The 72,089-nt window shown below is 40.9% G+C and overlaps 1 protein-coding gene and 1 long non-coding RNA gene across 3 annotated transcripts; one reads left to right on the forward strand and one right to left on the reverse strand.

The window, feature by feature from the left end:
- The first annotated feature begins 679 nt into the window (after positions 1 to 679).
- csf1a (colony stimulating factor 1a (macrophage)) lies at positions 680 to 59,623 on the forward strand. Its single transcript, XM_067244429.1, has 5 exons — positions 680 to 706; positions 1,443 to 1,556; positions 1,805 to 1,867; positions 57,044 to 57,214; positions 59,423 to 59,623. The coding sequence occupies exons 1-5, from the start codon at positions 680 to 682 to the stop codon at positions 59,621 to 59,623; spliced, it is 576 nt and encodes a 191-aa protein (XP_067100530.1).
- Positions 33,940 to 35,815, reverse strand: LOC136949640 (uncharacterized). Of its 2 annotated transcripts, XR_010877452.1 has the most exons (3): positions 35,713 to 35,815; positions 35,191 to 35,308; positions 33,940 to 34,674 (listed from the first exon to the last, which is right to left on the reverse strand). It is a non-coding gene; the product is annotated as an uncharacterized lncRNA (long non-coding RNA). The 2 variants fall into 2 exon arrangements; XR_010877446.1 differs by having other exon boundaries at positions 35,191 to 35,815.
- Positions 59,624 to 72,089: the final 12,466 nt, after the last annotated feature.

A 72,089-nucleotide genomic window follows, 5' to 3' on the forward strand; every position in this document is an offset into this window, starting at 1 on the left:
AAAGCTTCACTGAGGGTGGCGTTCCGGGCAAGCGACATCGGTGACAAGGAAAATACATACAGTTTGTCTTCTTATTACAAAAAGTCATGTCGTTTTCAGCACCAAAGGCTCACAAAACATTCACAAACATGAATCAGTTTCTGCAGAGCCTTTACCGAACGACATATCAGGCAAATATCATCAGCATACAATAAATGATTTACAGGGACATTACCAATAAAGCAACCAGCATTGGCAGCGTTTAGCTTTCCAGTAAGGTTCGAAACATACGTATTGAACAGTAGTGGAGACAGTAGACTCCCCTGGGGGACACCGTTACCAGGACTAAAGCTGTCCAAAACGGTAGTCCCCCAGCGCACCCTGAAGGATAACATATGAAACCAATATACAATGGTACGTACTAAGTAGACGGGTACGTTTCTGTAGATCAATTTCTGAAACAGTGCATAATGGTTAACCCTGTCGAATGCCTTAGAGGCATCAAGGTAGCAGACGAAGACGGGAGAACCTCAGCTTTTAAAGTACGATATGATCTCCTTAAGAGCGAAAATGCACATGTCTGTACCATGATGCTTTTTAAAACCAAATTGATTTTATGCTGAAGCACCGATGCGAATCTGTGAATCTTACCATCCCTAGTTCACAGGTGATTTAAATGTAGGTAATTAACCCTTAAAGCATGGAGTCCTGGCTAGATGGGAAGACGGTAAAGTTTTTGACCACACAGATAGAGACACACAAATATACTTAGTCTCACATAGACGTAGTGTGGATATTTCGGTTTGTAAATTGAATGAACAATACATATAATTTGTTGCACAAGATTCCTGGATCGGAGAATGCTTATGCACAGGAAACAGTGCGTTGGAAACCTTCAATTTGAACTGTGTGCGTCCTAAACCCGTTTCTAGCTTGGGTGGTAGCTATACCACTAAAGTCACTACACCCACTCTTTTTGGAAAAACTGAATATGATCACCCTACTACTGTAGACGATGAAACGTATATTTCATAGTTATGTACAATGGACTTTATAATTTATAAACGGTATGTTATACATTAAATCAGAGATGGAAATGTGAGAATTCTAGCCAGCTAGGGTTGGAATGATAGGCTTTTAACACTTATTTGATAAATTATGTCACCCTATTTAGTTTGGCACACCAGAAGTACTACTAAACATACAGTATTATAATTTCTATTAATCCGTATTTTGACTTGTTTGGTAGTCTTGCAGATCCCAGAATGTATGTGCAAAATGTTAGTTACTTGACAATTACTCCTTGACAATGCCTTTATTTTAACTATGGGGTCCTTAAGTTTTGTTACTGTGTTCAACATAAGTTGTTAGAAAATGGTTGCAAGAATCAAGACTGTCTTGTCGTCATAAACTCCCAGTAACTCCCAGTAAGTTTTATTGTATTTATCATACTGTACTTCCAGGCTCGGCATCTGTGCTTCCTGCTGCTCCTGTGCTTAACCCTGGCGTGGAGTGGCGTCCCTGGTCCATGTCGGCACTCTATGACAAAAGATCACCTTCTGAACATCAATCGCCTGGTAAGGACATCCCACATGTCCCCATGCACTGGCCTTTTCTCCTTTCATCAACACTCCAGTCTAGGCTACATAACTCTCACAGTCAAAGATGGCTGTTAAGTAGATTATTCTGTTCATGAGAGATTGGGTTTTCAACACAAAACATGACATAAGAATTATGGGTACATTTTATTGCATTTCATGTCAGATATTCAACATGCTGACAGTAGCATTAAAGTAATTTCTGGATTCTGTCTCATGTTATTTAGATTGATAACCAGTTGGAAAATGGTTGTCGAATAAGCTATCTATTCACAGAGCGTCAGAGTTTGGTAAGTAGTTAACATTGTCCTTTAGTCCTTCTATATAAATTCAATTATCATCGACAAATAAATCTATGCTTCTTTGTTTGATAGCTAAGATCCTAAGCCATTCCTTCATGATAATGTATTTTATTAAGTAATTATCAAATAACTAAGAGAAATGCACTTTACTTAGTTCCAACTCATTTCCTTTACTGCTTCATTTACTTATTTGTGCTATTTATCCACTTCATTGCAAAACTATGAATTATTTATACATGTATAAATAACAATGGTGAAACATACTGAAACATAAGGGCAAGTTATGAAGTTATGCCATCTTCAAGATAAAATTTTACAATAAGTGTCAACAATAAGTGTACCTTTACTTAATTTAAGATTAGTTTATGTTTAGTGTTTGCACCTCCCTGCCACAGTAAATTCCGTGTTTGTATAACATACATGGCGTATAAACCGAATTCTGATTCTGATGGATTTTACAGTGTCCCTCAGGTCCACCAATCAGATATTTATTCAGCCTAAACCCACAGACAAAACTCATAGTTTGTTAGTTAATTCACATAAGTCAGGAAACCTGATTAAACAGGAAGTCTGTTTGAGAGGAGCTCTAGACTACTATGGAGGACCAAACCTGCCATATTTAGAAAATTATAATTAACTAAATATATCATAAAATATATTTATACATACAAATATTGTTAAAAGTTCATTATGCATTAATCAATGTTACTTATGTATTGATTAATTAGGGTTCCTCCGGTAGGAGGGAACCTATTGTTTTTGTTAGTATTCTTATTCTTATTATTATATTTCTCCGCTAAATGGCCCAATAGCTCAAAAAGTCCTTGACCCGATTTTTTCAAATTCGGCCCAATGATACACCAGGTCACTCACTACTCCCAGACCGCTAATGGCCCATGTACGCCCATAGGTGGCGCTATAAGCCACTCCCAAAGTCTACGTGATTTTCCCCAGCGCCCCATTATTCCAGAATGCCTGAAAATTGGTATTCATGCCTTATTTCTCATGGGGAACAAAAAAGCCTCAAGAATCCATAAGGTCCGCCATGATAGATTTTGCTGTACTGTCCAAATTTGGTACAACCTTCAAAACCCTTCTCCTCATGAACCATAGATCCAATCGACTTGAAAATTGTTACAGATTTGTAGAATACATGTCTTTCTATAGGGTGAAATTGAATAAGGAATGCAATACAAAATGGCTGAAAGAAGTGTATTTATGTAAATGTCCACATTGCCACAATATCTTTGTGTTAATAAATCAAATATAATTTTGACTGATGGTTTTTCAAACCTTTGTGCCTTCAAGATGACATCATTCTGAAGTACCATACGCAATTTCACCTTGATATGTCAATATATGATTGAATTCAATTGAATTGCTCCACAGCGCGCATGCTCCAAATTCTCAGACTCATCCTGCCCCTTGACACTAGGTGACCACCTGTCGCGCTTTGCGTGTCCCGCACGTCCCACTGCATTGCATTACATTTAGTCATTTAGCAGACGCTCTTATCCAGAGCGACTTACGTAAGTACAGGGACATTCCCCCGAGGTAAGTAGGGTGAAGTGCCTTGCCCAAGGACACAACGTCAGTTGGAATGACCGGGAATCGAACTGGCAACCTTCGGATTACTAGCCCGATTCCCTCAGCGCTCAGCCACCTGACTCCCTGCAAATGTGCCGGGAAATTGATTGAATTGCCGGGTCTTTAGAGCAGCGTTCCCCAACCGGTGCCCACCGGTCCGCGGACCGGTACCGGTCCGTGGGTCATTTCGTATCGGGCCGCACAAAAAAGAATTAATAACATTATTTCCTTTTAATTGATTATCAGAGTCTGAAAGACGTTTTATTCTGAAAAATGACCTGATTCTCTCCTTCTCCGTGGGCCTTTTCCCCTGAGCAAAAAAGCTCTGCAAAGACGTGTGTTTACTCATTTTTTAGCAAGTTTGTGGGCTTTATTGAATGTGTCTCTTCCTCTTGACACATGACAAGTGATAGTTACCACTCAATGAAGCCTGTTTGAGACAACAACTCTATCGGTGTTTTGGATGAAGGCTATCCTGAGATCGCCACTAAAGCACTGAAAACCCTGCTTCCATTTCCAACATCAAGCGGGATTTTCTGCCGTGACAGCAATCAAACAAAATTTTGGAATAGGCCTGAACTGGATATAAGGAACGCACTTCGGGTGTCACTGTCGTAGCTTATAGTCACACACAACAGTGGGACTGACACATCGAAAGCTAGCTAGTAACAATATAACGATGGAAAACCAGGCTAAGAAACTTAAAGATGGGTCAATTGAAAAAACGGCTGTTTATTTTACATAAAACTCCAAAAACAATTTTTCGCTCAAATCAGCTAAACTATTTTTCTCGCGCGCTCGCATTAGGTGTGGAAGTCACTAACTAGGATCACATCAAACCCAGAATGTACATGCATTAGCAGCGCAGCTGTCCAGGGCCTATCTTTCCTCCCAGTCCGTTCTGCCGGTCCGTGAAAATATGTCTTACATGAAAGCGGTCCGTGGCGCAAAAAAGGTTGGGGACCGCTGCTTTAGAGGACGCATCACAGACCATGGCGCTCCCTCAAATTGTGCAAACACTGTTAGAATTAGCTGAACAGGTAGAATCTAATAATATATCTGAGTCTGATGCCCGTGACCGAGTAGAACAAGTCATAGAGAGCTTGGCTGCATACTCTGCCGTCACAGATTTACACATTAATAGTAGCTCTGCCACTGTTTTATTCATTGTTTGACATCAAGTTGCTCAGTCTGTGATGCGTCCTCTAAAGACCCGGCAATTCCATCAATTTCCCGGCACATTTGCAATGTAATGCAATGCAGATGTGCACACCGCTCCCTACCGAACAAGATGGGTAGCTCGGTCAGCAGGGAGCTGAAGAAGAGCGGCTACTGACGTCACTCTGCTGCGCCGCTCAGAATGCTTTTTCGTTCATTTTGCATTTCTGCAAATGCATTTGAATTTGAATTGTGGTCACGATTTTACAGCCACGTTCTTAAAATGAAAATGCATTTCTGGAAATGCATTTGAATTTGAATTGTGGTCACGATTTTGCAGCCACGTTCTTAAAATGAAAATGCATTTCTGGAAATGCATTTGAATTTGAATTGTGGTCACGATTTTGCAGCCACGTTCTTAAAATGAAAATGCATTTCTGGAAATGCCTTTTAATTTTCAAATTTTACATTTCAAATTGAATTTTGGTATCTATTTGCTGGGGCATGTTTTGAAAATTAAATCTCAAATGTCTATTTCTTTTTCATTTTAATTAAGTGAAAGATTGAGCACTCTTGAAGAAGAAAATTTAAATGCAAATAGGATGATTTATTACTAATTTCATTTATGAGTCAAATAATGCAGCCACATTCTTAAAATGCAAATGCATTTCTGGAAATGCATTTGCATTTTGGTAACGATTTGCTTCCATACGCACGCAAACCAAAAACGCTGCAGTACATAAACGAGTTGCAAAAACGAAAGCACGCAAACCAAAAACGCTGCATCCAGTTTTTTACAACGGAAGATTGCCAGGCCTCTAGGGGGAGCGCTAAGTGGAACAGCTTGATTTTCGGCCCCACGGAGCGAGAGAGAGAGAGCATATGAGAAGTTTGGACCAACATCGAAGTAAAGAGGTGACATAAAAATGTGGCCCTCCTCTTTTACAGTTTTTCAAAAGAGCAACTTCGATTTTGGTCCCATTTCCAAAACAAACTTCTTATATGCTCTCTCTCTCTCTTGCTCCGTGGGGCCGAAAATCCAGCTGTTCCACTTGATTGAATATTTGCACTTAAGGACAAGGAAATACATTCGGAAATGAAGAAATACAGAAATAAATGTATCTATAAATATTGTTACATAGTAGTGTTTATATATAGAAGAAAATGTCATGTATATTCATGTTTTTCCTTCATTTATTAACATTGTCCTAATAGCATCCACGTCGTTTACATTTACATTTAGCAGACGCTTCCTGCCAAATTTGCTTTGGCAGGAAGGTGCATACAATAAACATATAGGGACGTAAAATTTAAATATGTGGACTATCTATAGTAAGGGTACATAAACTAGCAGTACTAAGTGGAATTAGAATAAAATAAAATATAAAATAGAATATAAGTTGCCGTAATTTACAATATAAAAATACAAATATTTAAAAAATACAAATGTACAAGATACAATTTTGTAATGCAGTGCAAAAAGCAGTGTGTTTTAATTGTCCAATTGTCTTTCAAATTTGCAGTAGAACTCATTCAGGTCGTTGGCCAGGCGGGAGTCATTAGTGGAGTGGGGGGCTCTGGGCTTGTAGTTGGTAATCTGCCTGAGCCCTCTCCAGACAGAAGCAGAGTCGTTTGCAGAGAATTGGTGTTTTAGTCTCTCAGAGTACAGTCGTTTAGCCTCCCTCACCGCCTTGCTAAACCTGTTCTTCGACTCCTTGAAACTGTCTTTGTCCCCACTCCTAAACGCGGCCTCTTTCGCTGACCTCAACCTTCTGAGTTTAGCTGTAAACCAGGGTTAGTCGTTGTTGTAGCTCACCCTGGTGCGTGTTGGTAGACAGCAGTCCTCACAGAAGCTGATGTATGATGTCACAGCCTCTGTGAGCTCATCCAGACTATTGGTAGCAGTCGTGAACATGTCCCAGTCAGTGCAGTCCAAGCACGCCTGCAGATCCTCCATAGCTTCACTGGTCCACTGTTTTGATGTCCTCACAGCAGGCTTACAGCGCTTTAGCTTCTGCCTGTATGCAGGAATCAGGTGGACCATGGCATGGTCAGAGTGACCCAGTGCTGCTCGGGGGACCGCATGGTATGCTTTGCTGATTGTAGAGTAGCAGTGATCCAAGGTGTTTCCTTCTCTGGTAGGGCATTTGATGAATTGTCTATATTTTGGGAGTTCTTGAGTGAGATTGCCTTTGTTAAAGTTGCCTAGCACAATAACCAAGGAATCCGGATTTTACATTTACATTTAGGCATTTAGCAGACGCTCTTATCCAGAGCGACTTACAGTAAGTACAGGGACATCCCCACGAGGCAAGTAGGGTGAAGTGCCTTGCCCAAGGACACAACGTCATTTTTCACGGCCAGGAATTGAACCGGCAACCTTCTGATAGGTATCCCGATTCCCTAACCGCTCAGCCATCTGACCCCCCCGTTGGGTCTAACATCCATGTTTAAACATTGCCACTTAGGTTTTAGCATTATAACTTCATTTTTACACCATGAAATTAACATACTTATGAGTTAACTTAGTTATAACAAAGATGTGATACATACAGCGATGCCTCTGCTGGGGAATCAACCCGTAAGAAGCAATTTCTCTGGCGTAATGACCGTTTGCACTCTTACTCAGCCTGCCGTTTCTGAATTATTCTAAACTATTTCCTGTACAGCTCAAAAATACTAACGTCAAAATAAGAGTCTGGATGAAACTGAAATTTTACAATTAAAAGCATAACGATTAAAATTAAATGCCTGAAGGGCAGAACACTATGTATGTTTTTAACTGACCTGGGGCCTGTACTATAAATAATCAGAATGGGATTTATTCGCCATGAAAGTTTGCACAGACAAGGAATTTGCTTTGGCAGGAAGGTGCATACAATAAACATATAGGGACGTAAAATTTAAATATGTGGACTATCTATAGTAAGGGTACATAAACTAGCAGTACTAAGTGGAATTAGAATAAAATAAAATATAAAATAGAATATAAGTTGCCGTAATTTACAATATAAAAATACAAATATTAAAAAAATACAAATGTACAAGATACAATTTTGTAATGCAGTGCAAAAAGCAGTGTGTTTTAATTGTCCAATTGTCTTTCAAATCTGCAGTAGAACTCATTCAGGTCGTTGGCCAGGCGGGAGTCATTAGTGGAGTGGGGGGCTCTGGGCTTGTAGTTGGTAATCTGCCTGAGCCCTCTCCAGACAGAAGCAGAGTCGTTTGCAGAGAATTGGTGTTTTAGTCTCTCAGAGTACAGTCGTTTAGCCTCCCTCACCGCCTTGCTAAACCTGTTCTTCGACTCCTTGAAACTGTCTTTGTCCCCACTCCTAAACGCGGCCTCTTTCGCTGACCTCAACCTTCTGAGTTTAGCTGTAAACCAGGGTTTGTCGTTGTTGTAGCTCACCCTGGTGCGTGTTGGTAGACAGCAGTCCTCACAGAAGCTGATGTATGATGTCACAGCCTCTGTGAGCTCATCCAGACTATTGGTAGCAGTCGTGAACATGTCCCAGTCAGTGCAGTCCAAGCACGCCTGCAGATCCTCCATAGCTTCACTGGTCCACTGTTTTGATGTCCTCACAGCAGGCTTACAGCGCTTTAGCTTCTGCCTGTATGCAGGAATCAGGTGGACCATGGCATGGTCAGAGTGACCCAGTGCTGCTCGGGGGACCGCATGGTATGCTTTGCTGATTGTAGAGTAGCAGTGATCCAAGGTGTTTCCTTCTCTGGTAGGGCATTTGATGAATTGTCTATATTTTGGGAGTTCTTGAGTGAGATTGCCTTTGTTAAAGTTGCCTAGCACAATAACCAAGGAATCCGGATTTTACATTTACATTTAGGCATTTAGCAGACGCTCTTATCCAGAGCGACTTACAGTAAGTACAGGGACATCCCCACGAGGCAAGTAGGGTGAAGTGCCTTGCCCAAGGACACAACGTCATTTTTCACGGCCAGGAATTGAACCGGCAACCTTCTGATAGGTATCCCGATTCCCTAACCGCTCAGCCATCTGACCCCCCCGTTGGGTCTAACATCCATGTTTAAACATTGCCACTTAGGTTTTAGCATTATAACTTCATTTTTACACCATGAAATTAACATACTTATGAGTTAACAAAGATGTGATACATACAGCGATGCCTCTGCTGGGGAATCAACCCGTAAGAAGCAATTTCTCTGGCGTAATGACCGTTTGCACTCTTACTCAGCCTGCTGTTTCTGAATTATTCTAAACTATTTCCTGTACAGCTCAAAAATACTAACGTCAAAATAAGAGTCTGGATGAAACTGAAATTTTACAATTAAAAGCATAACGATTAAAATTAAATGCCTGAAGGGCAGAACACTATGTATGTTTTTAACTGACCTGGGGCCTGTACTATAAATAATCAGAATGGGATTTATTCGCCATGAAAGTTTGCACAGACAAGGAATTTGCTTTGGCAGGAAGGTGCATACAATAAACATATAGGGACGTAAAATTTAAATATGTGGACTATCTATAGTAAGGGTACATAAACTAGCAGTACTAAGTGGAATTAGAATAAAATAAAATATAAAATAGAATATAAGTTGCCGTAATTTACAATATAAAAATACAAATATTTAAAAAATACAAATGTACAAGATACAATTTTGTAATGCAGTGCAAAAAGCAGTGTGTTTTAATTGTCCAATTGTCTTTCAAATTTGCAGTAGAACTCATTCAGGTCGTTGGCCAGGCGGGAGTCATTAGTGGAGTGGGGGGCTCTGGGCTTGTAGTTGGTAATCTGCCTGAGCCCTCTCCAGACAGAAGCAGAGTCGTTTGCAGAGAATTGGTGTTTTAGTCTCTCAGAGTACAGTCGTTTAGCCTCCCTCACCGCCTTGCTAAACCTGTTCTTCGACTCCTTGAAACTGTCTTTGTCCCCACTCCTAAACGCGGCCTCTTTCGCTGACCTCAACCTTCTGAGTTTAGCTGTAAACCAGGGTTAGTCGTTGTTGTAGCTCACCCTGGTGCGTGTTGGTAGACAGCAGTCCTCACAGAAGCTGATGTATGATGTCACAGCCTCTGTGAGCTCATCCAGACTATTGGTAGCAGTCGTGAACATGTCCCAGTCAGTGCAGTCCAAGCACGCCTGCAGATCCTCCATAGCTTCACTGGTCCACTGTTTTGATGTCCTCACAGCAGGCTTACAGCGCTTTAGCTTCTGCCTGTATGCAGGAATCAGGTGGACCATGGCATGGTCAGAGTGACCCAGTGCTGCTCGGGGGACCGCATGGTATGCTTTGCTGATTGTAGAGTAGCAGTGATCCAAGGTGTTTCCTTCTCTGGTAGGGCATTTGATGAATTGTCTATATTTTGGGAGTTCTTGAGTGAGATTGCCTTTGTTAAAGTTGCCTAGCACAATAACCAAGGAATCCGGATTTTACATTTACATTTAGGCATTTAGCAGACGCTCTTATCCAGAGCGACTTACAGTAAGTACAGGGACATCCCCACGAGGCAAGTAGGGTGAAGTGCCTTGCCCAAGGACACAACGTCATTTTTCACGGCCAGGAATTGAACCGGCAACCTTCTGATAGGTATCCCGATTCCCTAACCGCTCAGCCATCTGACCCCCCCGTTGGGTCTAACATCCATGTTTAAACATTGCCACTTAGGTTTTAGCATTATAACTTCATTTTTACACCATGAAATTAACATACTTATGAGTTAACTTAGTTATAACAAAGATGTGATACATACAGCGATGCCTCTGCTGGGGAATCAACCCGTAAGAAGCAATTTCTCTGGCGTAATGACCGTTTGCACTCTTACTCAGCCTGCCGTTTCTGAATTATTCTAAACTATTTCCTGTACAGCTCAAAAATACTAACGTCAAAATAAGAGTCTGGATGAAACTGAAATTTTACAATTAAAAGCATAACGATTAAAATTAAATGCCTGAAGGGCAGAACACTATGTATGTTTTTAACTGACCTGGGGCCTGTACTATAAATAATCAGAATGGGATTTATTCGCCATGAAAGTTTGCACAGACAAGGAATTTGCTTTGGCAGGAAGGTGCATACAATAAACATATAGGGACGTAAAATTTAAATATGTGGACTATCTATAGTAAGGGTACATAAACTAGCAGTACTAAGTGGAATTAGAATAAAATAAAATATAAAATAGAATATAAGTTGCCGTAATTTACAATATAAAAATACAAATATTTAAAAAATACAAATGTACAAGATACAATTTTGTAATGCAGTGCAAAAAGCAGTGTGTTTTAATTGTCCAATTGTCTTTCAAATTTGCAGTAGAACTCATTCAGGTCGTTGGCCAGGCGGGAGTCATTAGTGGAGTGGGGGGCTCTGGGCTTGTAGTTGGTAATCTGCCTGAGCCCTCTCCAGACAGAAGCAGAGTCGTTTGCAGAGAATTGGTGTTTTAGTCTCTCAGAGTACAGTCGTTTAGCCTCCCTCACCGCCTTGCTAAACCTGTTCTTCGACTCCTTGAAACTGTCTTTGTCCCCACTCCTAAACGCGGCCTCTTTCGCTGACCTCAACCTTCTGAGTTTAGCTGTAAACCAGGGTTAGTCGTTGTTGTAGCTCACCCTGGTGCGTGTTGGTAGACAGCAGTCCTCACAGAAGCTGATGTATGATGTCACAGCCTCTGTGAGCTCATCCAGACTATTGGTAGCAGTCGTGAACATGTCCCAGTCAGTGCAGTCCAAGCACGCCTGCAGATCCTCCATAGCTTCACTGGTCCACTGTTTTGATGTCCTCACAGCAGGCTTACAGCGCTTTAGCTTCTGCCTGTATGCAGGAATCAGGTGGACCATGGCATGGTCAGAGTGACCCAGTGCTGCTCGGGGGACCGCATGGTATGCTTTGCTGATTGTAGAGTAGCAGTGATCCAAGGTGTTTCCTTCTCTGGTAGGGCATTTGATGAATTGTCTATATTTTGGGAGTTCTTGAGTGAGATTGCCTTTGTTAAAGTTGCCTAGCACAATAACCAAGGAATCCGGATTTTACATTTACATTTAGGCATTTAGCAGACGCTCTTATCCAGAGCGACTTACAGTAAGTACAGGGACATCCCCACGAGGCAAGTAGGGTGAAGTGCCTTGCCCAAGGACACAACGTCATTTTTCACGGCCAGGAATTGAACCGGCAACCTTCTGATAGGTATCCCGATTCCCTAACCGCTCAGCCATCTGACCCCCCCGTTGGGTCTAACATCCATGTTTAAACATTGCCACTTAGGTTTTAGCATTATAACTTCATTTTTACACCATGAAATTAACATACTTATGAGTTAACTTAGTTATAACAAAGATGTGATACATACAGCGATGCCTCTGCTGGGGAATCAACCCGTAAGAAGCAATTTCTCTGGCGTAATGACCGTTTGCACTCTTACTCAGCCTGCCGTTTCTGAATTATTCTAAACTATTTCCTGTACAGCTCAAAAATACTAACGTCAAAATAAGAGTCTGGATGAAACTGAAATTTTACAATTAAAAGCATAACGATTAAAATTAAATGCCTGAAGGGCAGAACACTATGTATGTTTTTAACTGACCTGGGGCCTGTACTATAAATAATCAGAATGGGATTTATTCGCCATGAAAGTTTGCACAGACAAGGAATTTGCTTTGGCAGGAAGGTGCATACAATAAACATATAGGGACGTAAAATTTAAATATGTGGACTATCTATAGTAAAGGTACATAAACTAGCAGTACTAAGTGGAATTAGAATAAAATAAAATATAAAATAGAATATAAGTTGCCGTAATTTACAATATAAAAATACAAATATTAAAAAAATACAAATGTACAAGATACAATTTTGTAATGCAGTGCAAAAAGCAGTGTGTTTTAATTGTCCAATTGTCTTTCAAATCTGCAGTAGAACTCATTCAGGTCGTTGGCCAGGCGGGAGTCATTAGTGGAGTGGGGGGCTCTGGGCTTGTAGTTGGTAATCTGCCTGAGCCCTCTCCAGACAGAAGCAGAGTCGTTTGCAGAGAATTGGTGTTTTAGTCTCTCAGAGTACAGTCGTTTAGCCTCCCTCACCGCCTTGCTAAACCTGTTCTTCGACTCCTTGAAACTGTCTTTGTCCCCACTCCTAAACGCGGCCTCTTTCGCTGACCTCAACCTTCTGAGTTTAGCTGTAAACCAGGGTTTGTCGTTGTTGTAGCTCACCCTGGTGCGTGTTGGTAGACAGCAGTCCTCACAGAAGCTGATGTATGATGTCACAGCCTCTGTGAGCTCATCCAGACTATTGGTAGCAGTCGTGAACATGTCCCAGTCAGTGCAGTCCAAGCACGCCTGCAGATCCTCCATAGCTTCACTGGTCCACTGTTTTGATGTCCTCACAGCAGGCTTACAGCGCTTTAGCTTCTGCCTGTATGCAGGAATCAGGTGGACCATGGCATGGTCAGAGTGACCCAGTGCTGCTCGGGGGACCGCATGGTATGCTTTGCTGATTGTGGAGTAGCAGTGATCCAAGGTGTTTCCTTCTCTGGTAGGGCATTTGATGAATTGTCTATATTTTGGGAGTTCTTGAGTGAGATTGCCTTTGTTAAAGTTGCCTAGCACAATAACCAAGGAATCCGGATTTTACATTTACATTTAGGCATTTAGCAGACGCTCTTATCCAGAGCGACTTACAGTAAGTACAGGGACATTCCCCCGAGGCAAGTAGGGTGAAGTGCCTTGCCCAAGGACACAACGTCATTTGACACGGCTAGGAATCGAACCAGCGACCTTCTGATTACTAGCCCGACTCCCTAACCGCTCAGCCATCTGATCCCTCATTTTCATGCTCCACACTCAGTATCTGGCTGGCGAGCACACGTTGAGCCTCGTTGACGCTAGCCTGCGGAGGCATGTAGACGCCAACCAGAATGAATGATGCAAACTCTCGTGGCGAGTAAAAAGATCTACAGTTAATAAAAAATGAAAGCAAGCAAGTTCAACATGCCCAGGATATCTTTTAGTTAGCTGGCTTCACTAAGCCTAACAACAGCAATCGTGCTAATCACAATGGTGGTTATCAACTCGTTAACTCAACCCAGGTCTAGCAATGAGCACTTTCACGTATAAGGCGCGGTGTTTGCGTCTTATGTAGTAAGTTTACGAGAGACACATATTTTACACAAGATGACAAAACTAGTATATTTAACATATATAATAAGAAAAAATAAGAATTTTGAATTATTATCCAGGCTAAAAGCAACACTGTTGGCACTGCCAAAGGCAGGGTGGAAAGCTGAAATAATTGCAGACTATGTGAATGCATAAGTTAATTTATCATTGCCCATCATTAAGGCATTAGTAGGCCTAGACCTGACCATAATTACAATTGTGTATTCCGTTAAACTAATGTGTTACTTAGGTATATTCTTATGTCGTGTAAGACATTCTTAGCATTATTTTTTGAGCTGCACAATGATTCACAGGGCTCCAGACTAACAATTTTTACTAGGAGCACTGTAGCCTAGGGGCACAGGCAGAAAGTTTAGGGGCGCACACCTTAAATCACCCTGCAAAGCAATACAAAATAAAAATGGCTAAATATGATAAAAATGTAAATTGTAGAAGGTCAAGAGTTGGCCAACAAGAGAGCAAAATTTATTCATGCTTGGCAAACAACAACAGGCTGAATGGGGCTTCAAACTCAAGAGCATGTGGTTGCAAGTCAACCCTCTATCCTCTCTGCTACACATTAACTGTTGAATTTGTATGAATAGAAAGAGCATACTATTAGCTTTGGTCAAAGTTTAAGCAGCTGCAATTCAATCATCTATTGACATATCAGGGTGAAATTGCGCATGGTACTTCAGAATGATGTCATCTGGAAGCCTATAAGGTTTGAGAAATCATCAGTCAAAGGACATTTGCGTTATTGACACAGACAATGTGGACATTGAATTCAGACATATTGTCTTGTATTCATTTTTGCTAATTATTGCTTTGAAAGACATGTATCCTACCTTTTCTACACATGATGCAAGAAATCCAATGCTCAGAATCAGAATCAGAATTGGTTTTTATTCGCCATGAAAGTTTGCACAGACAAGGAATTTACTTTGGCAGGAGAGCCTACCTAGGCAGCCATTTTCGGCGCCAACTAGAAAGTTACAGCATAACATGAGGAGAGAGGAGGAGAGAAAAAGGCAACACCCAGACAATGCTCCTAGAGGAGTACAGTGTGGGAACAGACAAAAACCTCAGCACATAAGCACAACAACATTTACAAAAACACGTGACTTGCAACGGGGAGTGGGGGGGGGGGGGGTAGACAAGCAGCATCTGGACCTGCAGCCATGGTAGGCGCTGGACACAGACCCGCCAGCCACCCTGGGGAAACAAGCAGGCGAAGGCGTTGGATGGGGGTGGGGGGGTGGTGATATCTGTAGTAGGTGAAAGTTAATGTGTGAGTAGGTCTGGGTTGGCGCCCTCGACCTAGGCCACAATCAGTCCGATTCTCCCTATGCAGATTGTGTTGGCCAGGATACATCCTTGGTCATGACCCGGGAAGAGACCAAACCACAGATGTCGGTGGGGGGGGGGGAGGGAGGAGCAAGATAGTCTCGCTTCAGCGCTCTCCAGGGGAGTTGTTTTCCAGCGACGACCTTGGCCAGGGCCTGTGCTGGTTACGAGGCCGAAAGTGGATAAGATTGGGGTAGTTGTTTTGACGAGTAGCCGCAACTCAATTTTCACGTCCACCCTTCAGGAAGGTCTCCATGTCCTCCATCTTCCTTTGCAGAGCCGCAAACTTATCCCTGTTGTAGTCAATGCTGCGTTGTAAGTTCACAGTCTGAGCTCCAACAGCTCTGCCCACCGCATAAATCATATCGGGCAGCCTAACGGGGCTTTTGACGGCTGCAGCCGTTTCCTTGATTTTACATTTACATTTAGTCATTTAGCAGACGCTCTTATCCAGAGCGACTTACAGTAAGTACAGGGACATTCCCCCGAGGCAAGTAGGGTGAAGTACCTTGCCCAAGGACACAACATCAGTTTGCATCACCGGGAATCGAACTGGCAACCTTCGGATTACTAGCCCGATTCCCTCACCGCTCAGCCACCTGACTCCCATTTTCCGATATACAAAGCCAGCGCCTATTCCAAACAGCAGAAAGCCTGTAATTATGGTTCCGAATATGAAGATGTCTTCAACGTCCTCCACGGAAAGCGCCGCTAGACACACGACACGCCAATTCTCCCACGCGTCCATCGTGTAGCCAGCTGCGAACGTCCCGTCCGGACAGTTGGGTTCCCCCGCACCCAAGCTTCTCTTCGAGAAGATGGTGTCAATAGCATTGAGAGACCAGCTAATTAATTCCATGCTTCTAGTTTCGGAGAGTGATGATGAGAGAGTATCTTGAGACAAGACAAGACACAAGACACAGCCAAGCAGGGAAGGTCAGGGAGGGGAGGAGAGAAAAATGCGACCGCCTTCGTCGAGAGCCAAAGAGATTTGTCTAGATGAAGCGGGATCTTATCTACAGAGCACAAGTTAAAAAAGAGCCAGACCTAGTTCTGGCTCTTCTTGTGTAGTAATCCCCTCAGAAAGAAACAGCGTTACCATTATGATTGCGCAGCTAGACTGCTTCTGTGGTGTACCTGGATTCCTGTTTATAGGTGCTGTAAAGCAAATTCCATGATTTGCTTCTCAGTACATTATATACGTGTGAAATGAGTTGCTGAAAGCATGTGCAAAGCTCTAAAACGTTGTCGCACCGAAATGTGGAGTTATACCGTTGAATAGTTTCTCACCCGTTTTCAGCTCAGGTTTTGTTTAGGCGGGGCAAAACCCAAGCTATCTATGTCACAGCCACCTATATACGTCAGATCACAGACGGTTGCATTATGTTAATCAGCTGGTACGATGCAAAGTAAAGTAATTAACACATAAAACACTCAGAGACTGCAGGTAGGTCTGGTCTGATATCTGCAATTGATTTAGCTAGTTGTTGCTAAATTCAATAAATTAGAGGGGGCGTAGCTTCAGTTCCTTCAGGCGACACGCCCCCCCCCCCCCCCCCCCCCCTGTGGTGTGATGAACTTAAAACTAATTTTCAGTTCTGCTTTACAGCCACTTTAACTAAATAGATAATCAGTATCATGACAAGCTCAATGGCTGTGGCTGGATTTTAACCTATGACCTTGCACTTTGCAGTACACTGTCTCAACCCATTGAACTATTCTCAGTGTTGGGAAATACTCTGGTCAGTTACTGCATAAAAAAGTAAGCCGTTTCTCCTGTGGCAAGCATTGTTAGATTCGGCCTAAGTTTTAACAGCTGTAATTCAATCATATTTTGAAATTGTTTTAAACAGCAAAATCTATCATGGCGGACCTTATGGGTCCTTGAGGCTTTTTTGTTTCCCATGAGAAATAAGGCATGGAGTAGTGAGTGACCTATTGTATCATTGGGCCAAATTAGAAAAAATTTGGCCATGGACTTTTTGAGCTACTGAGCCATTTCATGGAGAAATATAATAATAATAGGAATACTAACAAAAACAATAGGTTCCCTCCTACCGGAGGAACCCTAATAATAATAATAATAATAGGAATACTAACAAAAACAATAGGTTTCCTATGACTTGTAACCTTATGCTCATGAGTGCAAATCCCCATTCAGCCCTTGTTGGCCAAACATGAATAAATTTTGCTCTCTTGTTGTCTAACTCATGACCTTCTACAATGTACATTTTTATAATATTTTGCCATTTTGCGGAGGAACCTGCATCGCTGCTTGCAGCTATATTTACGGTTCCTTGTTGGAAATATTAGTCTTTACCAAGCATTGCAGTCAGTCGGTGAAGAAGTTAAGAAAGCTTTGTTACTTGTGGCCGGCCCACAAGGAGACAAAACATCAAATGCCATGGTTATACAGAGTTTGTCTGTTAGCTTGCTGTGCTAGCAAACCATTTAGGCAGCACCTCGCTCAACAGTCATTGGTTCATACACCCGCATGGGTAACCCTTCCTTTTACAGTCCCTTAAGTACTAGGTATTTACGTATAAAATAAAGGGTATGTTTTGTGTATTATTGGGTATTACCCAGGGCTGGACTGGCCATCTGGCATACCGGGCATTTGCCCGGTGGGCCGACGCACTTTTGGACCGAATCAGAAATATAATTTGGTCCGGCCCATAAAGAACTGACAGCGGCCCATTGGTTAATTTTCTTTATTGGCACTGGCCTGACCCAATCAAATCCAGGAACCCCCTTCACCTGATTCATAATATCGGCTCCCGCAGGCCCTGAGACACGAGCTGTTGGCTAATGCTTATGCTGGTTTAGCATTGTTAAAGTTTAGAATCGCTAAAATGGAGAAACGGCCACCAAGCGCAAGGAAGGCGCAGAAAAGTTAAGGGAGAAAAATATTTAAAAAATCTACAGGCGAATGCCACAAAATGTGCAAACATTTCGAACATGTTTGGGGGGGGCTTTAGCTGCTTCAACATCAGCATTACCTGTAGAGGAAGGAGGAGAGGTGGCTGACTCAGAGACGCAGAAATATACTGACAGGGTCAGGTGCTGGTTATTACTGGGTAATTTTCACTGGTAATAATTAGGTAAAGACAAAAAACAAAACTTAGTATTTACCAGGAAACGTATAAATATTACTATTTAAATACCGCTGGTAGTAAGTTGGTAACTACAGGAGATACATAAAAAAAAGAAAAAAAAGACAAAGCTCTACTATTACCCTGCAGTTACCTAAGGTTTATGTCGGTAACAGTCCACGTCTAATTAGAATAAGATAGTACTTACAATAACATACCTTTTCAGATACATTTACCGATGATGGCCATACTCATTTACTTGGCTGGTAACAACCTCCCCGGGAAGAGTTTTCCTCTACTATCATGGTAAATCTTTTTGCATACTGGGTAAGTTCCTGCGCATGTTTGGACTATTTACTCAGTAAGTAAGCTAAAACTGTACAGTAAAAGGAAGCTGTGTTTGTTTCCATGGTGTTACCAGGTTCTTACCATATCCTTTGTAAACGAATATTACTTTGTCAACGTTACCCTTACGTTCCACTTACGTTCCACAGTGATACCAGGTAACACATGGCTATTTACTCAGTAAGTAAGCTGAAACTGTACTAAAAAAGGAAGCTGTGTTTGTTTCCGTAGTGTTACCAGGCTCTTACCATATCCTTTTCAACTGTTCATTCCCTTTTCCATGCAATAAACACAAACTTGGATTATGTTACTAAGAAAACGATGACACTTCACTCTGTAAATTGTAAAGCACTGTTTCCATTGCATAACATGAACAAATACAAAGGTTAAATCTATACAAACCTCCATATAAAATCTCAAAACTCAAAATTCAAATAACTTTGTAACATAGAACACGTCAGTATGAGTTTGGCCCTATGGTTTGTCTTTCTACAGTTCCTGTAACATAAAACATAGTCTACAAATATCTAAGATTCTACCTATTTGAAGTAATATGTTAGAATACAGTATAATCGATTGGCACATTGATCTGAGTGGTAGCCAAGGATGCTGTGGTCGTGTTGGTTTTTTAGAAGTGGTTGCACACTGGGCATCGTTTTTTCCTTGCCAGCAGCCTCTCCCTCTGGAGCCTTCTTATTAAGCTTTTACCACCTTGAGCTGTCCTCTGAAGTAATATTTGTGTAAAAGCCATACGACTAAAACAGATGTTAAATTAGATTAAGTTGTATTAGCACTCAGGAACTTCGTTTTCTTCGCGAGCAAAACTTTGCACGCAGATATCGCGCATCGTGAGATTAAAATGGCTAGCAAAGATTAAAATGGCTAGTTTTGGCCTCAAACTATGTTCTGGACCAATCATCGTTCTACTGGCAGCTAATGGACGGTAATAGACCGATGGTTCATCTAATCACCTGCCAACTAATATATGGAAGTTCCGGGTTTTATTCTGAAAAGTTTTTGTTATCAGTGAGTGGTTTCGACAGTTGGTTGGTTGGTTCCGTTTAACGGTGCATGAGCTAACTCCAGCAGCAATCTTGCATTACTAGGTAAGTCACAAAATAATAATCTAGCCTAATTACATAATTTGTTTGTCAAGCAAAAGTATAACAATGCATATTAAATTATAGTATTTTGATCTTGTGCAAACCAAATGTATTTTGATAATAAAGTAAGTATAGCTAATGTTAGCTATACTTACTGTTAATGAATGTTAATGTTAGCTATACTTAGCTATACTGTAAGTCGCTCTGGATAAGAGCGTCTGCTAAATGACTAAATGTTAGCACATTGCTAGACAGCTAGCTCTAGTGCTAGTTAGCTAGCACAAGTAGGCTGGCATTACAACAATATTTATTATGTTAGCAGTCGCCATTGCCTGGTTGCTCGTCCACATTGCTAACATGAAATAACATTAAACCACATTTTCTGTAGCCAAAATGTACTGTAGTTAGCTAGATCATTCTTTTAACTTTATTATATTTATATAATTGTGTGATTATGATGTAATGTATATTTTCATTTTATGATCTGTCTTGTAGTTCAGAGTCCAGAGGATATTGTCCACCGCTATCGTGTTCGGCACACCAGGAGCATGACCCTCAGCTGCCGAAAACTAAATGCTGACAAGAACACAATAGCTTTGACTGCCATAATTGGGGAAATTGTGATTTAACCTTTGTATTTGTTCATGTCATGCGACAAACACAGCTTCCTTTTACAGTACAGTTTCAGCTTACGTACTGAGTAAATAGCCATGTGCTACCTGGTATCACTGTGAAACGTACACTACCGTTCAAAAGTTTGGGGTCACCCAGACAATTCAGACAGTTTGCCATGAAAACTCACACTTTTATTTATCAAATAAGTTGCAAAATAAATAGAAAATATAGTCAAGACATTTACAAGGTTAGAAATAATTATTTTTATTTGAAATATAAATTTTGTTCTTCAAACTTTGCTTTCGTCAAATAATGCTCCATTTGCAGCAATTACAACATTGCAGGCCTTTGGCATTCTAATTCTACTCCTTCTAATCATCCATTAGTCTTCTAAGGCAATTAGCAAACACAATGTACCATTCGAACACATACAGTAATAGTTGCTGGAAATGGGCCTCTATACACCTATGTAGATATTTCATTAAAAACCAGACGTTTCCACCTAGAATAGTCATTTACCACATTAACAATGTATAGTGTATTTCTGATTAATTTAACGTTATCTTCATTGAAAAAAACAGTGCTTTTCTTTGAAAAATAAGGACATTTTTAAGTGACCCCAAACTTTTGAATGGTAGTGTATATAACAAGTTCATAATAAGGGTAACGTTGAAAAGTAATTTTCGGTTACAAAGGATATGGTAAGAGCCTGGTAACACCATGGAAACAAACACAGCTTCCTTTTACAGTACAGCTTTAGCTTACTTACTGAGTAAATAGCCATGTGTTACCTGGTATCACTGTGGAACGTATATTACAAGTTCATAATAAGGGTAACGTTGAAAAGTAATATTCGGTTACAAAGGATATGGTAAGAGCCTGGTAACACCATGGAAACAAACACAGCTTCCTTTTACAGTACAGTTTCAGCTTACTTACTGAGTAAATAGTCCAAACATGCGCAAGAACTTACCCAGTATCCAAGAAGATTTACCATGATAGTAGAGGAAAACTCTTCCTGCGGAGGTTGTTAAAAATTGAATGGGTTTCAATGGTTCAGAATGTTCAAGTCAAATTCAATTGTGACGTCATGCACTGTTTCTCACCGCGCCAATTTTTGACACTGTTTAACACTTTCCTGCCTGAATATACAGACTTTTTCAAATAATATACCTGAACTGTTTATACCATTTTGAAGACAAGATTTAGGGCTTTCTAATGATGTAAATATATCTATATGATCATGTTAGGCAAATCATCCTTTATCAAGACGATTTCACGGAGCCATTCTGACAAAAATCTTCTCCGTCTGCATTACTTTTTTAGAAAACCTCATTTTTAACCACTTTCACTACAAGATAGAGGATGTTAGAGCGTATGAAATGTGCGTACTTTTGTCGTGAATTCAGAACAGCAGACAGATTTAAGATAGACTATTTTGTTTAAAAGTTATGACCACTGAAGTGATGAGTGGGATAACGCAATTCCAAGCTAGCGCGATGGCTCTCTATAACTAAAAACAGTTCTACTTTTTTCCACAATCGACCAAATTGGCCAAACAAGGTATGTACATTGAACTGAAAGTGTACATAATCTAGCTAGATTACTTTTCTTTAAGAAAGTTTCACAGAAATCTGCAAAAATCGAGGCTCAACACTGTCATATCCGACTGTCACGAACAGCCAAACCGCTTCGTAACTGAAAAGTTTTTACTTTTAGTTGACGATATTGAACACAGACATTAAGAAACTTGTCTTTACTCTAAATATATTCTCCGTTTTCAATTTGAAGCAGTAAATCTAACACGGTAGGAATTCTCCCACGACATCCGCTCGCTCCGCTTTGACAAATATGTTTTCTCAGTCCACCATACATTAGACAAGCTAATTTCGAGCACTTTCAATACAAGATACAGGCCATGTTAGAGTTGATATATATACATAATTGTGTGGGCAATGTAGAACAGCAGACAGATTTGAAATATGATCTTTTGTTTTAAAGTTATGGCCATTCTAGTGACGAGTGCTTACAACGTTAGCTACGACTGTCATCATACAGTACTGTAGCTGCCATAGAACGGCGAAACTAGCTACGTCTATCGTTCGTTACCTACAAACAAATGCTTCGTAACAGTATTTACTTTTTATCTGCGATATTGACAACAGAGGTTAAGGAACTTGTCTTTAATCAAAAGATCGTCTCCGTTTTCAATTTGAAGCAGTATCTAGCTTACTGTAGGAAATCTCCCATTGCATCCTCTCTCTAGCTTCTTCGGCTAAAGATGGACGACAATGACGATGCATGCATTATTCACGCCTACGGTGTTAATTGTCTGTAAAAATACCACTTTGACACACTTGCAAGAAATGATCCGCTGGCTAGATGTAGCATGATCTTATTTACCACCCACAATAGTTCTGCTTTTTTTGCAGCAGCATTCTGAGTTTGAGTAGCTAGCTTTTCCAGTTGCACAACAAAGTCACATAATGTGACGAGATTGAATTTAAAAAACTCACCAGGGACAACGACAACATCGGCAACCCTGCACTATGGATTATTAATTTGATGTCATCTTTAAATTAAGTGTCTGAACAGGACTGGTTGTGCAGGCACACATGATTAGTTTCTCCTTCATCTTGAACCTAAAACCTAGATTCTAGGTTAGAAATGTTGACAATGACCAACAGTTGCTACGTTACAAGAAACAAGGAACCAATCCAATTGGCCAACGCTCTTCACTGTTCCACTGTTCAAACTTTTTTCTGTTTCTACATCTTTCAATTATTAATACTTTTCAGAATGGTTTTTATATGCCAAGAAACATCACACAGACAAGGAATTTACTGTGGCAGGAAGGTGCACACATTAAACATGTAAGAATCTTAAACAAGAAGTGTACAAGTCTAACTAATACTAAGGGTTTAAAAATGTAAAAGGTTTAGAATGAAATAAAATGTCTCTAACATAACGCTTTAACATTTATGAAATTAAATAAGATACCCTTTTCATCACTGTTTTTTCTCCATTTTCAACAGTAAGAAAATATCGCAATGCATAACAATGACAGATATACTTTTAACACTTTTTCTCACCATTTTGTTTTTAAAGCACATACCTCTTTGAAATTTTTGTAAAACCTTCTTCACTATTCAAGCCATCAAAACAATTGTTTCAACTGCTTTCAGCAAACACACACATTTTCTTCAGGAAATGTACCTTTCTAGTTATTATTGTTTCTCTTCACACCCCTAAGTCTTCGTCAATATTTGGACTACATAGACAACCTAGGTGTCAAAAGTTTCGTCTTTGTAGCGATTGAGTTGCTTGTATTTTTATTTACGTTCCGTTGCATGGTTTAGGCTCAAGTTAAGTTTTTGTGGCGAAAAGTGAAGCTAACGGTGACTAATTTGCTAGCCACAGTCACTGACGTTACTGACGTCACTATGTCACTAACGTCACGAAAACACGTGACTACCTGTAGCAGAACATTCGTTTCGCATCGGTTAACTTGGGGGATAGCTAGGCTAACTATAGCTTTACTGCAAGGCAGCTGCAGAAACGCCACAAGCAAAGAGGCCAGGGTGATAACTATTTACTCATTTTACATTGTGATGTGAAACACAATTGTGAAATGTAATGTACAATATTAGCTGATGTTATTAACCCTTGTGCTGCCTTCGGGTCACATGACCCAAAGGTTCATAACGAACCATCGTTGTGTTTACCCAATTTTACCCAATACAAAAACAAATACAAATAATTTTCTTTTAACCTTTGCAATGTGGGGGGTCTGAGACAGCCCAACGGTTAAAAGAAAATGCTTCACTTTGTTTTTGTATGCGGTAAAGTTGTCGCAATACGACGGTGGGTCACAACGACTGATGTGTCAGAATGACCCGAAGATAACACAAGGGATAAGGAAGTAGGCCCACATCTACTTTCGGAAACGGTAGTCTACTATTTCACTGAAGCATTAGCATGACATTAGCCTCTGTTGCCCGGGCAACACATACTTCAGTGGTCTATGATGCATCTGTTTTCAATCGTTAAAATAAACATTCCTCACAAATACATTTTCGTTGTAGGATTTATTATGACATTACATTACAAGTAAACGATTTGTTGGTGAAATTATCATTACCTGTGGTTTCAAACCAGTGTTGCTCACTGCAACGCTGTAGCCTACGCGAGACACACTACAAAAACATCTACACAGCTGTTTAGGAAGTCAAAGGGCGACAGAACATGTTCGGCACTCCCCTTACTGAAATCAAAAGTCTTTGAATAGGTGAAACTATCTGACTACTAACCTTTGTTACCTTTGTTACCGTTGTTACTGACAATGATCGCTACCAGTGAGCTTTTTATGAATGAGCGATTTTCCACTAAATAAATGTCAAGCTTATTTACGTTTTTGGGGGCATGTTTTCAGTTAGCAGATGGTACTGTTTGAATCGCGATTCCATATTCTACTGCCGGTAACGTTGTGGAATAATCTTCAAATCACACACAATCTCCTTGGCCAAAAGGTTAGGTCAGCTCGCTCAACTGAGATAACAATCTCCCCCAACCCCCAGACCTAACTAAGACCCGTATCATAAATACCTTAAGACAATCTGAGTGTCCATTCTACAGAGTAAACCACACCACAGAGCCTCAGTTTCTTACATTCGTCTGTCTATAACAAAGGAACTTACTTTTTACCGCTTAAAGAAACATAGATATTGTAACTATGTCAAAAACTGCCATAACATTCCTCAATTTTTTTCCAAACAGTCCATTAAGAAAAATAAGACACAAACCTCAACAAAGTACGCAATATAACTCAGTAAAAGGCATCCAAACTGAATACAAACATACACAAAGCAAATTTATTCCCATCAATCTAAACATGCCCTTATATTTAGAACATCAGAAGCAAACACATTAATACCTTCATCTTTAAATCTGATTTCATACTATCATTCACATTAACCTCTTCTTCCTGAAACCCAGTCAGAATTCTCTAAAGGACTATAGTTCACCATCTGAATTGAAAAAGTCTTAGCCATTGTTCTCTAACCCAGAAATCGCATCCACCATGTAATTAATAAAACGTTGCTGATTATAATATGTATAATTAATACAATCCACATTTTGCTAGCCGTACAGTGTACGCAAAAACATTATTCTAATCCTGCAGCTACCTGATTTCTAGCTTTAAACTTCGTAGGCACATCTCTTTTTAACAGCTGCATCATTACTGCTGAAACAATTGAAGTCATTACATTTGTCGTCATAATATCATTAGAACCTTGGAAACACAATAAGAAATGCCATTCCCAAGACAAAACCCATTGTACCCCGTATACCACAAAGTCCAGGTTGTTGGAACGGATGCCATCTTCAGTTGGCTGTAGATAATCTTCTTTCAGGCAGGATAGCCTAATAGAACCAATTGCAAACGACGATCAAATTGCTCACGGCAACTTTCAAAGAACTGCACTATACGCACAGACTCTGAGTTTTCCCTTGGTACTACGCAGAATGCGTATCCTCTCCTTCCGTCTCCAGGCAGGGCGCACGCTTACAATGGTTAGCGTGTATCCACGTTGCTCTTCCCTCCAATCTTAACCGCCGGATTAGTCGTCAGGAGAATCTGGTATGGCCACGTCCACCTTGGGTTTTACCAGGCGTTTCAGGTCCTTCACCACGATCCAGTCCCCTGGTATCAAATCATGCAGCGGTCCAGTCATAGGAATAGCCTCCTTCACCTGCCTGTGAATCTCACACAAAGTAGACTCCAAAAGGTTGCACAGCGATAAACAAGCACATTCTCACAGAGGTCAGTTAAAGGTAACTGACTTCTTGTCATCTGACTTAGTCTTCAAGGTTCTGTTCTCTCATTCAACTGAAGTGATTAACACAATGTTGACTCTTATCAACACCTAAATAACTTCCTTAAAAAGTGTGACCCATTATCATTACATATCCTCAAAGAAAAAATCCCATCGAAGAATAATCTAAATGAACAAAGCTTGACCACTGAGCCCAAATCTGCCTGAGAAGTCTAAAATTTCTTCCCATCCAACAACCATCAACAATCATTAAAACAGTATCACTTCTCCAAAAATTTAACTCTACAAAATCCATCTATCAATACTCAAATGGTTTCCCTAACCTTAACTGAAGCTTATCGTGTTTAAATTCCTTTTCTCATATTACTTGTCCCACATATGAAGCACTAACAAAATAACTATGCATCCATTACAAATCCTCTTGTATGCTAAAATAATGGAAACATGATGCATATGATATCATACAATTTTTAGAGGCATGATCTTTTCATGTGTTAACTGAGAAAAATCTCAAGATAAATGTTTTATGCAGACCATACAACCTCCATTTTTATTCTCATATCCTTCCTTTTTCCAAAACGCATTTTCTTGTGGTTTAGTCCAAGTTCCAATCTCCATTCCACCATTCTTTTCTCCATCTGTCCGCTGTATTCTGTAATTCTTGTGAAATATACTCAAACAAAACAAAATTCTCACTCTGGGTTAAATACAGTTCAATATTTTCAACTCAGCAGTATCATGTCAAACCCTCACAGTCCTATCACAAAGCCAAACTACTGAAGCTAAAGACACAAAACCATAAAACCCCCATAGTCACTTTCTGTTTGGATCAGTCAGTCATCAGTCAGCCATAAATTCCTAAACGTCATCTCTTCCTCTCTAAGAAGCCTGCGCTTCCCTTAAAGAATCTGTAACAAATGTTGTATCGAAATCACACAACAATTTTCCTCAGAGTCCTGTAAGCCCAAATTTGTCAAGTTAAGCCTATCCGGACATGGCAACATCATCTCATCACTTCCTGTAAACATATCAACATCAAAAACATGTTCAAGTTAGTTCATCATTGCATGCAGGCAATCTAGAAACTACTCCAGCTAGTGTCAGCACTAGCATTTTCCCTGTGGAATAATCATTGTTAGAGTGAATTCTACATTTGCATACAGCAAGTTGTTCTATAAGTGAAAATAAGAAACTTCCTGTTTCCATACCAAAAATCATATGTAACACCAATGGAGTATTCACTATCAGTAAATATTTTAACTCTTTTCCCTTTTATGAATTAACAAGCTTACACTGAAGCAACCAACTGTTGAACCAGTTTGTATAGAATAAAACTATTTTAGAAAACAACCAAATTACCCCATATTTTAGTCTCTTATTATCTTTTCTTAAAAAAAAAACCTTTAGGAACAGTTCAAATGAATACCTTTATATTTCAGATTCCCTTTTATTTTGTCTGTATTTAAATTCACCAAATCAAATCTCTCTTTTTCCAAGACATGAGGATAATCACTACCCCAAACCAGAATTTAATCTGTAGGATTCCAAAATGAAACATAGACCATAAAATGTTCTTAATGTAGCCATTGGCCAAACTTATACCCCATCTATATTTATATATAGGTTAGATAGGTAGAACTTCATAACTTGCTTTGGCTGCAGTCCAGAACAAGCTACTAAGTTCCAACCATCACAACCACAATTTATCAGACTTAATGAGTCTTCCCAAATTATCTCAAAACCAAAGTTATAATAACCCTCTTTATGAACCAATACCATAATAAAACAACCTCATCACAGCCTAACTGTTTATCCCAAAACATTGTACCAGGCCCTGATAAAACTCTCAAAGAATCAAATTACAGTCAAACTCCAAACAAAAGTACATTGTAATTATTTTCTCTTTCTTATTTCATCACCACATTGCATCTAATACCTTTATGAAAACTCTTAAAAACCTCTAGATTTTACTATTTTGACTTAAAATGTTTGCCCATATACCTCTTCAAAGCATATGCATAGTGCCCTTTTCAGAACATCAAAGTGTTTAAACCAATCATCTCTTCACATCCACAAAACGTTCTCTCGTTTCATTAAATCCATGTTCGCACACTTAAAACTGCTCTTAGAATAAGTAATTCATGCTAGAATTACGCTACAACTCACAATCACGTCAATCAAACAATGCCCTTAAGACAAAAGAAAATATAAATTCTCCCTTTTTCCTTTTTTTTTGTTAACCTTTAAATTCACAATTCAACAAGAGTAACATAAACTCTTAAAACAAAACCTTATTCTTTAACTCCTCAAAAGTCTTATCAAAGCATGTAATACAGAATACACCTTTGAATGTTCCCATATTTACCAGCCATCTCAATTCTTCAAATCTCAAATTTGCAGACTAAATTAACCCAAAATGAAAATATTTAATTAGAATATTTAGTTTGTATATGATTTAATGTGACACTTCTCATTTCTCAAGTACTCTTAGTTTGTACTCAATGAATCAGATAATATCTATCAGCGCGCGTTTCAAACTCGAATCAAACAAACAGCGCGCCCTGGAATAAAGCAAAAACTCTCAACCTTTTTGTTCTCTTTTTTTTCCCTCTGAACAACACAGATGGTTGGCGTTTACCGTCTATTCACTTAATTTAGCTGAAGTATAACTTTCCAATCCAATTAGAACTAATTTATGAACCAGGGGTTTAATTTCTGCAATTTATTGAATACATAATACTCACATAATTATGCAGAATTACACCCTCTGGGATCACCTTTGCAAAACTTCAACGTAACGGGACTCTTTTAGCCCCCACCTTTCCTCGGAATTTCTGAAACTCATGTAAAATGTCCTCAAACAACCACAAATCTTGTTAGCGAATGTATCAAAATACTCATCACCTAACATATTTCATAAGTAACCAAATTAATATGTAAAATTCGCTCCAAATTCATCTATTTCTCTAAATCTGCGTCTTAGTCAATTTCTAAATTTCCGTCTGCGCATGCGTCATGCGGTTACTCATCCTGGATCTCAAATATCAAGCTGCAATTCCTTTACTAGCCTGTTACCTGCCGCCATCGCTGTTGAGTCAGTCTGTTAGTTTGTTAGCTACTGTCGTTGCCATAGTTGCAAATTCAACTTCCTGGACTCTCCTCGGTCTCAGGACAGAGCAAAATGCACTTCCTCCACGTTTTCACCATTAGCCATTAGCTATTAGCTAACAAAGTCACAGCCTGGATCTTTTCAAATGTAGATATTGTAACCCCGTTCTCATAACACAAAACCGAAACATTTCCAGATAAATTCAATACGTAAACAAAAAATATTCCTTAAACAACATAACATTTCCGTTTGAACACATAACTTTCTATAAAAAATTTTAACCCCAAAATTGTAATTCTTCAAATGAATACCGCTTTTGTTGTCAAAACTGGCCTTTTACCAATTATCCTACCCAAAAAACTAAATTTCCAGCGCATTATTCAATATCGAATCAGCTCATAATATAGAAATTCGGTCTGTACATAATTTCCAAATCAAGAGTATGGCAACTCACAATATATTTTCTTAAGTTTGACAAAGAAACAGAAACACACATCTGTTTTCCAACCAATACATTTCTCAATTCAACGTCAAATTCTCTCTAAAATGAGTGTTTTGTTTTGTTTTGCACTCATGATGGGTGTGGGCCACTGCACGCAGAATGAGCTTCAATGAAAGAATCAACTTCCGCTAGGCTCAAGCGCATGCGCCTCTTTTCAAGTGGAGAATTCAAAGAATTAACATTAGCATTTTCAAAACAGAATGTCTCCGTCTTCAAAAACAAATGCCTTCTGGCGGTAATCAGACCGATGTAAAGTCTAACATCAAATATATAACGGTTAACACAAAGTTGTAAAACAATATAACAAGTCAATCGTCTTTCCTCTACCAACAGTGTCATAACCGATAAACATCCATAAGAATCTGAAGAGAATATAACATAAATTCTCTCCAAGTGTTTCATCTGTGTATGTGTGTAAACATTGTACGTCACCAGTTCGGAACTCATTCAACTTCCGGTCACGAACCACTCTAGTTTGCGAAGGCTCGCCCCCAATTTCCAGAAAACTTTCAACAGTAATGACACATCTCCGGACATTCACGTACATTTTGGATTTACCATTCCTAGCAATTCGTGTTGGCCTACATGTTTTTCAACAGCATGTCAACATGCTCTGCATTAGCTTTGACCAACCAAGCCCACAACATTCTTTATTTCAAACACAACAGGGACTCAAACCCTTTGTACCGGAGAGGACTTTAACCTCTCCTTCTTTGAAACGCAAAATAATAAGTATAGGCAATTGCAAGTCAAAGCACAAGCTGCAATCCTTGCGGGAAACCAAAGCAAATCTATAAACAAATTCCAGGATCCTGCTTTCTTGACTTTTCTTAGATATAACCGGCTGTCAGAAGACATCTGAGTCGTCGAGGAATAGCAAATGTCTGACCTCACGTTCGTAGTCTGTTCTCGCATTCCGGGCAAAACCTCATGCGCCTAAGCATCCTGCCGCAAAACCCCTGGCTGCGGATGAACCACGGCGAAGTTTGTTTGCGGAAAAGCCAGAAAATCTCAATCGTGAATCTGTGGGGAAATAGATGAAAAATTCCCCACACTATTCTGTCCTAATATTTCTTTATCTCTAACTTTTACCTGTCTCCATCCAATCAGAAAAAGCTCTCCAATCAGGCTAAAATCTATTCTTTTCTCTACAAAAAAAAATTGTGAATATATTTCTCTCTACACAAGCTTATTTCGCAATTCAATAAGGTCCTTAAAACAAAACGACTCCACACTCGAAAATCCACATTTATCAATCCATATTTGCATTTGCAAAAAACTATCGTTACCATACTTTTGTTTCATGTAATCGATGTTTGGACAGGTCAATTCTGCCTCCAGACCATAGCCCTATTCATTTTAGAATTACAATCCATATTTGACCACATTAAACCAATAACCAACGAAGGAAAATAAAGACACAATTACCCCTTTTCTTTTATAAAAACTTTCAAATTCCGACCTCAAAACTTTTCAATGAAAATATACCCCAACTGCACAATCGTAAATTACAAATATTCAAACCAAAATAAAAATAATTTAAATTTTGATTTTTGTAATTTGTATATAGCTTTTACTTTGACACAATTAGGCCTAGTTACTGTTACTTCTTTTAACCTCAAAAAACATAACTTGCAATTAAAACAAAAAATGAACATGCGTGTAAAAACTCAAACCTTTGTTTTGAAAATCCCTCAGGATACGTCCTAACTTTTTCTCTTTTTTTTTTTTTTGTTCTTCACCTTCAGGGACTCAAACCCTTTGTAAACACTCAGCTGGTTACCTCAGTAGTATACTTTACTCTCGGGACTTAGAATCACGTTTAGGCCACTTTAATAAATAAGAACTGTTATGACCGGGAGTCAGGTGGCTGAGCGGTGAGGGAATCGGGCTAGTAATCCGAAGGTTGCCAGTTCGATTCCCGGTCATGCAAACTGACGTTGTGTCCTTGGGCAAGGCACTTCACCCTACTTGCCTCGGGGGAATGTCCCTGTACTTACTGTAAGTTGCTCTGGATAAGAGCGTCTGCTAAATGACTAAATGTAAATGACCAAAGCCAATACAATTTCTCAAACTATCACGAACCCAACATATTCTAATCCTATAGGGTCTCAAACAGACACATAACACGCTATAACATGTGAATTTATCACCCTCTATGTGTGTTCGTCAACACACTTCCTCTATGTGTGTCCGTCGACACACTGCAGATTTTTTTTTTTACGACTCCCACGTAAAAGATAGGTTCATCAACCTTACCTTATTAATTTCGTACGACTTACTTAACCAAATTATTGACAATAGCCTAAAAAACACACATTTAGACAATTCAATATCACACAGTGACCAAAAAGAATATCTCACCGGTTCTTTGAAGATCCCGCGTCAGCCACAAAACGTCCAACGGGTGCCCCCCCTGGCCCTGCTGTCTCACGCATGGCGGAAGGACAGGCGGCTTTTTGCCGGAAGATAAATTCGCCGAGGGGAGCCGCCTGCTGAACGCCGTAGACCAATCAAGGATACCCGTACTGGCCACCAAATGACATGGCGGAAATTCAAGTGGCACTGTGTAGATCTGAATAATCAAGATGGCGGTTTCAATATAATTTATTTAGTTTGTACAATTTAAGAATTAACAGAGTACTCTAGACCGGTCATAGCGAAAGACATGCAGATGTAACCTACAGGTCGCCGGAGAGAGTGGTGAAGAACAACCCTAAAACCCTGCCTTATATAAACTTAGAACAAATGGTTCTTCTGATGGTCAATCCATCAATATAGCGGTCTCTGTGATTGGCCAGCACTACTCAGTGACAGTTTGACTCCACATCAAGTGTCCCACAGTTCTTTGATGCCCCAGCTCCCTCTCTAAAGAAGGAGATGGTTAATGATACACAAACAGGACACAGGACACAATCTCCTTGGCCAAAAGGTTAGGTCAGCTCGCTCAACTGAGATAACAATCTCCCACAACCCCCAGACCTAACTAAGAAGGGTCTTAGTTAGGTATCATAAATACCTTAACCCTTTGAGGAGTACGATCACACCTGTGTGATTTCTTCTGGGTGGGCCCTGGGGAGTACGATCACACAGGTGTGATTTCGAACGCGTCCTTAGAATGTCCAGTTTGGCTTATTACGTCACAATAGAGCCTTCAGCAGTAGCCTACGTGTATATTATAAACATAAGTCTCAATGTACTGTATATTTTGCAAAAGTATACCTTTATTATCCATATGTAAACGTTCAGACAATTTAGTTAGCTAATGTTAGCTAACAGCTAACCAAAAATAACTCACGCTTTACTCACGTCACCTAGTAAACCATAATATTATACGTTTTCCTTGACTTGGCTATCACTTTCAACACATTTTACCTATTGTATAACCAACCAGAGATCGAAATAATAGATATACATTCACAAATATGCATCTAAAACATCTGACATTCATCTGTCTTTCGTCTCGTATTTACTTGCGGCCATCTTGGATTCTTTTGTGTTCCGGCAACAAAGATGAACTTCGATGATGTACCACTTTACCCCGTACACCTCATTATTTTCTCGTGAGAAGAGTAGGTTATCTCGTTGACCCTTTGACACCCACAATGCATTGAGTACTGATCAAAACAAAAAACATGGCAGCCTATATTATCGGTAATAGCCAAGTTAGCTTGTCGACAGCTACAAACGATCCTATACCATATCCGATCACTGTGGATTCACTTATATGAATATTTCAAATTCGGAACAGTAATGACAGTAAAGTTATACCCCTAATTCGCAACAACCTATAAAAAACCCACACAAACACGTTTCTTAATTTTTACCACAGCATCCTTGAATTCGTTTCAGGTACATGTCCAGGAAAGGGTACAATCACGTCACTCACGTTACATATCAATGAATATCATTAGCACAAACATTGAGCCATAAAACATATCACAACTCAAGCATGTTTGAGTTGTGTGATTTACTGGCTATATTTAGGACCTTTACACAGGATCCACTATGGACATCCAGGATCATGATGGGCTTGGCATATCTGGGTCTGTTGTCTTGACATGTCAACTGGCATTTATTCATACACTTACATTACACAATGAAACAAAACAACATTCTTTCAGGACATTGACATAACCTAAACAACTACAACAACTAAGTAGAATTAGGTAAATAAAATTGGTCCAACAAGACAAGATTAAATTTGTGACAAATTCCCCAAGACACAAAGAGGATGGGATACTTCAAGTTCAAGTGTTTTATTGTCAGGTGCACAGAACACCACAAGGTCAGACTGGGCACTGAAATTGGGCACTGAAGACAAGACAACGCAAGACAACCTGGCATAACATATAAGTACACAGAACATAGATTACATCTATGATAAGCTAAAATATAGGGAACCTCCTAAATATACAGATAATATACAATATGTGAATGTAAACATAATATACTAATACCATATGTGAACATTAGTTATTGAGGTAGCATCCATATGCAAAAATATTGATGATGTACAGGTGCGTGTGGGGTGCATGGGTTTGTCCACAATGCGTGTGGCTTTGCGGATGCACCGTTAGGTATGTTTGTGAGGGAGGGAAGAGAGACCCCGACTATCTTCTCGGCTGTCCTCACTATCCTCTGCAGAGTTGCGGTTCAAAGTGGTGCAGTTCCCAAACCAGGCCGTGATGCAGCTCCTCGGGATGCTCTCTATAGTCCCTCTATGCAATGTGGTGAAGATGTGGGATGGGAGATGGGCTTTTAGCCACTGCTGGTACACCAAGGAATTAGGTGCTCAAGGGTTTAGTTGATGTTCAGCAGGGATGGGTTGCTTTTTGCCTTGTACCTTACTTGCTCTGCACACCTGAGAGATGGCAATGTAGTACTATACATGGACAATTTGTATAGCAGTGCAACCCTCTTTCAACATTTTCTGTCTCTTGGAACGGGGCCTGTGTGGGCCAACATTCACATTCACCTGTAAAATTAGAAAGGGAGATGTTCAATATATAGAAAACGGTCAACAGCAGGCAGTCAAGTGGTATGACAAGAGGTGTGTTCATAACCCTATGAAACATTACAGTCATACATTACTGTCTTGTCATTTCAATAAGTTGTTATTTTGAATAAGCATAAAGTCTGGTTTATTCTATGTCTTCCATCAAGTAGCTCTAGCCTAGATTTTCCAAACAAATTACACTTGCCTCATTTTTGCAATACTTGAACTGTGGCCTGACAATAAATGAGGAATAATAAATGTTCCAACAACACGGAAATGAATGGCAGTAGATGGTAGCAATAGATCACAAAACCTAGCCATCAATTTAGAATGGATGTCTGCATTATTGTGTTTGCTCTAATTAGACTAAACATAGCAAGTTACGAGCTAGCTAGCAAAAACATCAGATCGTGGAAAACAACAAGTCATGCTTTCATCTCAATATCATGCCACAGGTATGTGTATGTAATTTGTGGTTATAAATAATCTACTCACCAGAAAGGTTTTCCCAGAAAAGTAGAAGCCAACCAAAAAGGTTTGAAGGTATCCAAGCTGCATGAGCTTGCTTGATCGCCTTTCGTCAAGGGGTCTGGGAGTCATTCTCCAGTCTCGCCTATGGCTCACATGGTTGACAATCAGCAGTTGTTGCTAATTTACTAGGCTATGTTACGTTGTTTGTGTGGTCGGATTATAATGAGTACAAAATAATGCAGGTGCATCCAGTCAAACTAATGTGCTATGATTGTAATGCATCTTTAATTTTTGTTTTGCTGGTTTCCAGTAACTTATTTTGAGAACACGGTCTGGTTGCCAACTCCGTAGGTTTACGAGATGGAAGAGAGAACACAACGATGTATAGCAATCAAGTTAGACTGACTGGGTGTATCTGAATTATGTTGTATTCGTTATAATCCGACCACACAAACAACGTAACATAGCCTAGGAAATTAGCAACAGCTAACTTGTTGATTGACACTTTACTACACTACGAGCTAGCTAGTTTGGCAAACACATCACCTTGTGAAATACAACAGTTGCTTTCATCTCAGTATCGTGCAAAATATATGGGTGGTATAATTAGAATTATACAAGTACTTCTGGCATCAGAATCATAGCCAAAACTTTGAAGGTCTCGCCAATCCCCTGAAGCGGAAGAAATACGTCACGAGAAGGTCGGATAAACAAAATAACCAATGTAGTCGTCACTAATACGGGGTGCAAACTAGGTCACTTTCAAATGCGAATCGAGAAATGGTGAAATTGTATAGAAATTCGATTTTAATGCGTCATAATCAATTTCTGGAACGTTGAGACTCACGCGCAAAAAGAACTCACTCTGGGGGGACAGTCGAGAAATTTAGAACGTACTCCTCAAAGGGTTAAGACAATCTGAGTGTCCATTCTACAGAGTAAACCACACCACAGAGCCTCAGTGTCTTACATTTGTCTGTCTATAACAAAGGAACTTACTTTTTACCGCTTAAAGAAACATAGATATTGTAAATATGTCAAAAACTGCCATAACAGGCTGCCTCTTGCGGGGGAAATGAGAAGACATCATATTTCATTCTACACTTCAATCGTATTTTGAGTTGTAAATGAGCAGCAAAAAAAATATGCTTTTAAATCTATGTAATATTTATAAATAATAAGTAGGCCCTATGCATTTTTATATAAAATATACAGGAATATCAGTTTTAAAAATGTCATTAAAATCCCTGTACAACAGACGCAAGCAAGCACACCCTACAATTTTCCCAGAAATTGTACCCTCTCTAGTTATTATTACAATGCTGGTTCCATGGGAATCAATGGCAGCCCCTAGACCAGAACTGTAAAAAGTTGTGAAATTTGGCATGTTGAAACTGCAGACCATTAGTTACTTACCATACCAAAAATTGGTCACTTTAGACAATAGATGTCGCTACAGGCCACGCCCCAATATGTCAATTTTCAAAGTGATGCCATTTGCAGGCCATAAGTCCCAAAATTCTGAAATTCATTACATATGCCTTATTTCTCATGAGGAACAAAAAAGCCTCAAGGACCCATAAGGTCCGCCATGATGGATTTTGCTGTACAATAAAGATTAAGGAAACACGTTTTTTCGCTACCCCTTCTACATATTTGGTCAAATTTTCTTCAAAATTGCCAGAGATGATCTCCAGACTGAGCCTCACAAAAGGCATCCTAGGGATTTCTGATTTTCAATTCTGATTCTGAAAACCCTTTGTCCGGTACAGCAAATCAAAATCTGCAGCAAAGCAACCAAACAGGAAGTTGGATCATATTTCAGCAAATCTTTGAGATATAAACACCAAACTTGATATGTCCCGAGGAAGACACTACCACATGTTACCATGTGCAAAGGCAACTTCATATCTCCAAAAATTATTGAAATAAAGCAAATTGAATTTATCGCTGACGCTAAAATAATGCTTTACACACCCGCCGGTCAAAAAGTGATACTTTGATTCAATCACAAGTTCAAATGAAGACTCTTGAGAATGTTTAGAATATTTCAAATACGCATGCTTGGCTAATTGCTACGGCTTTTTCCCCAAATCCTCTCTCCCTCTGCTCCTTAGCGGGCGCGCTCCAAATTCTCACACACACAAGGGGCCAGAGCCCTTGACACATGCGCGAGCTTGGGGAGACGCACACACAACATTTCAGGACATTGTGGGCTGACCAAGCCCCCACCTTCACTACTTGGCCTAATAGCCATTCTAGACTAGCCACTAAGTAGTGGTGCCCAGAAATGTTTCATAGGAGTGGCGAAAAAGAGAAGCAGAACAGTGGAACACCATCCCACTACCATTATCTCTTATTCACTCTCATCTGTGTTGTATATCTGTAACTGCTATTGTATGGGCCTACATCAAAGTCAAAGTGTAGTAGTGCAGAATAGAGCAACTGGGAAATGGGTGCTGATGTGGAAAGTCCCCAAAAACTGTGCAGAATGGGCAGAAAATATTTGATTTTAGATTAGTCTGTATCAAGGCCAATTGGAGAAGAGGCCAAAATATACTTACAATTATAGTAGGCCATTGATATGTTTTAAAAGTTCAGGGATGTAATTTGTTGGATAAGAAGCCCCCAACCCCCACTCCAGAGACAATTGATGACAGACAGGTGCTGACATTAAGCTAAACAGTCATGTGCTAAGAGTAGAGTAGAGACCAAATGTGTAAATGGATGTTGAAACTCAGTGCTCTGAGTTGGTGCATGTCAGTTTAGGAAAAGGTAGCCCAAACCTCTAGGTTTAGAAAATCTATAATTTAATTGGAACTCTCTTTTAGTTGGATTTGACATTTAACAGACATTTAATTCATTTATCAAGTTATTTGACTCCATAACACAGTAACCTACATATGGTGTAAAAAAAAAACTGCAGTCAGATTTGCCAAAATTGCCAGCTTGGATATAGATGGATATAGATGGACATTAGCTCTACCTTGCTCCAGTTGCCCGCATGACTCTTGTCAGTTGTGTTTGACTGAGATTCTAGAGAGAGGTCAATTCAGGCAGGGTTCCAATATCCATGGTTTTCAAACCAGTCCTGGGGAACTTTGAAAACAGTGTTGCCGCGTGTGGTATGTTTTTTGTAAAGTGTATCCTCACTTTCATGAAGTTATTGTTGTAGTCAAAGCTTGTAAAGAATGGATCTCTGCCCGATGGGCCTGACCAGAGCACAGGTGGCCTGGCCAGAGCACAGAACACACTTCAAAGTTGTCACTTTCAAAAGGGTGGCATTTTGACCCCGTCAGGCCAAGATGTCTGAAAGTTGGTAAGCATGCCTTATTGCTCATGGGGAACAAAAGAGTCTTAAGAACGCATAATGTCAGCAGCATGGATTTGTCTCTACAGTGACAATTTGTGAAGAATTTCAAAAAATGCCTTGAAATTAACCATTGATCCAATTGTCTTGAAATGTTGTGTACATGTATGAAATACATGTCTGTGTCATGTCCATTTTGTAATGGTTTGCAATTTTGAGGAGGAACCCGCCATTGCTGCCTGCAGCTATATTTATTATTTTTCTTCTACTTGTGCCCCAATATCTCAAAAAGTCCCTGGTCATAAATGTTCTAATTTGGCAAATTGATACGACATCCAAGTGGCTACCCCCACACCAAATATGGGACACATTCGACTGTAGGGGGCGCCACAGGCCACGCCCTAAAGTCTGATTTTCAAAGTGATGGCATTTCCACCCCATTGCTCCAATTCTTCTGAAACTTGGTGTAGCTCCCCAGTAATACGCGCAGACACACGAATCTTTGTAAAGAACAGGGTGATCTTTATTCCATCGTTGTCGATCATCAATCCCGTGAAAACTGCAGATGAAACAATACTTACAACAGTTGCATGCAGCAACCTCACTATACTAACAAGCCATAGGCTAAGTTAGCTCAAACAGGCAAGTATTCTCAACATACCTAGTTGGCAGCTTATCACAATAAGGAGCTAAACACAGATTTTGTATCTTCAACGGAATTTTCATAACTTCAATGTAGTAACTTAACAGGTACTATTTACATGTTTGATTGAGGAATGTGCTTATCGCGTTGCATAGCAGATCCTTTGTCTCAGTGTCCCACACAAAAGGTCCCACAGACATGTACACAAATTACTTCCGCCCCAAGCTTTTTAGAATATATATTATATGCAGGAGACGTAACATTTATACTAGTGGTGGGCATAGATTTTTTTTTTTATGTAGATTAATCTCACTGTAATCTTGGCGTTAATCTAGATTAATCTAGATTAAAATGGCTCATTTGAATTCCGCCGAAGGCATTCAGAATATGTGTGCTACCCAAATAATGACTAAAAGTAAGTCTTTGAGAACGGGTTTCTCAAGCCAGGTGGCGCATTAGACCAGGAGCTCATCTCCTGTTTCCAAAATGCATCACAAACTGATTGAGAAAGCTTTTCTACTATGATAATTGGTGATGAAAATAAATTATGTTTATTAGATTAGTTAGCTTGGCTGATAGAGCTGTGCTGACGGGCTTGCCTCGGTTGCACTCAAACATCGTAGTTTGACGACAACTCTTCCCCTGCGCTACATCAGTGCTTGGCACTGCATCTTCCACATTAGCTAAGGGATTCTTTGCGTTTAGGTGTTATTTGAGACTGGAAGAACTCCTACAGTAAACTAATTCCGCATAGCACAAGGTGCAAACAACCTTAGTCTTGTCGAGGTTTCCATTGGGAAGCTTCTTAAAAATACATTTTCCCTGAAGCAAACCAGGCAGCTTCATAGCTGCATCCATGTTAGCACGTCACGTTTGATGTGATAATTTCATACACAAGGCATACACACAGGTTCGAAGACTCGTTCTCGCCCCCTACAGTGCAATTTGGCTAGGTATACATCCGCGCTAAAATATCAAGGTGAAAGTCATCCTAGCTTGCGTAGTATAGACCCAGCTCCCAACCCAACTTTGAGAATAGATTAACGGCGATATTTTTTTTATCGCCGATAAGAGTCACAGCGCGTTAATGCCGATAACGGCCCACCACTAATTTATACACATACAACTGTACAATAACCCACTACATAAATTAAACCTAATGAGACAAACATGTTAATGAACTAAGGGCAGTTACACTCCCACCAAAATCCTTACAGATTTTTATTTAAATGTGTGAACTGTGAATCTCACTTTTAAGTTATTAAGAGAAGACCTCACTATAAATTCACCTTATCTTTACTCACTCTGATAGTCTACCAGAATTAGCTACAGATACGTCCAAAGAATGACAGAAACAGGACAGTGCTTCAATCCACCTGCACTAGTGTGACAGTTTTTTGGATCGGAAGCTAAAGATAAGCAGTGATGACTAGTGCTCATCCCGTGGAAAAATTGCAGGATTCTTAATATGCAGATGAAGGGCTACATGAGTCAAATGTTCTCCTACTCTGACAATGTCGTGTTTGTCCAAGAATAGACTTGTTCTTCTCCTTGATCTGATTCCCACAGCTATGCCTCAGACACTGGAGGTCTTGAAAAAGGCTGGCTTCTTGGACCATCTTTATAATGCCCAATTCTGCTTCTCTCCTTTTATGCAAAGTAGAGGAATCACTTGAATGTTGCTGCAGGCCTTTGACTTGCCTTGCTCTGCGCTTGAGCCTAGCTATGGCTCTTTGTAGTCTTGACCAATCTGAAAACTTATGCAGGTGATCCAAGATTGACTTCTTCTGCTTGGCCTTGGTGTCATGCACAAAAGCTTGTTTGAGCTCTGGATCAGCACTCAGGACTTCTCCGACCATGACGTCCTCGCGTGGAATCTCTTCCTGCCATAAGACAGCTGGTTCTGCAAACCAGTTGGACGCCTTTAGCTGCAGTGCTGCCAGACCTCTGGATGCGTGGTGTGCGGGATTGTCTTCCGAAGCTACATACTGCCACTGACCCGATGCTATGCTTTGCTTGATTTGCTGCTGGTTTCTCTTCAATTTCCTTTCAAGGCACTGAAGACGATGCACAGCACACAGCTTGTTGTTGGGTAAGTTGGGTCTTTCTTGATTGAATGGTAGTGGCATTTCATAGTGACCATCCCTCTTGAGCCTAATGTCATTCTTCATCTTAACCAGGAATCCAAGATCCTCTTGGGATATTTGACCATCTTCCATTGTCTTTTCGCTGAAGTCAGATTCAAGAGCATTCATTATTTCTGAAGGTGACTGTTTCCTTAATCTGTGTTCTATGAACATAGTGCACTTCGCATGCAAGATCAGACCAGGGCTGCAAACTTGGAGTCACCTGCTTCATAAGTACATGATGACTCACTCTGATCAAATCTCCATAGTCGATGTGAGGGTTGCCGCAGCCAATCACACTCCAGCCTAAGTCTGTTTTTAGTGCGAAAGGTTGACGTGCTTCGCCGGACACCACTTGTCTTGCAACAAGAGCCTGAGGGCAGTTGTAACCGATAAGCAACCCAACATCACAACTTTGCAGAGGGGCAATCTCATTTGAGATGTGTTCCAGGTGCGGCCATGCCTTTGCAGTGTTCGGAGTGGGAATATGACCTCTATTCGCAGGAATAAATTATCTTGAGTAAGTATCCGGCAGGGGTATTGTTTTGTTTGAGTAGAACCCTCTGACTTGCAGGCCTGTCAGTTTCTGACAGGACACTCTGGCATTCCTTGAAGCCATCGTCGACAACTTTAATTGAACTGGAATACTCTTGGTGTTAAGAGCTTCTGCTGTTTCTTTCAAGACAAATGTTGTATTGCTTTGTGTGTCAAGAAGTGCATATACAAGTACTTCGTGCTCTGGTTCACTGGTGGTTGACACCCACACCGGTATGATCGTTGAAGTGTGCGTGCCCTTAACATCTTGCATAACCCTGTTGGATGTTGCCCCACTAGACACATTGATTACTTGAACCTTGGTCTCCATCCTCTCTTCTATGGAGTTGTCGCTGTCAACAGATCTGTTGAGGCTTGTGGATGTCTGTGCATCTTTAGTGCGATTTTCATGAAGGCATGTTGGATGGTGTTTTCTACACATGTCACAGATCTTTCGTTGTTCACATTCCCTTGAGTGGTGCCCAGGCTTCAGGCATCCAAAGCATGACTTGCTCTCTTGTATAAACTTATGTTGCTCAGATACTGCTTTCTCCATACATTTGTGACAAGTATCCAAACTGTGATAAACTCTTTCACAGAAAATGCAGCTTGGTGGCACATATCTTTCATCTGAACTTGTCGCTAACACCTTTCTGCTGGGACTTCTGTTCCTTTGGGCATTGATCTTGTCATTATCATTTGGTTTTAGGGCATGCAAGGATGTAATTGGATTACATGCGATTCTGGCTTCGCGTGTGAGGAATGTCACAAACTGACTAAAACTTGGAAATGTTAGGCTTTGCTCTTCCACTTTCATAACCTTCCTATTCCACCTTGATGTCAACCAATCTGGAAGTTTGGTGAGTAATTTTGGATTTTCATTGCAGTCGTTCAGCACGGCAAGCCCTTTGATCTGAGACATTGCAGCCTCGCAGCTGCGAAGGAAGTCAACAAATTCCTGTAATTCCAGACTGCTTTTGGGATCGATCTTGGGCCACGCATGGAGTCGGTCTCTGAAGGCCTTGGCAATAAGGAATGGATTTCCATATCTTTCTTCTAAGATTGTCCATGCAGAGATGTATGCCTTCTCAGTGCCCAGCAGAAAGTAGCTTTCAATTGCGTCCGTGCAGGTCCACCAACATACCTTCAAAGGTAATAGATCTTCTCTTCTGCCGGTATATTCTTCCTGTCGATGAGAGTTTGGAAGGACAACTTCCAGTGACTATACCGGAGCGGGTCACCATTGAACATTGATAGCTCAGGCACAGGGAGACGATTGCATATACTTGTTCTCGTGCCTTCGCAGCATTTAGTTTCTTGAGTACCTCTAGTCGATCTATCTCTCTGCGCTTGGCCTCTAGACTTCTCTCTGCATTTTCAGCTTCCTGCCTGGCACGCAACTGTGCAGCGGCAGCCTCTTGCTCAGCAAGCTGCTGCTTTTCTTCAGCTTCAAGTCTTTGAAGTTCTCTGAGCTGTTGCTTTTGTTCTGCTAGGATCTCTAGAGTAGCTTCATTAGCAGCTACCTCAGCAGCTGCATCTTGTCTCCTAACTAAAGACAGGCTTGAGTGTCTTGAGCTGGATACTGAGCTGCTTCGCACCTTTGAGCGGTTAGACCTTAGATTCTGTGTGCCATGCCCCAGCAATTCAAACTCTGGTTTTCCACGATCTTCTTCTTCATTATTTCCCATGGTCTCCACAATTTCCTTTGACCTTGCTTCACAGAAGTCTACCCTGCGACGAATGTCTGTGCAGACACACCGCATGTCTTCGTAAATGAGATGCAGCTCCATGGAGGCTTTCTTCATCTTGACAGCGTGCGCCTGCCGCAGGTCATTTGAACAACAAGTATCAAAGGCTAATGTGGCATCTCTTGCAATGATCTTCCATTTTTCATAGCTTAAGTTGAAGCGGTGCTCAAGTCTTTTCACTTGTTCGTCCTGTAATTCTTTACCTTTTTTCGTTAATTTACAGACTCTCTTGCCTTGCATTGTCTCTTGGAGGAGTTGGGTATCCTAAGCCTCATCTTCAGTTGCATGTGGCATTGCCTTCTCATCCAGCACAGGACCGTGTGGTTCATCAGGAGGGTTCTCTTTGCAGGACTCCTGCACATTGTGTATTGCACCCTCTCTGGCATCCTCAAAAGGAAAGTCTGCTTCTGAAATTTTAGTTTGTTTTTCTTTACTTGGATATGGGTTTAAATCTATCCTTATTTAAAAGGTATAACTATGTAGTTCCCTTTATACTCATTAGTCTTAGTCTATTTGCAAGTTTAAGTTGCTGATTCCTTTCGGTAATTAATAGTAGCTTAATAACATAGTTGTTGAAATATCTCTGAATATCTGAGTATCTTACACACAAACAAGCCACATCAACCATAATACAATATGCAAACTGAAAATAACATTGCAAACGTTGGACATACAGAAAGGCAACAGTTTTAAATTGTCTCTTAACTGTAGCCTAATGCTTCTTAAATGAGTTTCTTGAGCTCTTCAATGAACAAGTTCTTTGCGTTAGCATGTGTTTTCAACTACAGCCAAAGTCAATCTAATGGCACCTGAACCTTCATGCAGACCGCGGTGAAACGTCTCATTCGAATTGCTTTGTCCTCGACTAACACTGGAACGAAATGCGCTACGATGACGTGAGCTTGATTCTTCCCGCTTGCTTCTCCATGCAGTCTCTCGAAAGGCGTCGAGTTTTCACTGTAGCTCCCCAGTAATACGCGCAGACACACGAATCTTTGTAAAGAACAGGGTGATCTTTATTCCATCGTTGTCGATCAACAATCCTGTGAAAACTGCAGATGAAACAATACTTACAACAGTTGCATGCAGCAACCTCACTATACTAACAAGCGATCGGCTAAGTTAGCTAAAACAGGCAAGTATTCTCAACATACCTCGTTGGCAGCTTATCACAATAAGGAGCTAAACACAGATCTTGTATCTTAAACGGCCTTTTCATAACTTCAATGTAGTAACTTAACAGATACTATTTACATGTTTGATTGAGCAATGTGCTTATCGCGTTGCATAGCAGATCCTTTGTCTCAGTGTCCCACACAAAAGATCCCACAGACATGTACACAAATTAGTTCCACCCCAAATTATTTAGAATATATATTATATGCAGGAGACGTAACATGTATACACATACAACTGTACAATAACCCACTACATAAATTAAACCTAATGAGACAAACATGTTAATGAACTAAGGGCAGTTACACTTGGTGTACATGCCTTATTTCTCATGGGGAACAAAAAAGCCTCAAGGACCCATAAGATCCGCCATGATGGATTTTCCTGTACAGTGAAAACTTGGGTAAATCTTTCAAATTAATCACCTCTTAAACCAAAGTTCCAATTGACTGAAGTTTGTACAGATGTGTAGAATTGATATCTTTATATAGGGTGACATGGAATAAGAAATGCAATACAAAATGGCTGAAAGGGGTGTATTTATGTAAATGTCCACATTGCCTCAATATCTTTGTGTCAATAAATCAAATATAAGTTTGACTGATGGCTTTTCAAACCTAATTGGGTTCAAGATGACATCACTCTGACGTACCATAAACAATTTCACCTTGGTATGTCAAAATATAATTTTTTTGGGCCACATTCAGCTGCAGTGTGAACGTAGCCTTAGGCTTGGTTGCATCATGTTGCATACCATCTGATGGGCGGTCTATTGAGCCATCCTGTGTACATGTTTCGTCCAGACCTACCACTCAATGAAAATTGAGCCAGCAACTAAGCCCCAATATATACCGATCATCTCCTAGGTACTCCTCTCATCCGACACTGGGCAGATAGTTACCTCTAGAGACCTCTCACTCTAGAGACCTCTACTTCTAGCACCTGTCAGCGACCTCAGGATGTACGCAAAGGCAGCTCACACTGGAACATGAGCATATTTTATCTAGTGAAAATTACGTTAATAATTAATTATTGCTGACACTTAATTAATTAAGTGTCAGCAGAGCACCTGCTGTTCCCTGGCCGGCATCCAGGGTATCACAAAATATATTTTGACTTTGACACTGGATTCTACTCGATTGCTACCAGATCAGACCATGTCTGATCTTGATTCAACCAGCGTTAAGTCAAGATCTTACAGAGACACTCTACCAATATCCTTCTCATACTTACAGGGCAGATTTATAGCTACCTCTGGACCTGTCCCTCTAGCGCCTGTCGGCAACACCCTAACCCTATTTTTCGGAAATAAAACCGTGACTTGTACCCCGATTTTACAGTTTTTGTGATGAAGAAAGTGTTTTGTCCGTCTCTTCATAAACGGAGTGACTAAGTTCAGTTGAGTTCTGGATTTTAATAAGTATTTATCAATCTGCAGATTGGGAGAGAAAACCAGTCTTCTGACCATAAATGACAACACAACACCAAGCTTAGGTCTCAACCAGGTCTCTCTCCGCTCCGAAAGCCGGAGGACCATCTTTTATAAGGCACAAGAATGTAAACATAGATTGTGACAGTCAGGCAGTAATGACGTTTCAACAGTCTCAGAGAAAGAGATTCACTGCTCCCAACACATGACAACTCTCAGACTAGAGAGTTCATAGTTGGAGCTCTCATGACAAGGAACGTTTAGCCAGTACTTTCTCCTGACCCCGAACATCTATTAACCCTGACACATAGACACAATATACTCTTATAAATAGCAAGCTTACATGAGAACGTACTAACTAGTATCCAATGACTAGTTCTATTGATTAGTGAATAATGTAAGCACACAGGAAATCCTAATTTCTTCCACAACGGCTTATATTTCGAAGCGGCGTATAGCCCGGTTTTAGAACAAAAAAGTGGCTTCGTCCCAAGATCTACAGACGTGCAGCTAATTGAATGCTCGACACTGGAACGGGGGTTTATTGAAAGAGGAATTATTTACTGTGTCGTTTCAGGGCTTGGAAATACAGTGACTCTCTAAAGTAGGCAAATGGCTAGTAGAACATAACATTTCATAATAATTTCAGTAAATCAAACAGCTGCAAGACCCAGTGAAATGTTATACATAGCTAGCAAACCAACGTTAGCTAGCATCACTAACGACATTGGCTTCGGTAGGCTATCCTCAGGATTTGCAAACTAGCTAAATTTATACTATATCTAAAATAATTTTGTAGACATAACAACGGATTTTTCCACGCATGGACATACTATCCACAACCGAAGTGTGTTACGGCATGCTGTAAGATCGCCGATACTCGTGCATTGCTTGGTATCATTGTTGCTGTATCAAGTGCGGTATATATTCCAGGGCGGGTTATAATCCCATTTACAAACACAGAGCTCCCATTCTTGTGGGGTGCGGTCTATAGAAAATGTGTCTTGTTTTCTGAAAAATACGATAGTCACATTTACTTCTACCAGTGTGTTTGAAGTTGTGGGTCGAAGTGGAGTCCGTTTAAGTCTTAAACTAATATGTTTGAAGGAAGATGGATAAACTGAACAGTGTATTAACATTAACCAAACCAAATTATGCCAATACCAATGGAAATTACAGTTATTTGACTCTACAGGTTTAATCAGAGCAAGAATGGTCAAAGTAAAGTTAAAATGAAATATATATTGTTGGGGCTTTTAACATTGCAAATTAATTGAATCAATTACATGGCAAACTGTTACATGGCAAAAATGTTGCACAATGAAGGCTTTAAATCTTACCTACTCTAGCATGATTATTGTAAGTCAGAGAGAGAAAGCAAGAGGTGAGGAAGAAGAAGGACTAGGACAAGCCAGAACTGAGGAGAAGCTCTCAGGAGATCCACAGAACAAGGCTTCACAATTCCCTTTATACACAAGAACAACCCATCAGAACACATCTTGACCCTTATCAACATTTACATTACATTTACATTTATTCATTTAGCAGACGCTTTTATCCAAAGCAACTTCTAAGAGAGAGCTTTACAAAGTGCATAGGTCACTGATCATAACAACAAGATAGCCACAAAAACAGTGGCCAAAACATAAAGCACACATTATGAACAACCAAAGTAAGTGCCAAAGGGAAGAACCATAAGAGCATGTAGTTAAACAAGTTACAATTAAACAACATGAACCGCTATAAGTGCAAGTGTACCTGTGGAAAAAACAAGCAACAATAATAAAAACAATATATCACAGCGAGAACAACATTTTTTAAATCAGTTACCACTAACCACAAGAGCAACAAGTCTCTAAGCAAGAGTCATTGTGATCCTTGAGGAAACTAACATCGGGTCAAGCGAACCATTCCTAAGTACCGTTGTACTCCCGGAACAAGTGCGTCTTGAACCTTTTCTTGAAGGTGGAGAGACAGTCAGTGTCTCTGATGGAGGTGGGGAGTTGATTCCACCACTGGGGGGCCAGACAGGAGAAGAGCTTGTGTTGGGACCGGGCGGTCTTGAGCGGTGGGACCACCAGGCGGTTGTCTGAAGAAGACCGTAGGTGACGGGTGGGGGTGTAAGGCTGCAGGAGAGACTTGATGTAGACGGGTGCAGTCCCGTTCACTGCTCGGAAGGTCAGTACCAGGGTCTTGAATCTGATACGGGCCATGATAGGTAGCCAGTGGAGAGAGATGAGGAGCGGGGTAACATGGGAGCGTCTAGGTAGATTGTAGACCAGGCGGGCCGCTGCGTTCTGAATCCTCTGAAGAGGGTGGGTTGCACATGCTGGGAGACCAGCGAGCAGCGAGTTGCAATAGTCAACATATGCCAGCATATGACTAGCAATGCAACAGTAAGTTACACAATGAGGTGTGAGACCCATCAAGCAGAGACTCCGTCCAGCAACTCCAGATGTTAGCATATGAGAGGTGGGGGCACGGTGACACCCAGCCTTACACTTGCCAAATTAATTCATAACAGAAGCTTGGCGAGATCCTTTTGAATGCCTATCCAGTGTCACTGGACTCGTGGTATCAATGGCCTCAATGAATGATTATTTGTTGTTGGTTTTTATCATCTGAATAAAGGGGGAGTGTCTTGATGCAGGTAAGACGGTTCATTGGTTAGTTCCTTAGCTTGAGTGTTGTACAAGCTGATTCACAGATGAGTGTTAAATGTAATGTAATTTTAGGATTGTGGCCTTAAAATGTTCATACCTTGCATATACTTCATAATGTATCTACACAAAATTGATAAATCATGAATGTTAGTCGATTACAATAAGTTGGGAACCAAGGTTGACTGACTTATAGTGATGTGGAAGGAAGTCACATTAAAACATCAATTAAATCAACACAGAAAATAAATAAGAATAGCACACATGAGCACTCATCAATTCCTATCATCTTTGTAGTGTCCATGAACAGTCTAGTCCTTAAGAGATGTTTGTAGATCCATTAAAGGTCAGTTTTGGATAAATCCTTTTGTCCAGAGTTTCTCTACAGTAAGGAGTGCCTGAGGAAGATTTGCCATTTGGCTGCCCCTTCTCCCATTCCTGGGGAGAGGGAGGAGAGGGTCTTGTATAAACCCTTTAAAGCTCCTCCAGAGAGATGAGGCGTTCACTTGCTATGGCTTAGTGGTTAAAGGGGCGATTGATTGCAAAACCAATTTTACCTTGTCATAGTTGAAAACCACAGTTTGGTGTGTAAAATAGACATACAGTGAACCTCAAAGTCCATTGAAACCTCTTTCCTATCAACATTTCACTTCTCACTACTATTTTGAAACTGCAACTTGCAAACGCTAGCTTTTGAAACAGTGCAACTTGTGACATCACAAGTTGCAGCATCAACTTTGTCACGCCCCAAAATTTACATTTACCCGCCCTCTGGTTTTCTGGTCCAGGAACATAAATGGAGGTTGCGTAGATCTCCGACACTTTTTTTGCACGCTGCACTGTACTTCCACAGGAATTACAAATAAGAAAGTTAATACGTTTTCAAGATATTAAAATTGGAGCGCCGTATATACAGTGTTACAGGCTGTACCGGGAATCCTGAAACTTTTCAGCATCTTCCCAAAGAACAAGACATGGCTGATGTTTATCTATGGCAATATCCCTATTTATTAACGCTGATTTGCAAGGAATGCACGAACAGGTAGATAGCGAAAACACCTAGACCGTAGGCATGTTAACTAGTTTAGCTTGCTAACGCAAGAGCATAGCATTCAAATAAATAACCTGTGTTGTCATGTAAATCTACAATTCAAGATACATGTTTGTCCAGATAAATTTTTCAGCAAGATAGCTAGAACTAACTAAAGCTGAGTTGAATCACGATAGTTTGTTTGCTAAGCTGTAGTGCTAACGTTACCCACCTAAGGCGATCCTGTTTGCTTCGACAACAGAAGTGGAAACAGCTAACGTAATCATTTCAAATGATATCTAGTCAATCTGTTGAAAACAGTGTTGTGTAGACACAATAGATTTATTTGTTCGTTTTTATTTCACGTCTCCACCTTCGTTGTTTCAGTGAGTGCTGTTGGCAGTGTTGTGTCTTTGCTCCGCAGCTTCACTCGTTGTAAACCAACCAGTCAGCGCGCAGCTCATCTATATATTCATGAGCATACCATAAAAGGAAAAAACCTAGCGTTTTGTCCTGGGAAAATTTCAATGGATGTATCAGGGGGCATAGAACAGCACCCGGGCCATTTTCAGCCCAACCAATGTTACATACCCTATTCGGAGACCTTAAGGAACAGAGTGAAATACCCCAAGAACCCAGTCAATCACCCCTTTAAGAACGGTCATTTCCAAATCTAAAGGCTGTTAGTTTGAATTATGGCCCTGACCAAACTAGTGATAAAGATTCTTCCATGATGAATGCTGGCTTTGTTACTTTTCAATATTTTTTTTCTCCTCCAAAAGCCTTAACTCCTTCACCCATACATAACTTTTTTTTCAAATTCTGTACACTATAACAAGAGTTTTATTGTATAAACTTTCCAGAGCCCCGTGGCCAACTCTTGGTGGCATTACAGGCAACGCTCTTTTGAGACCACTAGTAAATGGATGCCACTTCTGCCCCATAACTCCAAGGTCTCTGAAAGTTGGTATACATGCCTTATTTCCCATGGGGAACAAAAAAGCCCAGAGACCACATAGATCCGCATCATAGATTTTCCTGTACATTTTGGAAAACCTACAAAAATATTCTCCTTATAAAACATGGGTCCAATTGACTTGAATGATGATCCAAAATTTGTACGATACATGTCTTCCTGTAAGGTGATCAGGAATAAGGAATGAAATACAAAATACCTGAATGGTACGCATTTCCACGTGGTGTAAATTTCCATGTGTTCATAAATTGCATTACATTTTGACCAATGGTTTTTAAACATTACTAGGCTTGAAGATGACTTGACCTTATATTAATCAGGAATGTTTCACCTTGATATGTCGAAAATTACTGAATTGGAGCTGTGTGAACTCATGAGTTAACAAATGTAATACCAGGAGACAGAAATAAATTATACAAAAACAACTTCAGCAAACACATCGAATCCCATATCCTCCACCCTTTGAAATGTGTAACCATGTTGTCCAATTTTGCTCATTAAAACTACAGGCCACAAATAACTCCCACGCGCAAGGCGGTTTTCCATACTTACAGCGTGAATAGCCAGTCACATTACCTCCTAGTCTTTAGACAGGGACGTAGTTACTGACACATAATGATCACTTCTAGTAAACTTGTTATATCAGCCAGTTTTTCAGAAATACATTTGAAGCATATTCATGTTTTTGGGAGCATATTTTCAGTTTGCAGATGGTACTGTTTGACTCGCGATTCCAGCTAAGACACTGCCAGTGACAACGTTGTTAAAATCAGCTTGTTTCAAAGGGGGTTCTTTATTAATGAAATGCAATATAAGTAAATGCTTAAAATTATCACTTGAAGGAAAAAGCTTGAGGGGAGGTTTAAGTCATAATATAGGTTAGGACCATATTTACACAGTGTTACCCAATTTCTTCATTTTGATGCAACAGTTTCGACTATGTAAGGCTGCCAGAAAGCCTATCACCATAGGCCTAAGGGAAATGAGAAGATAACCCTGTTTTATTCTACACTTCACTCTTAGTATTTTGAAGTGTAAATGAGCAGCAACAAATGTATGCTTTTGAATCTATGCAATCTTCATAAATGTATGCATACCTATTTAAACTAGAGAGGGTACAATTTCTGGGAAAATGTTGGGGTGTGCTTCTATGCTGTCTGTTTATTTCTGCCTGGATTAGGGACTGGGAATACTTCTGTTTAAAATCAAGCCTTGGCTGTTTTGATGGAGTGGCTCCGACTGCTTGATCAGCGCACTGGGTTCTTTCGCGATTAGCTTTATAGAAGCGTGTTTTTTTTTACTAGGTGCTTGTGAAGATTAGAATTACTATTCTTTGCAGTGGATAAAGTTCTCACACCTGCACATAAACTACAACTAACCAGTATATTTTTATCCTTGATCTGGACAAGGGAAAAATTATGTCCATATTTCCATGACAAAAATCTTGCATGGTCCTAACTGTTGGCCATTGTGTGGACTAGTCTAAAATGCGGATGATTCATTCATACATTGCGTCGCCATAAACTCGTTTAAGTAAAAAAAAAAAGGAAATTGGGGAAATAGGCTTGGAAAAAAAGTAACGAGCCCATTTAAATTTCAGTAATTGTAACTGCCTTATTTAATTGAAAAAAGTAATTAGTTACATTACTAGTTACCGCCAAAAGTAGTGGAGTTACAGTATTCCCAACACTGGTCCCGACTCAAAAGTGGGTCGTGAGCTGGTGTGGAGAGGGTCATGTGGACATGTGCTTAAAAACGACCGGACGAGTCGTGTAGCAAATCGGAAATCCAATACCACCTACATCCACCGGGGCCATTGCCTCAAGCAGAGGGGTGGGGGTCTGCTTGTACCCCATTCTTCCACTGCAATGCCTTAGCTCACACACTCACAACTAGTTGTCGCAAAGTATGACGTGTACAGCTAGTTGGAAGCGTGTACGAGTCTCGGAGCTAGGAAAAAGGCGAGCCACTGTTCTGCGCAACACCGGACGAGCCGGAACTGGAAAGATGGCGCGGTCCGTTTCGCGCTCTCGCTTGCCTCACTGCGCCACTGAGCACTTTTCATAGAAATGAATGGGGACGCCATCTTGGAAGAAAAAAGAAGCTGTGTCTACTAAATATAAGTCTATGGTCGGCATAAAAGCTCACAATGCGATTGCCCGGATCAAAAAAATGTGCACCAGATACAATGTGGGATGAAATCGTGATGCAACGTTTCAAAAAATGTTGCCGATGTATTTATATAGAATCGCGTGTCGGCAAACACTTTTAGTATTTAGAAATGATTTGTGACCAATAATTTTATATTTAGATAGATTCCTCCTCTCTAACTGTTTCTTAAGCGTGCTCACATCTCCACTGCTGTCAGTGGCCGATTCTCGTCAAGTCTCTCGGCCAAGTTTTGCGCGAGTTGGAGGCGTGTTCGGGCGAGTGTTATCATGGCGGAGGAAGAGTGACACGTTCCTACAAATTGCAATAAATCCAAGGTTTGGCAACACTTCAGATTTTCCAAGAAAGATGGTAAATTTGACAAGACCCATGCAATTGGCAAGATATGTCATGCTGCTATAAAGTACACAGGCAGCACAGCTAATTTAGGTAGTCACCTGAAGAGGCTACATGGTATTTGTGTGGAGACGTCTGCTTCCCCCTCGGATTCAGCTATGGCTACAGTCAGTGGCTAGCTCCACCGGTACCCCTAGCAAGAATAGGAAGGAATTCTCTGAGAAACAAATCCCTGTTGTGTACGACAAAGTAAGACGAGAGATAGCTGAGTCATTGAGAAAAACCTTAAAGTAGGACGTATGAGTTCAATTTAGTGTGTGAGGTGTTATGACAGTGTTTACAGCAGCTTGTGACTGTCAGTAATAGATTACCCTTTTTTACATTCAGAGAACACATACAACAGGAAAAAAAGACTGGTTTAAGGCAAGGTCCAGGCCTGATTTGATTTTATCTTTTGTCAGAGACTTTGTTTAATATGTGAAGTAAAACGTTCACTTTTTTAGTTAATTTATGATTTGCTGTCTGACAAAGTAATACATCATTATGTACCATATTTAATTGCATAGCATCATATTCTTTCGCATCGCATCTCGTTGAATCGCATTGTGACGAATCACACTACATCGCAATAGGGGTGAATCGTATCGCATTAGTAGTTGCTTTTATGTATCTTTAATGTATTGGATCGTTGGCAGTGTATCGAGATGTTTATCGCATCTTCCTCAGTGATGGAGATGCACATCCCTACTCCACACCATGCCAATAAATATAGTCTTCTTCCACAGGTCCAGAAGGGGCCTGGACAGTGGCAGACTCTTTGAAGACTTTGAAGGGCAGGGGCAGAAAAATTACTGCACAACATGGGGCCCCACCAGTGTAACAATGGGAATGGGACAAAACCCCTAGTGCCATCAAAGCCTCACTTTGGGAAAGCATGCCCTAGTGGGCACATTGTAGGGGAGACTGTAGGGCACAGTATCTAATTTTATCTTCTGGAAAGGGCACAATTTGGGATATTGTCATGTAGGGGCAGCAGAAAGAGCACTTCAAAACAGCACCCTTTCCATTGGAATGAAGGACATGGGAACAGCCAAGTTTGGACAATTATAAGGGCACCTTATAGGGCACTGCATCAGATTTTCTCCACTACAAGGGCACTCATTTAGACATTTTATATATATATTTGTATAGAGGGCAAACCATCATTTATTGCATTACGTTCCTGTATCGCCCGCGTTACAAAAATGCTGCCCCCCCCTTCCTCAGTTACGACGCACTAAATTCTAACAAATATATTTTTTAGACGCTACACATGTTATACATCATTGGAAAGCTACGATTCTTGTGCTTGTAGATATGTAAACCATTTCAAGATCGAGTCACAACAACAAGTTTAGTCAACGTCTTTGTCCAGTCACCACTTTGGTGATGTTTACAAAGCCAAACGTCTCTACTTACCCTCAAAGGTTCTGTGTCGTCCAGGTATGCAAACAACACATCAAAACTTGATCTGCGTACATTCCCAAGGGTTCAAAGTATCTAACCATGTAAAGTAATTCTCCAAATACAATGTTTTACGTTCATGAATAGCCATTATCCTTTGTTTCATTATGCAAGTTAGCCGACGGAAGAAACAACTTGTTCAAATAAAAGTGCACATTCCTCCGGTTAGAAACGGAGAAAATACGATATGGAGGGATCAAAATGTCCGTTGAACCCTCCCCTTTTGATTGACACCTTGTTTGACCCAATAGGAGCTTCCATGCCCCGTTGACAGCCCTCTAAAGCCAATTAGGTCTGTGCGTCCTGCCCCCCCCGCCCCCCCCCCCCACTCTTTCTAAACAAATTTCTCGAACTGGCTTCGACTGGCTCTGAAATGAGCTCGTTAGCCTTGTAGCTGAAAGCTAGCTGAAAATGCCAATACCTCATTTGTATGTGTCTGTGGAGCCGTCAAAATAAAAGTCGATTGCGCAATAGGGTTGAAAGAATCAGTTTTCTTTGTGCGCCAATCCTGGGAATCAGATAAAGCACTCCAATGTGTTCATGCTTCAATTTTTGTGTTTCAGTAATACTAATTAGGGATTTAGCTATTATATATGATAGTTCTAAGTACCACCTTTCATTAGAGATAACAATTATGAAAAATAATACCTTTTATCCTGAGTATTTGACCTTGGTTACAAAGGGTCATTTTGGAGTCTCCAAAAGGCCCTTTTAGAAAATGAATGGATGTACTCTTATAAAAACATGTGTCAAATATGAATATATTGTGGTATTATGTTTGACTTTTGATTTGAATTGGGTAAGGCTTCAACCTGTGGTCCAATTTAGTCTTCCAGCTAATACCTACCACCTCTAGGCCTCTTCAGGCCTCTGTTTTCAAAACAAAATCTAGACGGAAATAGAAATGTTCACTTTCCTTGTGTTCAAGCTTCTATTACTCAACACTAGTAGGACTGACAGGGGTCCTGACAACAGGGGACATAACTTCAGAGTGTCAGCTTTCAAAAGAGATCATTTACATGCATGTACTCCAAATGGTTCAAGAACAGCTTCCAATTTACTTTGGGTATGCTGTTTAGGCGTTTTCAGGCAAATTTAACAGGATTCTGAAGAGGTTAAGGGGACATCCTGTGCACTCAAGCATATTTCCCAATGTGAATGACAGCCAATAGGGCTCTTGATCTCATTTTTGCCACTCTAGAGGGCATTTTAGCAATGCTTTTTCAACCATGGGGGCACCAGGCAGTCACCCCCTGTCTTCCAGTGGGCCTGGATACACATATGTAGACAACAGTCTATTGCACCTACAACATGGGGAAGCCTGAAGGAGAGGATTAAGTAATACCGAGGCTTGTCAACCTGTAGGCAACTTTAAACAATGACTGTCACATACCTGCAATTGAATAGAAAGTATCCTTGATTACTTGTGTTTCAAGATGACCTGGAAAACTCAGAGCCCACCCAATGCTTCTGCAACTGTAGCCTACATGAGTACATTATTTAAAAAAATCTTTTTTTATTATTTATCGACCGGCACCGGCACTTGCCGGTCACCAGCCCAGCCCACTGGGAATCCTCCTGTTTCTCCTGATCAGCCACTCCGTGCTTACCATTTTGGGAAAATATTGAACCCTTCTCTTACTCCAAGTAACATGAAGGTTAACATGAAGGTTAAAGCCTTCTCTGAACTATTTAGGTTTGGGGGTTGAAAGGATGCAGACTTCTGACCCTCTGACCAAAGGAATGTAGCCTTTATGTACCCTAACTAATGGGAACTAGACTAGAACCAAACTCCTTGTGATGTCACGCATATCTATTCTCTGTCCTCGTAAATACGTTTGTGTATGACTGCTATTTGGTTAGAGAACCAACATCACACCTTCTCTCCATGCATGAACATTCCAATTCGATAAAAAAATCATCTTCCTATTGCATCCTATAAGCCAAGTGATAATTACTGACACCATCAATGACGCATGTGATCCACACTTTTATTTATAATTGTATTGTATTTATATTGCATTCATTGTAGAGGTTATAGCCTTTTAGAAATACAATTAAACAAGTATGCATTTTGGTTCTATTGATCTCAATTACGATAATATAGTATAGCTGTTAATGGTCTTACATATGGTTGGTGAATGTGTATATTCTTCTTTACAAATTTTATGTTTATAGTCTTTCTGATAATGTTATAGAAGCTATGGAAGTAGTATTTGCATGTATCTCTGTTCCAGAGTAAAGTCTGTTACATCAAAGCAGTCTTTCCACAAATCCTGGAGCTTCTAAATACCCAGTTCCAGTATGGCAAGAGGTCAGACAATAGACGCTATGTCAGCGTCCTAAAGAAGATCATCTTTGACCTCTATTCTCAACGATGTATACCGGAGATCAATGAGGAGTTTGAGGTGAGCACAGTTGCTGTCCAACGTGAGACATGAACATTGGTCATAAACTAATTTGATAAACAATAATAGTTACTAGTTACATTCTTTTTGTTTCTCTGTATTTGCTTGTAAATGCCTACTGAAAGTTGCTAACAGGCTAAGTAAGGGCTATGTGCCGCCTCAGTAAATATGAATTTGCAACAGCTAGAAGATAACAGGATTTATTCTAATATAGAATTGAGTACTTTATTTATCTCTGGGGGGAATGTTTTATGTCATTAAAATCATCTCATTGAATAAAATAAAAAAAATTGAAATGTAAGGCATGAAGAAGCATTTCAAAGTGTCCAAGAAAGATGCAAAAAATTACAGTGGTAAAGTTGGTTTAAAGTTTGATATTCAACAGATATTTGGATAGCCAGTGCTGTCTCGTCTTATCTTGTCAACTTTACTATGCATCAGCCTTTACAACCAGCCATCTAGCCAATGCAAATATTTAGGGACCATCAATAAAGATGTAGGCTTATGTCTCGGATGATTATCATTTGTTGTGGGTTCATACACCATTTTCCATTCTTTTCAATGCACTTTTTAATTAACTTTTTTATTGTAGGCATACAGAGTATGTTACATTCCTCCAGCAGTCAGTTATAGGCTACTCAAGAAGGGGGGCACATTTTATTTTACTTATATTAAATATGTATCTATTTTAAGTATATATGTATATACTTACAATAAATACATATAAATATATATATAAGTATATATATATATGGGTGAACTAATGAATGAACAGAAGAAATATGTGCTTTGTTGGTATAATGTCTGCTGGAATGTAAAACATTTAATAAAATAATTTTTCTTTGAAAAGAAAGACAAAAGGTAAAAAGCACATTTAGGCTATTAATTAATGCAATGGAAAAAATATTTGCATAGAAAAAAAAACGGTATTCGAGCTTTGGCCAAGTGTTTCATTGTGTTCAGTTTCAGACAATCATTTTCACATGCACAATGGTGCAAATATAAAGTGGTTAACAGTAGTCCTTGGCATGCCTAGGTAGTGCAAAACATGTCCACGGTTTGCAACCCAATGGTGTCCATAAAACATCTATTAGTATCCCTAAAATACCACCCTTAGGGCAGATTTGGGTTTAGTGTCCTGCCAGTCAGGGGATGCATACAGCCTGAATGCATCCTCATGAATCCTTCTGTTTATTCGTATTAGCTCACCCATATATTCCTCTGCTGGTCTCCTTTAAACTCTTTTAATTGCCCAAGAGTCTAAGCAATTTAAGATGGAAATTAAGCTGGTGCTTAAATTAGATTGAGTTGGTAAAGGTCAGAAATCAGGTTAGTAATTTAATGATGGCCCCTGTTCAGAAGTTGGTCTCTCTTAGATAAGTTGTAATGGGCCTTGCACAGCCTTAATACTCTGGTGCGTAAGCGGCCCCATTATTGTCCATTCTTCCGTTAATTTCTTAAAGAAGATAGGCAGCAGCAACGAAAGAAAGTAACTCATCAATATGTACACACCTTATATTGCTGCACACCAAATTACAGCTTTTTACTTTGAGATTTGAGTATGTAAATACACTCTCAAACCGTATGTGTCGCACCTGCCTTCCGCAGCGTTAAACTTGACATTTCTCCATTGAAAGTGGTTGGGTGAACGATAATGGGACCCCCTGGCTAACTGCTAAAATTAGGAAAATAAAATGTCTAGGCATATCTTTATTGGATTTTAAAACCGGAATGTTATAATATAGGTGTGTATCTATATATTAAAGTACAATGCTGTGACATCACATTTTTTATTTGTATTATATCGACATTTTCGTACTTGTACTTACTGTAAGTCGCTCTGGATAAGAGCGTCTGCTAAATGACTAAATGTAAATGTAAAATTCCTAACGAGCGTCGAGAGCTAAGTGGACGATAATGGGACCCCTTACGCCACTTGTGATTAATGTTATTTTGTAAGTGGTTGCTTTCTACTTGTAGATTACCAACTGCTCACATTGATTTGCAACTGCTCCTTATGAAGTTGATTCAAATGAAATTGGTTTACTCAGTGTCACTGATTAGATTTGTGCAAATGCCACTAATGTTTCAGAGAACCAGTTCATCATTGTTACATTTACTGATTGAATCCTGGCAGTTGATGGTCTGATCATCCTTGCTCCCCATAAGAACGTTAAGTATCTTCAGTTGGTCTCCTCTCGTTGGCAGGATAGCCCAGTGAAGTTTGTTAGGGTGCACAGCACCTCCCCCAAAGAGGCTCTGCGGACAGTAAAGGGCGTGTTCCAGATGTACATGGCAGTGCTGAAGGAGAGCCACAGCGCCGTGGACTGGAACTGTGAGGAAGAGTATTCTGAAGACTACCCACAATCCACCACAGGTATGAGGAATGTATTTAGTGATGTCATTTAGAGGTTGAAACTAAATGTTCATGCCTGTCAGACTGTTTTCTGTACTGTCTGCTAGGGAGGTGCTTCTCCCTCACTGAGGCCGATGACATACAAATATCAATGCCAACGATCCAGTACATTAAATGTATATATTGTAGGGCTGTATTGGCAGAGACCTGAATGATACAGCCCCTTTGTCACTGTTCACTCAGACACTCGTCTGGGACAGTCATTGATTTGCACAAAAGGGACTGTAATGTTAAAATGACAATCACACTTTATTGACACACCTCTGAAGAGGTGGCCTCAACAGTTCAAGAGAAAGATGAACCGAGGAAGACTCTGAAATTATCATTAAAAGTTGTGTTCTTGTAAATATAGTTCTAAACAGCTTTTAATGTCATGTTTGACATGATTTTGTTTCTTATTTTATGTATTACATTCTAGTAATACTTGTAATGTTGTAACATGTATATTTACAGGGTGTACAGAGTTTGTGCATGCAGTAGTCCAACATGTGTTTACACATTCCCTTGTCTTGCAAAGGCATCACACTTGGTCTACTGCAGCCTTGAGTAGACCGGTGATGGTCCAATTTGAATTTGTATGCATTAGACAACCTTTCTTTCATGTGTCCCTATTTTAGTATGCAGGTTCGGGTGTATATATGGAGAAGATTTACCCATCACTTTGAGTTTTGTTTACTATACGAGCTCTGATGCGTTAGGCGCCTAGTATCATTGTGATTACCTTTGTTAATGATTGCTCCAAAGGTATGTTTTGTACTTGATTATGTTTCAATATTATTGTATTGATTATATTACTATTTAGATAATAAACTATCATTGTGCATTTTAAGTTACTGGTTATCCTTGTACGTATCTATCACACTAAGACGGTGAAAACCTTGATCTAGTTGGGTTGATACGGCTAATACTGGTTATAGACATACACTTTCGAAGTAGGTTTTAACTTAAGGCCTCTTGAGGCCCTCATGTACGTACATTTGCAAACGTAGCGTTATCAGCTCCATGGTCAACCCGCAGAAAGTGCACGCTGTGATACTTCAGCTTACGTCATATTTACCAAACCTGCAGTTCATCGGGTAATCAGTGCCTTTCTCCGCCCACTATACCGCAAATTGCTAGCATTTAAACGTGCAATTGAATGGGCCTCCTTCTCTCTTTCTATCATGGATCAGCCACCAAAGTCAAAACCGCGAAAACAAAGATTTAGTGATAACGAAGTTGATGTGCTTGTTCATGAGGTAACAGCGAATTGAAATATTATAAAAGGCCGGAATTCCACACCGACACAAAAACTGTAATATTGCATGGCTGCTTAATCTATAACGCGTAATGATTTTGTGTTCACTCAACTGAAAAAGTGTGATCCTTGTGGCAAAAATCCTTTCAGTTTGTCTCCTTGGCCTATGTCTTCATCTTGCTCGGATTACTGCTGCCATTTCACCAGGAGGCATATGCGAGGAAACCCGCATCCTGGTTTACACCTGCTTTTAAGAGGCAGAGAATTTTCACCCTGAAATAGAGGCGAGCTTTCACGGGCGGCTTTTGTACATACCGCGGAATACATAATTAGGTGCACTTTACGCATCCCCTCGCATCTTTTTATGGCAAACTCCAACTTTCCCCTTGACCCTCCCGTGAATGCATATGCATGACACGGAAAAGCACAATTTGCCATTTTCAGTTCCCACAACAGGCAGTTTGCGCTTTTACCTCAGTGCGTCATGTTTGTACATACCTCGCCATGCTTTTACGCGCATGTTGCGAAACAAATACGCCTGAAGTGGGCGCAAAAGCGTTAGTACATGAGGCCCCAGTTTGCATACTGTGTTGGTGGTTAAGTCCATATCCATAGTAGAGATAAACGGCTGATTAGTGAGTATACATACTTTAAGGTCGGTGCCCTGATCAAGCAGACGATTTTTACCTAAGTCCGAGTTTCATGTCATTAACTGTTTAGCGCTCAAGGTTACAGGTAACGTACTTGCACATTTCTAAATTGGAGTCAGATATTAACCCTTGTGTTCTCTTCGGGTCATTCTGACCCATCAGTCATTGTGACCCACCGTAAAGCATTTTCTTTTAACCGTTGGGCTGTCTCAGACCCCCCACATTGCGAAGGTTAAAATAAAATTATTTTTATTTGTTTTTGTATTGGGTAAAATTGGGTAAACACAACGATGGTTCGTTATGAAACTTTGGGTCATGTGACCCGAAGGCATCACAAGGATTAACGAGTCAATCTCCCTGCCACCTAACCAAATTGATTTACAGCCAGGGACAAACGCAAGCGTCTCTGGCCTTACAATTTGAAGTAACTACTAATGCAATACCATTCACCTCAATTGCGATGCAGTGCGATTAAACAATGCGATTCAACATAATGCTAAATAATATGATGCTGTGCCAGTCGATATGGTACAGAGTGGTAGTAATATTTTGGTTATCAAGCAGACAGCAACTCATACATTACATAAATTACATTTTTACTTCACTTTTTTGCAACTCATCATCTGATTTATGCTGTTTCTTTTTTTACTTCAAAACTGTAAAAAAAACAACACTTGGACCATTCAGAAACATGCCTTTTCACAAGTCTCTGACTAAAGATGAAATAAAACCAGGCCTGGCCTTAACTAGCCCTTTCCGTTTGATATCCAGTAGCACTTTTATAACACATCACTCAGTTAACAGTTAAACAAAGTTATAAAAGAACCCTGTAACACACATCCATCTGGTAAGTCATCTTTGGAAACTGTTTGGAAAAGGGCAGGCAAAAAATTATTGGATGAACCATCTGTCTATCACAGGCTAACTTCAACCACACCTGTAGGTGCCAATAGTTCCTCATAGGATGCTGATTGGTCCCAACCACTGTGGTTTGGCACAAACTAATAACTTGGGACTTGGCAAGATGGATTTTTGTGTTTGTGATTTCGCAAATCAAGCTGTCTCGCCATGAGACTTGACTAGAATTGTTCACTGACAGCAGTGGAGATGAGTGTGCTTGAGAAACAGTTTAGAGAGGAGGGATAAATCTAAATGTGCAATTTCTGGTCGCAAATTGTTGGTCCATCCATCCATCATCTGCCGCTTTTCCGGGGGTCGGGTCGCGGGGGCAGCAACCTAAGCAGGGAGGCCCAGACTTCCCTCTCCCCGGCCACTTCCACCAGCTCTTCCTGGGGGACCCCGAGGCGTTTCCAGGCCAGCCGAGAGACATAGTCCTGAGTCTTCCCCGGGGCCTCTTCCCAGTGGGACGTGCCCAGAACACCTCACCAGGGAGGTGTCCAGGAGGCATCCTTATCAGATGCCCGAGCCACCTCAACTGGCCCCTCTCGACGCGGAGGAGCAGCGGTTCTACTCTGAGCCCCTCCCGGATGACGGGAGGGGCTCAGCAGCTTCTCACTCAGCAGCAGTGGTTGGATGGTATTAAATGCACTAGAAAAATCAAAGAAAGGGATTCTCACAGAGCCACTGGTTCCGTCGAGGTGCAACTGAGCTTGTTGCAGCAGGTAGATGAGGGCGTCGTCCACTCCCACATGAGGCTGGTATGCAAATTTAAGCGGGTCCAGGAAAGATCTTACCAGCGGCCTGAGGTGGGCCAAGACCAGCCTCTCCAGTACATTCATCACATGCGATGTAAGGGCAACCGGTCGGTAGTCTTTGAAGCTAGATGGAGTCGTCTTCTTAGGAACTGGTACCAGGCACAACGTCTTCAATAACACTGGGACCTCCTCCTGCTTCAGGCTCAGGTTAAAGAGGTGTTGCAGGACCTAAGCCAGCTGGGCGGCGCAGGTCTTCAGTACCCTGGGGCTGCTGCCGTCAGGTCCTGCAGCCTTGCGCTGGTGGAGTCTCTCCAGCTGTCTCCGAACCTGGCCAGTCGTCACAGAGAGGGGGGGAGGGGGGTCATGGCGTCAGTGGTGGAAGAGCCCTTTGATGTAGGGGGCTCTCTCTCCATGCAGCTCACCAGGGGGGACAGGGGAAGGCAGCAGAGGTGTTTGGGAGGTGTGGTGTGTGGAGGAGACAGATGAGGGCTGTGAACTAAACCTGTTGAAGAAACAGTTCAGCTCATTGGCACTCTCCAGGGAGCCACCTGGTTGTCTCACTCTCCCCTTGAAGCCTGTGAATCCTTCATGCCGACCCACACCTCCCTCATGTTGTTCTGCTGGAGTTTTGCCTCCAGCTTCCTCCTATAGGAGTCCTTACACTCCCTGAGCTTCACCTTCAGGTCGCGCTGAACTCTCCTGAGCTCCTCCCTGTCCCCAGACCTCAAAGCTGCTTTCTTCTTATTAAGAAGCACTTTCAGGTCACTGGTGATCCACGGCTTGTTATTGGGGAAGCAGTGAACAGTCTGGGATGGTACGGTGGTGTGTTCATAGAATTTAATGTATTCTGTGATACAGTCCGTCATGCTGTTGATGTCCTCCCCATGTGGTCCACACAGCACATACCAGTCCGTGGACTCAAAGAAGTCCTGCAGTTATACATTGTATAAGTGATTCAAAAATCTGCTTCTAAATAACAGTATACCCCCAAAAAACTGGTCTCCAAAATTACTGGCACCCCTTGGCAACGATGAATTTTTGTCATTCAGATTAATGTCACATTAATGTTTTTAGTGAAACCGTGTGTGCCACATTTATTGACATTTAATTCCGGAGGTGACAGTCTTTGTGAAATGCCAATTGAAAGGTTGTACAGAAAGTAGGCCTAAGTCATCGTTTTATGATGCCTAACGCCTTTTTTCATACCACCTCCAAACCTATTGTTTAAACTAATATCAAGCGTCCAAACATTTGGAGAAAGACTAAAGTTTTAATAAGTGTACTTGCATTTGTCAACTGATATGTCTGTATTGTAAAAAAAAGTTTGCATACTTACTATTGAAGATTGCATCAGAATCAGAATTCGGTTTATTCGCATGTATGTTACACAAACACAGAATTTACTGTGACAGGAAGGTGCAAACAATAAACATATACGGAACTTAAATTAAGTAAAAGTACAATAGTTTAACTAATTCTAAGAACTAAACAATCTAAAAATAAAACAAATTAAAATATAAAATATATATAAGAATATGAGTGAGCAGCATGAGTGGGCAACATAGTGCAAATGAGATACTGAGATAAAAGTGGCTTGTGCGTAGTGCAATAGGTGTAAGATGGACTTATAATAGTTAAATAAATGTCAGTGGGAGTCCTTGGCCTTGTTGAAGAGGCCAGTAGCAGATGGAAAGAAACTGTTCTTATGGCGTGAGGTTTTAGTCCTGATGGACACCCCCGACACGCCTTCTGGACCGGCAGAAGGCTCGGGGGGTGGGAGGGGGTCGGCCACAATCTTCCTTGCTCGCCTCAGGGTCCTCGAGGTGTGCAGATTGCAGCCGATCACCTTCTCAGCAGTGAGGATGATACGCTGCAGTCTGCTCTTGTCCTTGGCAGTGGCAGCAGCGTACCAGATGGTGATGGAAGAGGTGAGGATGGACTCAATGATGGCTGTGTAGAAGTGCACCATCATTGTCTTTGGCAGGTTGAATTTCTTCAGCTGCCGTAGGAAGTACATCCTTTGTTGTGCTTTCTTGATGAGGGAGCTGATGTTCAGTTCACACTTGAGGTCATGGGAGAGGTTAGTGCCCAGGAAGCGGAAGGACTCAACAGTGTTGACTGGGGAGTCGCACAGGGTGATGGGGGTGAGTGGGGCTGTATTCTTTCTGAAGTCCACAACCATCTCTATTGTCTTAAGAGCATTGAGCTCTAAGTTGTTCTGGCTGCACCAGGTTGTCAGCTTCCCATCTGTAATCACACTCGTCCCCGTCTGAGATGAGCCCAATGAGGGTGGTGTCGTCCGCAAACTTCAGAAGTTTGACAGACGGATGACTGGAGGTGAAGCTGTTGGTATACAGGGAGAAGAGCAGAGGGGAAAGGACGCAGCCCTGAGGAGATCCGGTGCTGATGGACTGGGAGTCAGAGACTTGTGTTCCCAGCTTAATGCACTGCTTCCTGTCAGACAGGAAGTCTGTGATCCACCTGCAGGTGGAGTCAGGCACGTTCAGCTGGGAGAGCTTGTCCTGAAGCAGGGCGGGGATGATGGTGTTGAAGGCAGAGCTAAAATCCACAAACAGGATCCTAGCGTAGGATGCTGGGGAGTCCAGGTGCTGTAGGGTGAAGTGGAGGGCCATGTTAACTGTGTCGTCCACAGACCTATTGGCTCTGTAGGCAAACTGCAGGGGGTCCAGGAAAGGGCCTGTGATGGATTTGAGGTGTGCCAGCACCAGGCGCTCAAAAGACTAAGACGGGTCTGTAGTCATTAAGTCCTGTTGGCCTTGGGTTTTTGGGCACAGGGATGATGGTGGAGGACTTGAGACAGGCTGGTACATGGCATGTCTCCAGGGAGATGTTAAAGATGTTGGTAAACACCGGAGACAGCTGGTCAGCGCAGTGCTTGAGGGTGGCAGGAGAGACAGAGTTCAGCCCAGCTGCTTTGCGGGGGTTCTGCCTCTTGAAAAGTCTGTTAACTTCACCCTCCTGAATGGAGAGAGTCGTTACTGTAGAGGGGGGAGGCCTCATGGGTGGGAAGGGGTAGTTCAGGACAGTCCAATTGTCTTTCAAATCTGCAGTAGAACTCATTCAGGTCATTGGCCAGGCGGGAGTCGTTTGTGGAGTGGGGGGCTCTGGGCTTGTAGTTGGTGATCTGCCTGTCCTCTCCAGACAAAAGCAGAGTCGTTAGCAGAGAGTTGGTGTTTCAGTCTCTCTGAGTACAGTCGTTTATCCTCTCTCACCACCTTGCTAAACCTGTTCTTCGACTCTGTGAATCTGTCTCTATCCCCACTCCTAAATGCTTCCTCCTTCTCTGACCTCAACCTTCTGAGCTCTGCTGAGCCAGGGCTTGTCATTGTTGAAGTTCACCCTGGTGCGTGTTGGTATACAGTAGTCCTCACAGCCTCTGTGAGTTCATCCAGACTATTGGTAGCAGTCGCGAACATATCCCAGTCAGTAGAGTCAAAGCGCGCCCGCAGATCCTCCATAGCCTCACTGGTCCACTGTTTTGCTGTCCTCACAACAGGTTTACAGAGCTTTAATTTCTGCCTGTATGCAGGAATCAGATGGACCATGGCATGGTCAGAGTGTCCCAGTGCTGCTCGAGGGACGGCGTGGTAGGCTCTACTGACTGTAGTGTAGAAGTGATCCAGTGTTCCCTTCTCTGGTGGGGCATTTGATGAATTGTCTGTATTTGGGGAGTTCATGGCTGAGATTACCTTTGTTAAAGTCGCCGAGTATGATAACCAGGGAATCCGGATTTGCTCGCTCCACACTCAGAATCTGGTCGGCGAGCATGCGTTGGGCCTCTTTAACCTGTGGACCCGGTGCCATGTAAACTCCGACCAAAATGAGCGATGCGAACTCGCGAGGCGAGTAGAAGGGTTTACAGTTTATAAAAAATGATTCCAGATCCGGAGAACAATGTTCCAGAATCACTGTCACATCTACACACCAGCCACTGTTGATGTAAAAAAATACCACCGCCCTTCGTTTTGCCGGAGAGGTATGTGTCCCGATCAGCTCTCACAAGTTAAAAGCCTGCCAGTTGTAGCGCGGTGTCCGGAATCAAATCGCACAGCCATGTCTCCGTGAAGCACAAAACCGAAGATAAAAGAAAGTCTCTGTTTTTCACCATCAGTAGCTGAAGTTTGTCCATTTTGTTACAAAGTGTGTCGTAAATAATTTTGTAAGTTCCCTTGTCTAGTGAAGTAATTCCAAGTCTTGAAGTGAAGAAAAATTCTAAGTCCTGACATGTAAAAAATAAACAAAGTCCCAGAGTTAAAAATGATTTTAAGTGTTGAGGTGGTTTAAATCCTAAGTCCAACAGATTCACTGGAACTCAGAGTTTGATGCTAAGGTTTATTCCGACACAGGGTGACAAAAGTATCCAAACAAATTGAGTGTGCTCCCGGGAGCAGACTGGCAAGTTTTCTCCGGACATTAACTTATATATTTTCTTCCTATTATTTGTGTCAATTTTGCTATTGGTACCTTGCTGTTGATGACAATTTCTACGCTTTGTCACCCAATTGGCTCCTGTACTACGGTTTCTGATTACAGAAGCTGTACCACGTTGGCATCTCTCTCCTTACATAAATCTGACCATGTCCAGGCCCTATTGGGTGTACACACATCGATTTTCTTCTACTTGGTATGGGATGCTCAGGCTTTTATAAACATAGAAAACCCCTCAACACAGACCTAGTGCTGACAGCTTCATACTGGGCTTGTAAGAGCTCCAGAAGTTGGGCCATAAATGTACGTCCTAATTTACGGCTAGGCCTCTGCATTCCTTTGAGTGGTATTCCCCCATCCTCCTTCAAAACCAATGTCCCTCACTTCAATTGTTCATAGTCAGTCACAGCTTAGCATCAAATTTCCAATAATACAACTTAGAGTATAATATAAGGAATAACTGAGACATTCATTTTTCGGTAACCCTTCCTTTTACAGTCCCTTAAGTACTAGGTATTTACATAGAAAGTAAAGGGTATGTTATGTGTTTTATTGGGTATTACCGATTGGTACCAAGGTGGTAAATACCTAGATAATTCGAAGTATTTACCCATTAACTAAATACTAACGTGCTGGTCATTACTGGGTATGTTTTCTGTATTATTGGGTATTACCGATTGGTACCAAGGTGGTAAATACCTAGATAATTCGAAGTATTTACCCATTAACTAAATACTAATGTGCTGGTTATTACTGGGTAATTTTCACTGGTCCTAATTAGGTAAAGACAGAAGACAAAACTTAGTATTTACCTGGAAACTTATAAATATTACTATTTAAATACCGCTGGTAGTAAGTTGGTAACTACGGGAGATATATATGGTAAATTATAACGTGTTATTGGGTAAATACCACTGCTACTAAGTAGGTAAAGACGGCCAAGCTCCAGCAGAATTACGAACAAAATACTCTACTATTACCCTGCAGTTACATAAGGTTTATGTCGGTAACAGTCCACGTCTAATGAGAATATAAGATAGTACTTTCCAATAAAATACCTTTTCAGATACATTTATCGATGATGGCCTCATTTACTTGGCTGGTATACCTACCTCCGCGGGAAGAGTTTTCCTCTACTGTCATGGTAAATCTTCTTGGATACTGGGTATGTTCTTGCGCATGTTTGGACTATTTACTCAGTAAGTAATCTGAAACTGGACTGTAAAAGGAAGCCGTGTTTGTTTCCATGGTGTTACCAGGCTCTTACCATACCCTTTGTAAGCGAATACCTACGGTGGCCGACATGTGCAAACGCGCTGCAAATTAAGAAAACACATGCAAATTAAGAAAACAATTTCATGAATTTGACAACACATGCGCAGCATTCAGCAAACGCGCTGCAAATACACACAACACAACCAAATACATAAACGCGTTGCAAAAACGAAAGCACGCAAACCAAAAACGCAGCATCCAGTTTTCACAACGGAAGTTGACCAGGCCTCTAGGGGGAGCACTAAGTGGAACATCTTGATTTTCGGCCCCACGGAGCGAGAGAGAGAAACGATCCACTGTGTGGTCTCAGCGGTCCAGGGTCCGGCAAGCAGCATGTCGTCGTCCGCGTCGTCATCCGTGTCTCCATCCGGGATTCCCCTCTGCTACACTGCCACGGTCTGGACTCCTGGAGGTGGTGGTTGGTCATTGGATGGTAACCTGGTACGCCCTGGGTCATCGAGCCGCTGGATCCGGTGTGATGGTCCTGGTGAACTGAAAGGTGGTGGCCACACAGGGCTTGGACCAGTAGGGCTGGTGGAGATGGGTCTCTGCCGGCGATCTGGGTTGATGGTCATTCAGCCGGTTGGGATCGTCACCTTTTCGTAGACCCAATCTCCAGGTGCAACCGTCTGCAGGTTCTCTGGAATCTCTGCTTCCCTTTCCTTGGTGGCACCTTTAGCCTGTTGAAACACTACCTCCCTTTCCAATTCCCTTGTATGGAGTGTTAGAAATGTCTGGTGGTTAGTACTCAGGTGGTTAGTACTCAGGCGGTTAGTACGGGCGCATTACCATTAGTGTAGGCGGTAAGTGCTTTAGTCAGATTAACTTACCATCAGCCATGATCTTTGCTACTTTGGTTTTCAAAGTACCGTTGGCTTTCTCGACTGTCCCTTGTGACTGGAGATGATAAACACAGCCAGACCTTTGTCTGATTCTTAACAGTTTTAATGCCAATTCAAATGTTTCCATTGTCTGAGCTTATGCTATCCGGGATCCTAAATCTTGGAAAGACCTCTCTACACACCTCTGCTACCTGTAGTTGGCACTGCTTCTACCCATGTACTGAACAGACAGATCACTACCAAGACGTATCTCAGTCTTCCTATACGTTGCGTCATGTAGTCTATTATTAGATACGCTACTGTCTCGCACTAAATTCTAACAAATATATTTTTTAGACGCTACACATGTTATACATCATTGGAAAGCTACGATTCTTGTGCTTCCATTGAAATAAACCAATTCAAGATCAAGTCGCAATGCAAGCAAAGTCAACGTCTTTTTCCGGTGAACATTCCTTCAACAATGCCAAAGAAAAATGTTTTACTCACCCTAAGTGGTTCAAATAGGTCCAGGTGTGCAAATCATGCCATCAAAACTTGATCTGCTTACAGTCCCAAGGGTTCAAAGTATCTAACCATGTAAAGTAATTCGTCCAAATACAATGTTTTACGTTCATGAATAGCCATTATCCTTTGTTTCATTATGCAAGTTAGCCGACAGAAGAAACAACTTGTTCACATAAAAGTGTTCTTTTCTCCGGTTAGCAACGGAGTATTTACAATATGAAGGCATCAAAATGTCCGTTGAACCCTCCCCTTTTGATTGACACCTTGTTTGACCCAATAGGAGCTTCCATGCCCCGTTGACAACCCTCTAAAGCCAACTAGGTCTGTGCGTCCTGCCCCCCTCCCGCCTCCCCCCCCCCACACTCGTTCTAAACAAATTTCTCGAACTGGCTTCGACTGGCTCTGAAATTAGCTTGTTAGCCTTGTAGCTGACAGCTAGCTGAAAATGCCAATACCTCATTTGTATGTGTCTGTGGAGCCTTCAAAATAAAAGTCGATTGCGCAATATCGTTGACAGAATCAGTGTCCTTTGTGCGCCAATCCTTGGAATCAGATAAAGCACTCCAATGTATTCATGCTTCAGTTTTTGTGTTTCAGTAATACTAATTAGGGATTTAGCTATTATATATGATAGTTCTAAGTACCACCTTTCATTAGAGATAACAATTATGAAAAATAATACCTTTTTATCATGAGTATTTGACCTTGGTTACAAAGGGTCATTTTGGAGTCTTCAAAAGGCCCTTTTAGAAAATGCCTGGATGTACTCTTATAAAAACATGTGTCAAATATGAATATATTGTGGTATTATGTTTGACTTTTGATTTGAATTGGGTAAGGCTTCAACCTGTGGTCCAATTTAGTCTTCCAGCTAATACCTACCACCTCTAGGCCTCTTCAGGCCTCTGTTTTCAAAACAAAATCTAGGCGGAAATAGAAATGTTCACTTTCCTTGTGTTCAAGCTTCTATTACTCAACACTAGTAGGACTGACAGGGGTCCTGACAACAGGGGACATAACTTCAGAGTGTCAGCTTTCAAAAGAGATCATTTACATGCATGTACTCCAAATGGTTCAAGAACAGCTTCCAATTTACTTTGGGTATGCTGTTTAGGCGTTTTTAGGCACATTTAACAGGAATCTTAATGGTTTGTCTGCTGTTGGAATGTGTGACATGGGAGCAGAAATTTTTCCTAACATTATAATGTGCACATACATCGCATTCGCGTAACACTATCAACTGTGGCTGCTAAGTATTGTGACCATCATACGACTTCAAGACGAAGTATAACCTCCCCCCTTGCACCATGGTCACTGCCATGCGCATTCGTAATAGCTAATATATCAGTCACATAAACACAGGGGAGTGGTAGCTGCTGGGTTCACCGTGCAACACCTTTGAATGGTTAGTTCTGGAGCAGACAGTATCACCTCGCAATCAGTTCTTCTGGCCTGTGTTAAAACAAAATGTGGGCTTGTGAGTAAGGCATATAGTTGATGGGACGTGTAGAAAGTCACTGGGTGTCCCATTGTCAGTGATGATGCTTGTTTGAAAGCAAAAACAGCGGCTGCCAGTCCCTGATAGCAGAGTGGAAGTCCTGCCTCTACATTATCCAGTTTCATACTGTAATAGGCTAACGGTTGTTTCCCAATGGGCATGTCCTGCAACAACACAGCAGTAGCATATCCAGATCGGGATTGCAAAGGGCACAATCACAAATTGATGGTCTGCTGTATCCCGCCATTCCCAACAAGGTAAGCATTCGCCCTACTGTCTGAGGTTTCGGGGCTTTGGCTATGGCTTCTATCTGTAACAGGGCTATCTGTCTCTTATCCCCACCAAG

This window comes from Osmerus mordax, chromosome 1 (assembly GCF_038355195.1).
Source record: "Osmerus mordax isolate fOsmMor3 chromosome 1, fOsmMor3.pri, whole genome shotgun sequence".
Taxonomy (NCBI): Eukaryota; Metazoa; Chordata; class Actinopteri; order Osmeriformes; family Osmeridae; genus Osmerus; species Osmerus mordax.

What these genes read in the sequence shown, in the direction of transcription:
- csf1a (XM_067244429.1), top strand. Translation starts at nt 680, where the DNA reads ATGGAGTCCTGGCTAGATGGGAAGACG. An exon ending in TCACAGAGCGTCAGAGTTTG is followed by an intron (nt 1,868 to 57,043) that starts GTAAGTAGTTAA and finishes TCTCTGTTCCAG; the next exon opens with AGTAAAGTCTGTTACATCAA. An exon ending in AGATCAATGAGGAGTTTGAG is followed by an intron (nt 57,215 to 59,422) that starts GTGAGCACAGTT and finishes TCTCGTTGGCAG; the next exon opens with GATAGCCCAGTGAAGTTTGT.